This window comes from Pelodiscus sinensis, chromosome 15 (assembly GCF_049634645.1).
Source record: "Pelodiscus sinensis isolate JC-2024 chromosome 15, ASM4963464v1, whole genome shotgun sequence".
Lineage (NCBI taxonomy): Eukaryota > Metazoa > Chordata > Testudines > Trionychidae > Pelodiscus > Pelodiscus sinensis.
The window spans coordinates 31440797-31510935 of NC_134725.1; the positions used below are offsets into that span (position 1 = coordinate 31440797).

General features: G+C 40.7%; 1 protein-coding gene across 2 annotated transcripts; it reads left to right on the forward strand.

Annotated features, from left to right (window-relative positions):
* The first annotated feature begins 3826 nt into the window (after positions 1–3826).
* On the forward strand, positions 3827–51016 carry SBNO1 (strawberry notch homolog 1). Of its 2 annotated transcripts, XM_075898549.1 has the most exons (32): positions 3827–4122; positions 10472–10599; positions 11238–11342; positions 12232–12541; positions 20834–20934; positions 22852–22948; positions 25673–25833; positions 26040–26173; positions 26321–26411; positions 30741–30902; positions 32111–32246; positions 32326–32431; positions 33699–33852; positions 35817–35999; positions 36239–36336; positions 36501–36652; positions 37187–37384; positions 37763–37933; positions 38046–38215; positions 39644–39775; positions 42191–42326; positions 43016–43128; positions 43233–43304; positions 43859–43958; positions 44625–44699; positions 45033–45179; positions 45265–45359; positions 45591–45683; positions 46386–46523; positions 47380–47456; positions 48385–48578; positions 49606–51016. In XM_075898549.1, exons 2-32 carry the CDS (start codon positions 10474–10476, stop codon positions 49746–49748), a joined length of 4170 nt encoding a protein of 1389 aa, XP_075754664.1. In that variant the 5' UTR covers positions 3827–4122; positions 10472–10473; the 3' UTR covers positions 49749–51016. The 2 variants fall into 2 exon arrangements, with proteins under 2 accessions (XP_075754664.1, XP_075754665.1); XM_075898550.1 differs by lacking the exon at positions 11238–11342.
* The last annotated feature ends 19123 nt before the right edge of the window (positions 51017–70139 follow it).

The following is a 70139-nucleotide window of genomic DNA, read 5'->3' on the forward strand; positions in this document are numbered from 1 at the left end:
TATATAAGACCATATTTACTAAAAAGTTTTAATTTAATCAATATATGACCAATTAAATGTCCTATATTATGGGGGAAGAGGTTAAAAGCAGCTGCAGAAAATGAAAATAGTATCTCAAGCCCAAATCCTCAAAGGTGTTTGAAGGCCTAATTTCCATTGAAAATACTGGTACTCAATTTGTCCCAATTCAGCTAGGTACGTAAGGACAGGAATATCTTAAAGTTAGGTACAGGTGACCCCCACACTTACGACCTAATTGGTTCCTGGAGAACTGTTGTAAGTCAAACCCTTATTTCCCACAAATGCAATGATATAAATGGGGGTTCCATTCCTGGCCTGCTTTGCTTCCTGGGAGTTGTATTCCCCTGCGCGCTGGGCCTAGAGCGAGCCAGGAGCTGTGCTGGGTGGAGGCGGCGCAGCATGAGCTGCCCCCAGAGCTGGCTGGGGGCTGTGCCAGGTGGAGGTGGCTCTGCATGTCCTGGAGCCAGCAGCATGAGCTGCACCCAGAGTCAGCTGGGATTACGGGCTACTGGCTGACCCTGTAGCTCACTGTGCAGGTGGGCTTGAAAGGCTGGGCTAGAGCAGGATGGTTGTAAATGCCGGGGGGTCACAAGTCGGAGGTCACCTGTACATAATAAAGGACCCAGATCTGCCAAGACTTATACATTTGCTTAATTTTACATTCTGCAAATAGTTCCATTTGAGTCACTGGGACAACTCACAGTGCTAGTGCTTAAAGTTAAGCACAAGCATTACTCCTTGCAGACTAGACAGGATCCTATATATCCTTCTGAATCAGAGCCTGAATACAGGAATTATACAACAGCATTAAAACATTTTATATTTTATGGCAGAAAAAATTTACATTTACACAGGTGCACTTAATGATAGACATGCTTCATGTAGACTGTGCATAACCAGTTAAGTATGCTTTTATTCAAATTGGTTAAGAGGCAATAGTCAGGAATTTGGTAACTGCATTTTACACTATTTTTCTTGTCTCTGGCCTAAATTCCATCCCCTCAAGTGAAAAGCCTGAGCTGACTTACTTCAACCATGGTGACTAGACTGATCTAATTTACAACACCTAACTTACATCCCACTTACCCACTATATAGAGATGTTCTGGTTCAGCCTCTACAGAATTTAAGAATTCTGTGGCTATGTCACACTGCAAGCTTCTTGCTCAAGAATGGCCATTCTTGCTTAAAAACTTGTGGAGCGTCTACACTGCACACGCGTTCTTGCACAAGTAAATTTACAATATAGCGTCGGAAAACAGGGCTTCTTCCGGAAGAGTTTTTCCTCTCCCCACGAGGAATAAGCCCTCTTGAGCAAGAGCTCTTCCACAAGAAGGCAGTGTAGACAGGCAACATGAATTTCTTGTGCAAGAAACCCCTATGGCTAAAATGGCCATCAGAGCTTTCTTGCGCAAGAGAGTGTTCACACTGCCATGGACGCTCTTGTGCAAAAGCACAGGGCAGTGTGGACACGCTCTTGTGGAAGACCTTTTGCACAAGCACTCTTGCTCAAAACAGTTCTTGCGCAAGAAGCCTGCAGGGTAGACCTATCCTGTAGGAACTAAGCATCATCCTGCAAAAATGGGTAGCTCTGCAGAAATAGAGCCTGTGGAGCTCTGCTTCTTAGTTCTTGATCATCAAATATGTGCAGCATTAGAGATGCTTTTATAAAACTCTCTAATAAAGTTTCAAGCATTTATTTTCCTAACACAATATGGTATATGTTAGGGACAAACATGCAATCTTCATATAAACTAGTATTCAGACTTTCACTTTTGTATATTGAAAATTACATGTGATCATATATTGAAAGTTCCCACAGCAATGTAAACTGACTCATTGCCCATAATATTTTCTATTCCTTTTTTTCTATTTAAATGTGAAGCTTAATACATTTTATACAAAGTTGTAATTCATAAAACATAACACTAATATAAGGATAACTTTAGCTATATGTTAAGTGCTGTATACTCTGAAAATTTAAAAGTATGTCTTGTAGTATTTTTGGAATGGGTTAAATGAATTTTCAAGTTAGTAACATAGCTAATAAAATATGTAAAATGTAAGATGAATATTATGCTCATTTTTATTAGGCAAAGACTGAATGAATGAGCATCACTGCATATTTTACAGTCATTTTACACTAATGCCTATGCAAATATTTTAACAATACATTTTATGTCCTAGGCTTACATTAAAGATTAATAACGTGCAAACTTTTTAAATGTTCAGAGTTTAAATGGCAAGATTTTTGTTTCATAATTTGGATACACATAATTAGTCACTGTAGCAATTTTAACTGTATGTTAACAAAGCTGTATAATACCTAATCTCTCGATATAAATTTTTTCTGCTGGGTGACAAAATGACATCATCACACTCTCATGTTCTCTGGCTGCAAAAGTGTAGTGAGCAGTGGGTGCAGTCCTCTAGTTTATTTTTAAATAAAAAGAGCCCTTAAAATTAAAATAAGGATGCCATAAAAATACATGCCAGCACATAAACATTTTCAAACATACTGGACTCTTTGTAGTTTGTGTAGACAATTTTATGCATCAGGTTTGTAGGTGCTTGAAGAGCAAACTTGATGTGCCAAGCATAAAGTTTATTTTTTTTTACAAGGCCAGTCTTAAAGATGTGATAGAGTAACAGAGATTGCTCTCACCTGCAGATCTTGGCACAGATCATACCAGACTGCTGAAAGTGTTATGCCAGTTGAGCACTTAACAAAACCATCTATTATTTAAAAACACATAGGCAATGACACTCCTTAGCCATGGAGTGGGTAACAAGTAGAGGGGACTAACTTGCACCTATTTAGTATTCACTGGGCACACAGAATACTAGGCGTGTGCCAAGCTGGAGCAGAGGCTGCAGGAATAGCAACTGTTAAGAAACAATGACACCTCTAACTTTTTCCATGTGTGGAATAAATTTTATTATGTATTCATGCGAATGTGCAGTACCAATAGACACACATGCTGCTGCTTGTGACAGCTCTGGTAATCAGCTAGGCAGCCTCACAATCTCTCCCAAGTATTCGTCTTGAAGACAGCCAGAACCCCCTTCTCCCACGTTTAGCAGCACCAGCACTAAGTATAAGTGGACTACGCAATTGGTTGGAGCCCTGTGTATTTCGTGGGGGAGGGGGAGGATGGGGTATTTGCTTTCTGCGGTACGAGTGTGGGAGCGACTGTTCCTGTTTAGGCCTCACAAGAGCAGCTTAGCGCTCTGCACTACCACCCCGGCCCCACAGGCCGGCTCAGGAACCCTGCAGCAGCTGCATAGGCCCAACCTGCGCAGTACCAGGAAGAAAACCGCACGGCGCACGAGCACCCACCCTACAGCAGGCGAAGCCGCCCGACTCCACTGGCGCATGCGCTCAATCTCTTTCAGGCTTTTTTTTTTTTTTTTTTTTTAAGTCCACCTCGCGCACGCGCCTCACCCTACAACCGTGACCTCATCATCGCGTCTCACTCCGGACCCTTCTCCCATCGTGCCCCGCGCAGAAGACCGCGCCTCTCGCGTCTTGCATACGCACGCTTACGTCCGCCTGCGTATGGGATCACGTGATTGCTAGCAGCCGACTTCTCGCTCTCCCCTCCCCCACCCACTGAAAACTGGGCCTGCACCCGACGTTCTCGTCTACGGCATCCACCGTGGGCCTGACCGGACAGAAGAGATCGGGCCCCGCAGCTGCCGAGGAACCCCGCGAGCCGATATCTCCCCTTGTCTTCTACCCACGGGCGCGAAAGGCACCACGTCACGTGATGGGAGCGGCCCCCGAGAGAAGAAGAGTTGGCCGCGCCTCAGAGGGGAGGGGCCGTGAGAACGAGTCAGGTGGTGCACAGCGCGCGAGTCGCCCTGCGACGCGGCGGACTGGTATCACGTGGCTGTGGCGCGCGGCGCCCAGCGGGAGGAGGGGCGCCCAGCGGTGTGGTCACGTGTTGCGCCACCGCCACCGCCACCGCCGGCCCTAGGCCCCTCCTTCAGAAGAGGGGAGGCAGGGCGGGCGAACATGGCGGCGGAGAGTTAGAAAGCGTCGGACGGCGGGGCCAGCGGCGGAGACTTCCACGAGCAGCCGCGTAGGGATCAGCAGAGAGTGAGTGCCGCCGTGTTCTCTTGCCGGTACCGACGCTGCGGGGGCCTCGGGCGGACCTTGCTCGATGAGGCTGCGGCACCCTCGGGATCCCCCCTCCGCTTCCCGGTGTGGGCAGCCACGCACCGATCGGGGCCGGGCTTTGTCCGCGGCCTCGCTCCCCGCCCCGGCCCCGAACAGGAGGCCTTGTGAGAGGGAGCCAGGCGGGACTGCGAGCGGTCGGTGCCTGGGTATTGTCTGGACGGGGACGCGGTGGGAAGCGGGGCGTAGATCGCCCCACGGCCCCTTCTCTCTAAGCGCGCCCCCCAACCCGAGCCGCCGGCCCCTCGCTGACTGGCCACTCCTATGTGCTCCCTGGCTGGCAGAGAGACTGCGGCGCCCCTTCAACACCTCCCAAGTCTTGCCCGGGGAGAGCTAACCGCTGCCTCGGGGAAGGACGGGGGGGGGGGGGGATAGGTGGTCTGGTGGCGCCACGCACTGATACTGCTGCGGGGGTCAGTGCCCCAGGGCAGGGCGAGCGTTCCTGCCGTTGGCTGCTAACACACAGATCTGTGTGGCGAAGGGATCACACCAGAGGAAGTTTCAGCTTCTGGGTTCATTGAAGTAATCTATTAGGATCCGGTGGATACCAGCAGAGAGAACTTATGGCCCTTATAACGTGGCTGGGCGAGTTTCCCCTTCTCCCCCGTTCACTGTCTGGTTAAGCAAAATGGCCTCATTACCTAGCATTTCTAACCGTTGTCGTTTCTGCCTCTTTCATTGCTCGGTTAATTGTTTAGAAAACAAATAGAGCCTCTCTAGCGACGGGAGAACACTAGCTGTAAACGATGTTTGATTTTTGACGCTTCACTGACTTGTAGAACCTCCTACCCATCTCTCTGAGCTTAATGCTGCTGTTAGGGGAATCCTGAAGGTGCTGTAGAGCTGAAAACAAAAGTAGTTTATGGGATGCAATTACGCAGCCAGTTCTAACTCAACCCGGAAGTTTATGTCCTGAGCACGTGTTTGTGGGCAAGGTTAACAGGCTGAGGATGGCTGATCCATTAGTTAGAGGAACCTGTTTGTTAATAAGCTTCAGGGGGTAGAAGAGTTAGTCTGTACAAGATAAACTTAAAAAAACAAATAGTGTGGTAGCACTTCAAAAACTAACAAAACAAGTAGATGGTATCTTGAGCTTTCATGGGTACAGCCCACTTCTTCAGATGACCAGAGTATTGGATGTCCAGGACCAAAATAAATAGGGGAGAAGAAAGAGAGGGGTGGAAAAAATGGGAGGGGGAGGACCGAGACAGTGGGTAAAAAAGTATCAAGGAGAAAGCCCAGCTGGAATGGAATAGGGAAAAACAAATAGTCTCTAAGTACCTAAAGACTGGATAGTCAATAGGTAAATAAGAACCATTAATTAGCAAACAACAAATAGTCACGTAGCACTTAAATACTAACAGAACATGTTTGTTAATGTTTGTATGAATAATGACCAAAGTGTTCAAGAGTTCTTGCAACTAAACAGATCATTTTGGTGGGCTTGAATGCTAGACTTGCCCTTAATGAATGAGCCTCAAAGTCCAGTTAACTCTGATAGCAACCTTTTTTTGTGGTACTGTATGCTAGGGATAGTAAACCTGGAAAAATGCTTGTTTCTTGAGAACAGAGTCCTCACCTTTTTCAGTCACTCTGAATTAAAAAAAAAATTATATTCCAACTTTCTGTATGTGTTGGGGAAGTTACAGCTGTTAAAAACTTGAGTTTTCTTTTAGAAAGAGTCTTAGAGGGTCATGTATTCTGTTAAAGAATAGGCTAATTGGTTGAAATATAACTGGTACAGTTTAAAACTTATTTGACATTTACAAATCTGCCCTGTTTTGTTTTATCCAGGCTGCTTGCATTTTATGTTGATTAATATTTAATTTAGTCATTTTGATTAGCTAATGTAGTGGGACAGGGTTTGTATTTAAAGTTTATGGATGTTGAGACTTCTGCAATTTCGTGTAAAGTTTCACAACTTTTTTTATTTATTCTGGATTTTTGGGGCTTGAGCTGCCTGATGGAAACTGATGTATTCTGTTATGGTATAATATGTATTGGGGTTCAGAGGTGCAGTACATGCTTACAAAGGGCCATAACTTTACCTTAGTCTAAAAATGATACTTTTGAAACATGAAAATAGGCCCCTAACTTTTTTCCTTTGACAAGTCTATCCCCTTGTTACATTTAATAAGTTCTCTGCTCATCTGGTGCTAAAATAGTTTTGAAGATGCTTAAAGAGTGCTCTGGGTCAGACAGCTAATTCAAAAGAAATGTCTTGTGTGTCTCTTTATTAGTATTCTCTTAAAGATCTTTTCAGTTTTGTTAAAGTCTAACTCTTATGGTACACTTGTCATTGAGAGTTGTGAAATGACCCATTCATTTCAGCGGAGGCAGTGATTTAAATGATTTAAATGGTCATCTAAATTTAAACATAGTTATAACAACCCACTGTGAGGCAATACTTTCTTTTTGACTCCCCAATTAAATATTGCTTGGCACTGGACCACAATTCCCCCCTCCCCCTGCCCTTTCCTCTCTGGTTCTATTGGTTATGCTTTTTCCTTTTCTGGAGGCTGTGTGCAGGCTTGAAGATGCATTGTTTAATTAAATGTGATTGGTTTGCAGGCTTTTTGTTGCAGCTATGAGGATTAGTAATATATTTTTAATTGAAAATGTATATTCTGACATCACTGCATGATGCTGAGAGCCAGAGTGCTAGGCATGTGCCTTTTTTTTTTTTTTGCTTTAGTCCAGCTTTGCCCATGGGTATCAAAACTTCTTATAGAGAAGCCAAGCCTAAGGGATTCATTAGATCTCATATGGTAATATTATGAACATCTGAACAGCCTATTTGTAGCATCTCATTTTGGCTTCTGGAGGAGACAGAACTTGAGATCTGTGCATTTTCCAGTTCAAATTCTGTATATCCTGTAATAGCAGAATCCTTGCTAATAATTCCAAGCAAATTATACTGTTATCTTTGTAGCCCTACAAATCTACAGAAATCCGCCATTCTTCTGCCCACCCTCTCCCCCTCCTCCCCCCCCCCCCGATTTGGGTACAAATTTTTTTATCTAGAATCCTGTAAATTTGTGGATCTCCACATTTGCAGCTGTGGATGCAAATATCTGTAGCTCATTTTTGTGGATACAGATATGGATACAAAATTTTGTATTTGCGCAGAATTCTACTGATCTTGTTTAACAAATCATTTCACATCATTTGGGGGTAGTAATGATCTTTGGATCACTACTGTACAGTAGCAACTGGAGATGGAGTGGGAAGACTGTTTGGAAGCTACGGGAAGGACTTTAGTGTTAAAGGGTGAACAAAGGCTGTTAGTAAACTTGACAATACAAGGTTGCTTAGCTTTTAGCATTCTATGTAGAGTGTAAGACATTATGACATTTGCACTTTGAGCTAGACCTCAGTGCTTTAAATATTAGCTTGCAGGGTTTGGTGGAAGCCATAGCAGATTGGCAGTCAGAGACAATTTCTGAATAGAGAAGCTTTTAAAATGTAATGATTGCCAGTCCCATTGGTAAGACATTTAGAGTTATGTGGCATGTAGGGCTTTTTAAAAATGGAAAATCTGGGCTTAAAGTCACTATCACCTTCCTTTCATTCTAGGGGGAAAAAGTAGGCTGGACATCTGTTTCTGAGCATCTTTATTTTATGCTCCTGTGCTTTTCACACAGGCTAAAATAGGAAAAGTGTGAGAGAGATTGGCAAGTTGGCATGGATACGTGCCATAGTGTAAATGGCATTGAGAATACTGCCAGTTACTTTGTTCTTAAATCAGCTTATTTTTTTATGACTTGAAGAGAAATTGGTTTATGTAATACATAAAGTTTACCCAACTGTCTTTTAACTAAAAGTAGTTTTGTAGTGGCACAACGCATCATACAGAATATACTGAGCCTTTTTTATTGTGACAGTAATTATTTTTTTTTGTGATTTATAGGAAAAGTGAGTTATACCTTGCTGTCAAGGTATCTGTTAGTTGCATAACAATTCTTTGATTTGTACTTCAGATTTTTTTGTGACTAACAGGTTGGGTCTGGTTGCTTAGAAGTATGGGGACAGTTTGCAGACTTTTTTTTTTTTTTAAACAAGATTCTACAGGCCCAACAACTATTGTTAAAAACAGATGAAAAATAAACAGCTTGTAAGATCAACTTTAAAAAAAGTAGCTTTTGTGTTAATTTTTAGGCTTAAACAACATATCCTTTTTATAGTATTGTACATCTTGAACCACAGACCTTGAAGAACCTCAGACTTTGTAAAATTACAGAGCTGCATTTTAACTTGATTAGCTCAATTTTAGGTTCAAGTACTGCTTATTGAGTAATCGTTTAAATGGTTATGCTTTTATTTCCCTACTGTAAGATATAGTCCCAGACTTTTCACTTGCCTTCATGACATTTTCTCTGTCTTTACACTGTTTATTCTTTTGGCCATATTGAGCAGAAGTCTTGAGCTAGTGACAGAGATGTGAAGGTTTCTCTTCTGAATTGGTAGTTTACTTAGAACCCAGTGAAGTTCACTACATAGTTCCTGGAAATTCTCCATTACTGACTAAACTTCATGTCTTCTGCAAACTTTGTTGCCTTGCTGCTCCCACTCTATTCCCATTAATATGAATGTACGGAACACAACCAATCTGGAACCTTGTGGCATCCAACTTAACTTTTTCTTATGATGAAAATTAACCATTTTTTTTCCTACTTGGAAATTTCCCTTAATCCAGTTTCTAAACTGACTACTTAGATTTTTTTTTTGGTAGTAGCCTCTTTTGAGGGATGGTCAAATTTATCCAACTCCAAAACACTCCTAAAATTCCCTAACATGATGCCTACCAAAAACACCTACGCCCCCCAGCTTGTCATACTGACCAATATTGTCTCATTGTTTCCTTTTACTGCCCTGTCTGTTTCCATCTGTTGTCACTCAGTTCCTTGAATCTAGGGCCAGTTTTTTGCTTTGTTTGAATAGCACCCAGCAGTGAGGTCCTGATCCATAGGGCTCATAAATGCTATAGTAGTACACTAACTTCATTCTTAATGTGAATTCAATAATCAGTTTGTTTCAGCATATTTTTCTTGTGACACTTCACATTTTGCTAGTTCCACTTGTCAGAAGAGAGTAGGCAATCTCTTCAACAGTAAGGAGGCAGAGCTAGGGAGCACAAACACTTTGGATCTTTGAGCTTCCAGTTATCTTTTTTTTTTTCAATTGTCAGCAGTGTAGATATTGTTAAACAAAGTTTTGAGCTTAGCTTAGTTTAAGTACAGACTTTGATAAATGGCTGAGAATTGTTTTGAAAACTTTGGATAAAACCCTGTTTCTAAAACAGTGCTCAATATTTTGTCCTTTTCTGTGCTTACAGTTAAACAGCTCAGATATAGAGTACAGACACCTGTTATCAAGCATGAGTAAACTTAGCTGTGTAAGCAAGCCTGTACAGATAAGTGAGTAATTGTAATGTATGAGGTTAAGTATAATTCCTGTGTTTGAGCGAAAACAGAGTACCTAAAGTAGAATAAAACAGGATATTTGTGTTACGTTTTGTAGTACCCGGTCTTCTCTTCCCCAAAAACATGGAGTATTTGATTTTTAATTTACTCCAAGATAGTGTTAAAACTTAATTTTAATAGCCATCGTATACATAAAAAGCCCAACGCCTACATTTTGTTCTAAATAATGTGGTCCATATGAATATTTGCTGACTCAGTACATTAAAAACAGCAGTTGATCAACTCTTTCCCACTATGCAAAAAATTCTCATATTCAAATGTAAAGCTTATTTAATACAGAACAAATATTTTTAGAGCTACTTAAATTAACTGAATTTTCCTGAATTCTTGTCTCATGAAGCAGGTATAGAATTATTATAGGCTAAACAAATACAATATTTTTAACTACTAGCTAGATACTTCTCCATGCTTGGGCAGTGCACTTCTGTCTCTTCACTTCAGTATATCAGTATTACTTAAAACTCCTACTAGTACTAAGAAAAAGGTAGAGGAGAATTCTTTTCAACTTGTTTACTTTATGCATTTCATCGTATCTTGGGTATAGTCGGTTTTCATGGGTTCCCTGTTTGTGGGGATCTTATAGGTAAAGAAGAATTTTTTAAAAGCAAGTACAAAACCTCAAGAATTGTTGAGATTATGTGGGCAGACTTAGCACCTAAAACGCATTTTATGAAGGTGATTAATTTGACGGTACCCTTAGAAAAGATAGAGAAATATAAAATGCTAAAGATTCTGCAAAATTAAGAGTTGTAACATACGCCTGTGGTCTTATTTACTTTCTGTTTTAGAGATGGTGGAGCCAGGACAAGATCTGTTGCTAGCTGCTTTGAGTGAGAGTGGAATCAGTCCAAATGATCTGTTTGGTATTGACCCTGCAGACATGGGCCTTGCAACTCCAGCACCAGCTGTTCAGCAGGTTAAAAATGAGAGCTTTTTAAAATTAACTGGTATTGCATGTAATGGAATGATAGCTTTTTAAACTATTATGAAAGACCAGAATTGTATATTTCCATTGCTATAGAAGCCCAGCATATGAAAAAAAATTGATATGGTAATCACCTGTGTTTAAGCATATATTTTAGGAATAGGAATCAAAAATATGTTATTGACTGAACTTGTATTAATATCAACTTTCTAGGGTCACCATGCAATGTATCCCCACACAGAACCTCTGTTGGTATATCTTGTGTGGTTAATTCTTACTCCTTTCAGGAGAGGAAAATTTAATCACCATGACAACTTGCACACTGCAAAAATGGAACACTTTTTTTGGACATAGACTGAAAAACAATAGTCTGTCAACAGAAATGACATTGCAAAACTCATTCAGCTTTCACAGCAGTTAACTGGAAAGACTTTTTATGCATGAAACAATTTTGGGAGTAAAGTCTATGACTTGATGTGCTACCATCTTGATCGAATGAAACTAGGAATATTAACGGGCAGAGCAAAGGATTTGGTCATTAGTTTGAATATGGGGGGTTGGTAGTAAAGGTTTTCATTCTTTTTTCCTACTAAATGGTACCTGATCGTGCTTGCTTTCTTTCTCTCTAGTCAGTGCCACTTAGTGCATTAGAACTAGGCTTGGAGACTGAGGCAACAGTTGCTGTTAAACAAGAACCAGAGACTGTATCTACTCCAGCACTATTAAATGTCAGGGTAAGAACTGACATATTTAGAGTTTTGTAACTTTAAAATAGTAAAGTGAACAGTTGAGGGAGGCCTATAAATTGTTAGCTCTTTGCCATCCCATCAGTACAATTTGTAATAATCAAAAATTCCTTCCCGGCTTTGTCAGTAAAGCTAACTTCTGAAGGGTTGGTGTGATGTTCAAGAAAGGGAAAAGTTGTTTAAAGAAGAGTCCAATTTTATATCTTATGAGTACCCTTAAAATACAGATGCCATTAAACTTGATGCTTTTAAGTATCATATATTGTCCTAAATTGGGAGTCTGAGAATTCTAGATGTATTAAGCAAAATATCAGTTAACATAGATATTATGAACAAGATCTTTCTTTCTGGAGGATTATATACAGTAGAAATAGATCAATATCTAGAGGGTAGGGTTAACAAAGTTGTACAGAAAAGTATATCAGTTTATTTATAAACTAACAGTGAAACCATGTTGTGCAGTCTGTAAAATTTCTGTACAACCAAAGCTCTGCATAGCAGATGTACTTTGTATCTAGATGGTGAGATACTTTCTTATCTGTTCTTTCCTCTTCTCTTTGGGGAAAAAATCCTTTGGAACTGGATCCTCCCGAGAAGCAACACTCAATACATTTTGGAAGATGCTGTCTTGTGCAGACTTCCATGTCCTGAAATAAAATGTAATTCAATATCAGTTGTGCAACGATAAGGCAATATAGAGAGTCCATACATTTTAAGAACAATAAAATCCCCTACGCTGCTTAAATGTATATCTCCGATCCTCTACGTGAACGATATATAACACAAGTTTTGCTTTTTGAGTAGTGTCACTTTGAGAATCAGCCTGATTCAATTGCCAAAATAGGACAGTCTTACTTTTTTTGTTTTTCTTTTCTAGCAACCACCATCTACCACAACTTTTGTGCTAAATCAAATAAATCAGCTTCCAACTTTGGGGACTACGATAGTAATGACAAAAACCACACCTGTGACGACTAATAGGCAGACCATCACTGTAGCAAAAATCATTCAAACCAGCACGACTACTCGACCATCAGTTGCAGCACCAGCAGTACGCAATACCTTGACAACTACACCTTCAAAGGACCAGATCCAACTGAAAGATCTTCTCAAAAATAATAGTCTTAATGAACTAATGAAATTGAAGCCACCTCCTAACATTGCCCAGCCTGTTGCGACGGCAGCTAGTAAGTAGTTCTTCCTTCCATGTGCATTTTGTTTCAGAAATATGATACTGAAATAATCTAAAAGAGATCTTGGTGGTGATCAGGAGTAACAGTAGAATAGCACAATAGCATTAAAATAGAGCTTAGAAACCTGACATATGGTGAACTCCCAACTTCTCAGTGTTATAAAAGATAAATATGAAGTGGTACAAAATGACTGAATTTTTAAAAACTCAAAAACCTTTGATATAGCCTTTTAAGGAATGAGACAAACTGAAAAGAAATTTTGAAATAGGAAGATACATAACTAACATCGATAACATTTTGTGTATAGAAGTTTCTCTTGTTGATGTCGCAGTGTTTGCGCCTATGCTTTTTTGTAATCTATTGTCTGCAACAAGGGAGTATTGTCCTTAAATTAGTCACACCTCTTTCTCTTCGTCCCAAAAACACTTCTAAGCACATATTTGACTTTTAGCCATGTTTCTCTGAAGCACCTGTTGGGGAGAAAATAAACAGAAAGCTGTGCATTTTGTTAAAAAAACCAAAACCCTGTTTGTGTCACGTTAAAGTCTATTATGATGCTGGCTAATGTTTTATAGAAAATTTAATGGTTCTCTAGGAGAAAATTGTTGCATGAATAGTTAAATGGTAAGTTACAAATATTAGGAGATTTAGTAGGTATAAATATTTGAGATCCTGTTGCAGGATAATTCCTAGAAATGTAACTACCAGTTTCACCTTAAATATAGCTGATATTCTATTGTGGACATTTTTCTAAGTTTACTCTCTAATGTATCTACCTACCTACCTACACACACAGAGGGCTGTGCCCCCGCTCGCCACTCTCGCCAAACCCCCATTTGTCCACCACAGCTGGATCTTAACCTCTTCTCCTACTCATGCCTCAGCAGGAGGGAGTCTCCCACCCTTCCTGTGGCCAGATGGGAGCTGGACTGTGAGGCCTGTGCCAGATTCAGGGCTGGGGACAGGATACTGTCCTCAGATGGGGCTGAGCAGGGTGTCTGGCTGGGGAGAGGGGGCAGGAGCAGGGCAGGGTTCAGGAGCAGTCTGAGGGCAGGGTGCATGTATGTAATAGTATAGTCAATTAACCAATTAGCATCAGCTTATAAGCTTTTGCTTTAGACTACACACCCTCTCCTCCAGCTCCCCACCCCACAGTAAATTTTTAGCAGCCTAGCTCAGTCCTGGCTTGTGCTGTGTCAGGATCTACCTCTGCTGCAGCTCTACATTTAAAGTATATTAGGAGCCAACTGAGGAGGGTTGGCAGTTTTTCAAAGGGACATTGTTAAGGGTCCAAAAGCAAGCTATTCCGATGTGTTGGAAAGATAGAAAATATGGCAAAAGACCATCTTGGCTTAACCATGAGATCTTGAATGATCTAAAAATAAAAAAGGAGTCATATAAAAAATGGAAAGTAGGACAAATTACAAGGGATGAATATAGACAAACAGCACAGGAATGCAGGGGCAAGATTAGAAAGGCAAAGGCACAGAATGAGCTCAAATTAGCTACGGGAATAAAGGGAAACGAGAAGATGTTTTATAAATACATTAAAAGCAAGAGGAAGACCAAGGAGAGGGTAGGCCCGCTGGTCAGTGAAGAGGGAGAAACAGTCACAGGAAACTTGGAAATGGCAGAGATGCTTAATGACTTCTTTGTTTCAGTCTTTACCGAGAAGTCTGTAGGAATGCCTAACATAGTGAATGCTAGTGGAAAGGGGGTAATTTTAGAAGGTAAAATAAAAAACAAGTTAAAAATCACCTAGAAAATGTAGATGCCTGCAGGTCACCGGGGCCTGACGAAATGCATCCTAGAATTCTCAAGGAGCTGATAGAGGAGGTATCTAGGTATCATCTTTGGAAAATCATGGGAGACAGGAGAGATTCCAGAAGACTGGAAAAGGGCAAATATAGTGCCCTTTTATAAAAAGGGAAATAACCTAGGAAACTACAGAACAGTTAGTTTAACTTCTGTGCCAGGAAAGATAAATGGAGTAAGTAATTAAGGAGATTATCTGTAAACACTTGGAAAGTGGCAAGGTGATAGGGAACAGCCAGCATGGATTTGTAAAGAACAAATCATTTCAAACCAATCTGATAACTTTCTTTAATAGGATAACAAGTCTTGTGGATGAGGGAGAAGGGGTGGATGTGGTATACCTAGACTTTAGTAAGGCGTTTGATACGGTCTCGCATGATATTCTTATCAATAAACTAGGTAAATACAACTTAGATGGGGCTACTATAAGGTGGGTGCATAACTGGCTGGATAACCATACTCAGAGAGTAGTTATTAATGGTTCACAATCCTGCTGGAAAGGCATAACAAGTGCGGTTCCGCAGGGGTCTGTTTTGGGACCGGCTCTGTTCAATAACTTCATCAACGATTTAGATATTGGTATAGAAAGTACGCTTATTAAGTTTGCAGATAATACCAAGTTGGGAAGGATTGCGACTAATCTGGAGGATAGGGTCATAATTCAAAATGACCTGGACAAATTGGAGAAATGGTCTGAGATAAACAGGATGAAGTTTAATAAAGACAAATGCAAAGTGCTCCACTTAGGAAGGAATAATCAGTTTCACACATACAGAATGGGAAGCGACTGTCTGGGAAGGCGTACGGCAGAAAGGGATCTAGGGGTTATAGTGGACCACAAGTTAAATATGAGTCAGCAGTGTGGTACTGTTGTAAAGAAAGCAAACATGATTCTGGGATGTACTACCAGGTGTGTTGTGAGCAAGACACGAGAAGTCATTCTTCCACTCTACTCTGCGCTGGTTAGGCCTTGGAGTATTGTGTCCAGTTCTGGGCACCGCATTTCAAGAAAGATGTGGAAAAATTGGAGAGGGTCCATAGAAGAGCAACGAGAATGATTAAAGGTCTAGAAAATATGACCTATGAAGAAAGGCTGAAGGAATTGGGTTTGTTTAATTTAGAAAAGAGAAGATTGAGGGGGGACATGATAGCAGTTTTCAGGTATCTAAAAGGGTGTCATATAAGGAGGAGGGAGAAAACTTGTTCATCTTGGCACCTGAGGATAGAACAAGAAGCCCTGGCCTTAAACTGCAGCAAGGGAGGCTTAGGTTGGATATTAGGAAAAAGTTCCTATCAGGGTGGTCAAATACTGGAATAAATTGCCCAGGGAGACTGTGGAATCCCCATCTCTGGAGATATTTAAGAGTAGGTTAGATAAATGTCTATCAGGGATGGTCTAGACAGTATTTGGTCCTGCCATGAGGGCAGGGGATTAGACTCGATGACCTCTCGAGGTCCCTTCCAGTCCTAGTATTCTATGATTCTATGAGCCAGGTGGGCAGGCAGACTGGCTCAGTTCTGTCTCACGCCACGTTCTGGAGCTCAGCCCCCCTTCATCTCTCTGGACAGGGGCTGCTGCCACTTTGTGTTGCTGCCTCTGTATGAGAGGTAGCAGCACAGGGTGGCAATGAGCTGGTTTTTAAACTGACTCCTCTCACAGACTAGCTCTTGGCTGGAGCCTGTGCTGCTGCCTCTGATAAAGAGGTAGCAGCACCGAGTGGCAGAGGGCTCCTCTGGAGTGGTGCTGGCCCCACCTCCGAGGACTATAAAATAGTTGAGTAACCAATAACTTGATAAATTCTTAATTGACCATTCAATTAACCAATATTTAACATCCTTATCAGGGTGTCTGGACAGGAGGGAGAGTGCAGGAGTGGGCTGGGAGCAGGCTGTCTGGACAGAGGGGAGGGGGCATGAACGGGGTGAAGGTGCAGCTGGGGAGAGTGTGCATGAGGCACTGGGCTTGCAGGGGATGGGGGGACACTTACTTTCTTTTATGCTCTGCACTGGAGGCTTTCCCTGCTGCTCCAGTGGGGAAGCCGCATCTGCGTCTACTTCCGCGTTGAGGGTCCCAACACTCCCCGACCCAGTGGGGAACTGCCATCTGCCTTGGGCCAGGTACTTGAGCCATCGCTTGCCTAGCGCTCCAGCCTTGTGCTCCTCTTCCCTCCACAAGATTAGAACGCCAGCACCAGCTTATTGTAGGGGCAAGAAGAAAACCTCTAGGTTCCGTGCTGGATTGCCTGCACCCGCTGCTTGCTACGCTCACCATCCTCTCACCCCTCCGCTCTCCCGGTGGCTGGACTTGGTTACCCTGTATTTCCTGGCCAGTGAGCCACACGTGTTGGTGACCACCATGGTCACCTTGAAAGTGGTATTGATGAACTTGGGCATGCAGCGCTGCGGATGCCAACACACCTTGTCTGCGCAGTCATCCATGGTGACAGTTTAGTGCCCCGCCAGCTCCAGCAGCAGCAAGGACAGCATCCCGTGATCCATCCTTGGCTGGCACCAGCGACACCCACGTGTGGCGCAAGACATGGCAGCTGCCCCCTGACTGGCTTACGCCAGGAGCAGGCGGGAGGCATGAGACCTGGAGGCAATTGGTGCAGTCAGGTGTACGGCTAGAGGCAGCCAAGGGCAGAGAACACTTGAGCAGCTCCCGCTGCTCTGTGGCTTTTATGACTGGGCCCACTCCCCCTCTCCCTGAGGAGAATGAGGCAGAAGGGGGTGGAGGGTTGATGCATGGTACATGTTGGAAGGCAGTTAGGGCAAGGGGACTTGAGTCTTGAGCATGCAGGTATTTCTGAGGTGACCCTACCCCCCATGCTTGGCACTTGCTGGAGATGTGCTGAGGTGGGAGCAGTGTGAGGACTGCAGCCTGTGGACCCTGCACAACAGCCCAGAGTGAGGCTGCATTCTGCACTCAGGACACGGCAGCAGCCCTCCCCCTCCCTCCACAGCCTATGGCAAGGCTGCCACCCAGGAAAATTAAACTACATTACAACTCCATCTTGGGGTACTTATAGACTGCAAGATTCTTTCGAAAGACACTTTTTTGAAAGAGAGCATCCACACCTCAAAACCGGATTGAGAAAGGGATCTGCTTTTTCAAAAGAGCCTGCATGGATGCTCTCTCTAGACAGTGCTTGGTCCTACCGTGGGGGCAGAGGACTGAACTTGATGAGCTCTCGAGGTCCCTTCCAGTTCTAGTATTCTATGATTTATATATATTCATATGTATGAATGAACTGGAAGGGACCTTGAGAGCTTATGGAGTCCAGTCCCCTGCCCTCACAGTAGTACTTGATTGGCCTGGGAGCTGGTCGGAGCGGCAGAGACTCTGCAGGCCAGATCATCTTGCTTGGTGGGCCGGATCTGGCCTGTGGAGGCCTTTTTGTCCCTCCCTGGTTTAGACAGTCCCTGGTAGATGTCCGCCTAACCTGCTTTTAAATATCTCCAGAGATGGATATTCCACAATCTCCCTGGGCAATTTATTCCAGTGTTTAACCACCATGGCAGTTGGGAAGTTTTTCCTAATGTCCAGCTTAAACCTCTTTTGCTGCAGTTTAAGGCCATTGCTACTTGTCCTATTGTCAGAGGCCAAGAAGAACAATTTTTCTCTCTTCTCCTTAAAACACCCTTTTAGATACTTAAAAACCACTATCAAGTCTCCTCTCAGTCTTCTCTTTACTAAACTAAACAAGCCCAGTTGTTTCAATCTTCCTTCATGTTTTCTAGACCTTTAATCACCTTTGTTGCTCTTTTATGGACACTCTCCAATTTCTCCATCTTTCTTGAAATGTGATGCCCAGAGGTGGGATAGAGTACTCCAATTGAGGCCTAACCAGGGCAGAAGAGAGAGATGTGGATTTCAGGGCTTGGGTTTTTTAATTCTCCCTCTGATTCCATGTTGTCATTTAAGAAGGTGTATTCTTAACTTAAATGTTAAAAGTAATTTCAGGTACCGTACGTCATGAGTGTTTCAGTTTTTGATTAATGATTACTTTTTCCATTTTTAATACTTTTTACATATGGGGGAGAGAGCAACACAAGAGAGAATACTATTAAATGGTCTATTTAGAGATTTGGTCCAAGTGTTTTTACTTTTTTAAGTTATATTTATTAGATCCACATGTTTCTCTCATTGTGCAGTACATAGTTTCAGTTTTCTTTCACTGTCTATACTCACAGCTCTGCTTAAAGTAAACCAGTTAGTAATTATCAATCTTTCATTTACAACTATCTTCATGTTGCAACAGTAGGAAGAATATCCTCAAACTGAAGTTGAGGTTAAGTAGATAATATCCCATTTTAAGTTGCTTTACTGTAATGGTATGTGCCTAGACTTTTTACAGGACATGTTATTGTCTCTAATACAGGCAGTCCCCGGGTTACGTACAAGATAGGGACTGTAGGTTTGTTCTTAAGTTGAATCTGTATGTAAGTTGGAACTGGCGTCCAGATTTAGCCACTGCTGAAACTGACCGCCAGTTCTGACTTACATACAGAATCAACTTAAGAACCCCAAGCATCCCCAAGTCAGCTGCTGCTGAAACTGATCAGCAGCTGATTCCAGGAAGCCCGAGGCAGAGCAACTCTGCCTTGGGCTTCCTGTAGTCAGCGCTGGTCAGTTTCAGCAGCGGCTGAATCAGGACGCCTGGGGCAGAGCAGCTGGGGTGCTGCTGGGTTGCTCCAGTAGCGCCGCTCCTCGGCGCTACTGAACCAACCCAGCAGCACCCCAGCTGCTCTGCCCCAGGCGTCCTGATTCAGCTGCTGCTGAAACTGACCAGCAGCGGCTGAATCAGGACCAGAGCAGCTGGGGTGCTGCTGGGTTGGTCCAGTAGCGCCCAGAGCGGCGCTGCGGGACAAACCGGCAGCGCCCCAGCTGCTCTGCCACAGGCGTCCAGAGAAAAACCTAGTCTGCTGGGGGGGGGGGGGGAGGGGGGCTAGCTGCCCCCCCCCCCCCCCCCCAGCAGACCAGGAAGACGCGGGCGGCGGACTGAGATGCACTGCGGTCCCGCCGCCTGGGTCCTCCACGGCTTTGCTCCCCGTCTCCCTGGTCTGCTGGAGACCAGCAGACCAGGGAGACGGGGAGCAAAGCCGCGGAGGACCCAGGCGGCGGGACAGCCGCGGGGCGTCTGGGCTGTCCCGCTGCCGGCTTTCCCTGCGGCTTTGCAAAGCCTCGGGGAAGCCGGCAGCGGAGTAGCCCAGGCGCGCCTGGGCTGCCTCGCTGCCCGAGCCCCCCCGCGGCTTTGCAAAGCTGTGGGGGGGCTCGGGCAGCGAGGCAGCCCAGGCGTGCCTGGGCTGCTTCGCTGCCGGCTTCCCCGAGGCTTTGCAAAGCCGCGGGGGGGGGGGCTCGGGCAGTGGCTTTGCTCCGCGTCTTCCTGGTCTGCAGACCAGGGAGATGCGGAGCAGCTTTTCTCGCCCGGAGTACACGGGCGGCGGGACCGCGAGGTCCTGCAGTCCGTGTACTCCGGGGCAGCCCCGTTTATAACTGCGGATCCAACGTAAGTCGGGGACTGCCTGTATAGTAATAACTTCTTGGTGTATGTTGCTAGTTTCTGAAATAGAGTTCAGTCCAATATATTTTTCAGTAATTTGACAATTGCTTTTTTAAAATAAATAGACTGTTTTCTCTTCCCTGATAACCTCTTTGTAGAAACACTCAAGAGAACTCAAAAGAATGAAGATTTACAATGGAGAATTTAAATCCTTTCTTACTATTTAATATCCAGTTTTTATCAATTAGTATTTTTATTTGACTTTTCTTACTTAAGTAACCTGTCCAAGTTTTATATTTAATGAATGTTTTTGCTTTTATATAGTAAAAACTTGAAATGTAACTCTAACTAAAGCTTCAACTTTATCTGCCCATATATAGATATTTCTTAAATCTGCACTGTGGCCCTCATCATTAAAGGGATGAAGTGAACAAATGTCTTGTCGTTGGCCATCTGTAGCATTTAAAACAATTAAGTTCTACATGTTGACTTTGTTACAGAAATATTTGTAGTATTTCCAAAGGTGATAAACACCACCAAACCAAGTAATATCACTTCTCTTTAAAAAAAAAAAAAAACAAACACTTAATTTGTGGTTTCCTACTAAACTGCCTTGTCTCTCACATGAGACCGAATACTGTTAAATGGTCTATTTAGAGATTTGGTCCAGGTGTCGTCACTTTTTTAAGTTAATTTATTAGATCCACATGTTTCTCTCATTTTGCCATACTGGTTAATCTAAAGATTTAAGTACATGTTGCTTGTTTAGAAGAAGGCAGCAGAACTAATTTCAGGCAGTGATAGATTTTTATATAAATATATGTGGCTATTCTTGAGGATGTTGGTGTACTATCCAAGATTTCAGATACTAATTTCTAGCTACCTCAACTAAGTGATGTATAAATCAGTACAACAGAGAAATGTAAAGAAAACTACTAATTTCTTTAAAATGTAACTTTTCTTGTAGCTGATCTAAGCAATGGTGCTGTGAAGAAGGAGACTTCTACAAAAGAAGTAGCAAGAATATGGATAAATGATGTAAAAATGAGAAGTTATTCACCTACTATGGTGAGTTTTAAGAATGAACGGATATAGTTTCTTAAATGAGTCTTGCATATCAATGATCCCTACTATCTTTTAATTCATTTCAACAGTTGCCCATGGAAGCTTTGTAGGTTTACATAATCTCATAGCGCATCTGATTCTGAAGGAAAATTTTTCCCTGGCTGCAAGAGTTACGGGGCGGTTGATCCAACAGATCACGCTGCTTTATCTTCAAAGCAGTTTTCCTATGAGTCCGGGGGGAGAGTCATTGAAAGTCCGGTATCTTTCACAAGAACCCATCGTGTGTGCTGAAAGGTGTCTTACCTGACCAAAGCTGATGTGTAGCTCCCTCACTTTGCTGTAGAAAATGTCCTCTGGATAAATTTCCCTCTTATGCAACCAGATATACCACTCTCCATAGTTTGAGGCTTCTAATATTTCTGCAGAAAATTGCACCAGCCATCTGTTGTATGACAGTGTAAACTGTTTCTTGGTCCTTTGATATGCTGGCTTTTTTAAGTGAATAACTAGCATGAATACTATTGAATTAGGCACTTAAATCTTATTTCAGTGAAAACTAGATTCAGATGAGTCTGTTGTGTGGTATGGCACCTAAAAACTGTCTAGATCTTGAATATTAAAAAGAGCTATCTGATGATAAAGGGTCTTATCTTTAAGACCTGGAAAATGTTTTTCTAATTAAAAAAAAAATACTGCACTCATCTGTTGCATAGTAGCATGGGCCATTGAAAGACGATGAGTTATTATCATCTCTTTTGAGCTACAGGCAGTCCCCGGGTTACATACAAGATAGGGACTGTAGGTTTGTTAAGTTGAATTTGTATGCAAGTCGGAACTGGTACATATTGTAGGGGAAACTCTAGCCAAACATTTCTCCAGAGCTCAGTTTTATTCTCCCACACCTCACTTCCCTCAGTCCTCTTTTCTCAAGGTGAGATGTCTGCTGAGAAAAGCCGCTCCGCGTCTCCCTGGTCTGCTGGCGGGAGAGGGGACGCTAGCTTCGCGTCTCCCTGGTCTGCTGGGGGGAAGCAGCTAGTGCGGGGTTGCCTCACCCCATTTGTAAGTAAGGATCCGATGTAAGTCGGATCCATGTAACCCAGGGACTGCCTGTATATTGGATACCACAGTCATGGGTGAATTACATATGCATACTTTCCAATACTTTGAAGTCACTTGAAGATTTCCATTGGTTAAAGAGTCAACATGGGAATCTGCTGCAGATTTCACAGAAATGTTTACATAAAGGTCTTCTCCTTTCCAAATTATTTTACAGGTATAGGTGCTAGAGTACACTCCCAAATGTGAGCCTACATTTTATTTCTGGCATGCTAACTGCAGTAAAATAGAATCATACTCCTTTCTAGCATCCCTTTATTTGAATAAAGAGTTGTCCCTGGTTGTGTTGTAAACTTAAACTCCGATGTTTTGAATTCATGACAAGGCATACAGCTTCCCATTGGTTCACTACATTTGGATAATTGAAGTTTGAAATTATGCCAACTGGTACATAAAGTAAACTTGAAAAGTGCATATTTTGGACTAACAGCTTTATAAAGTTTTGGTCTATAGGCTTGGTTGCAGTGCTCCATGCTGCTTTGCAGGGTGAGGTGTTTCTTTAGGGTTTTTTGTTTGCTCACATGTCCTATGCTAGGATGGTATCATTGCAAAGAGTTAAACGTGTATCTGAGAGAATGCCACCTTCTTCAAAGGGCATCCATTTAAAAAGAGTGTGGTTGCTGAACTCTTACAAAACCTCGTAATTGAGGCTTTTATTGTTCTTTGGTCCAGGTGCTGCGTTATGGAAATAGAACTGAAATTGTCATCTATACTTTAGCTTCCACTCCTCATGCTTGTACGCTTCTGGGAAGTTGAGCATCAGCTATGTATCATTTGACTAAAGCCGGTATATTTTTGTTTTAGAAAGTTCCAGTAATAAAAGAGGAAGAGGAACCTGAGGAGGAAGATGAAGAAGAAATGGGTCATGCAGAAACATATGCAGAGTATATGCCAATAAAATGTACGACTGCCTGGTTGCATCCCAAACAAATTTATAGGTGGCTTAATGCCCAGATCCCTAACAGGATATGTACAGATAACATAGGAATGCTTTATCAAAATCAAATAGCTTGTTAAAAGGGGACCAGATTTTGCTCTTCATGGAGAAAATTGCTTTCTTGGGCAACAGTTAACTCTTGAAACTTAATTCTTTGAACTTGACCTTGAGGGGCCTGATATTTGTTGGTGTAGCTTTCTATCATTAGTTCATTAACAATGGTAAGTATTCAAAATAAAATGATTGGTAAGCCAAAAGTTTGAGTTTGCAATGGTCTTCTGAATTTGTATCCATCTATGCACATACTAAAATAAACAGTTCCTGACTGCTCAGGACTGAACTGTTGTCTTCATATTTAGAAGCTTTGTTTTATTTGCCAAAGAAACCATTTCAGTCACTATCCTAGAATCTAAGCACTGGCCAGGGAAGTGTTTTTATTTATAGATAATTTTAAAAGGATGGTCAAATATTTAACAGCTTTTATAGATCAAAAGATTAGTAGAAATAGTTCTACTGATTTTCTTATTTGTGGAATAATTCTTTTTAAAGACCCATTTATCTTGTGGATTAATAACTTAAACTTTGCAATGCTAAGAATGTGAAAGTGACTTAATGGATGTTTCAGTGTCCAATCTGATATGTGGATGGAACATAGTGAAAAGTAAATTAAATTAAGGATGTTAAGAGGCAGGTAATCCATTAATCATGTAGTCAATAAAATTTTTATCGACTGCATGATTAGTCCATAAAGGAAAGCTTCTTCAGTCCTGGCTTTCACCAGGTCCGGGAGCTATCCTGTGCCCCCCCCACCCCTCTTTCTCTCGTGGCTCTGCAGTTTAAATGTAGTAAGAGCTGGGCACACGGGCAGCCTGGCTCTTTCTACATTTAAACTGCAGAGCCTTAGTGGGGGCAGATTTAGGACCCGGTGTGAGCTGGGACTGAGCCAGGATTGTTAAGTTCCGGCTTGCACTGGGTCCTACTACCGCAGGGGACAGGAGGCAGTGTGAGGGGGTGGGGGTGCTGTGGAGACAGTGCTGGGGGAAATCAACCTTTAAGTAGGCTCCCCCAGCACCGACTACTTCTCCCCTCCCTTCCCCCCGCTGCCTCTGATAACAGAGGTAGTCTAGGCTTATTAGGTGGCCAACTACTCACTTACATTCTACATTAAATTGCTAACAATTAAATGTTTGATAGCCTTTGGTGTTCCTAACTTAGGGTAAAAATTGTTTAGAGCATGATTTTAAGTAGTGTTTGAATCACACGGTTCTTACTGTGTGCAGGTCAAAGGCAAACCCCCACTAAATGTCCATACTTTTAAGGGCAGAAGTTACCAATAAGATCATCTCTGCTGCACTTCAGCATAAGGCAGGGAAAAGATTTTCACTAAGTATTGTATCTTTAAAATTGATAGTTCTTTTGCATATCCAGCCAAAAATGTTTTGCTTTTCACTCTCTTCATCTTAGTTGCCTTTATTTTTCCACAGTAGAATGTGGTGTGGCACCAGTTCCCTAACCTAGGAAGTATACTTTATCCTTTTCAGCAGCACAGTAGCAGCCCTAGTGAGGTCTCTCTCTTTATTTTTGTTTTCCCTATTGCTTTCAGTTGAAGAGTTCACTTCTTGGAATAAAATGATTTAAGAGCTACATTCACTATCCTCAGTGTGCTGGGAAAAAATGACATTTTTTTTTGAATAGTTAAAGTAAAATTTTACTCCTAAATGTATTCTCTTATTAAAATGTATGTAATGGATTCTCTGCAAACCCCTGAAATCTAAGATTGTAAAGGTTTACCATTCTACTATTGCAGCTCAAAATGAGTGTAAGACAGAATCCTAATTTGCACAGTTCAATGTGTAAAAAAAGTAGTCACAATACAGAAAAAGATCTTCAAGTGCCATTAAGCTCCAATATTGATCACATTGCTGAGGTCTTATCTACTCTTTGTAACCAAATGATACAATACTTTGAGCAGATAGTCTATTTATGTGACGTGCAAAACTTCTTGGATTTTTTTTTTCTGGTAGCCCTCGTGGCAGCATGCTTTCAAGTTTCATGACATTTAAAAAAAATCTTTTTCTGTCTTGTATTCTTTGGAGTGTGTCTTGGGAAGTGCTTTTTTCTCAGTTTATGTAACTTCATTTTTGTGGAATAGTGACATGACATAAACGTAGAGGTAGTATGTGCTAATCTCTGACTAAATTGAGCTGCTTTTGATCTGCCTCTTCTATTCCCACACTGTACTATGAGGGAACAGTTTGACCATATAGGCACTGTAGCAACGTGTAAACAAAGAATAGTTGATGAGAGCTGTTTGTGTGTTCTCAGTATGAAAATGGCAGTGATGTTATCAGAGAGCAGAGCTTAAGTCTTTTGGGGACTTTTCTGTGAGTAGGCAGAACTCAAAGCCAATATTTCTAACTTAAAGGGGAATTTAACAAAGCAGAAGTGGTTCTTCAAGGACTTCTTTTTCTTAGAAGGACACCTTGTTGTATATTAAGAGCAGTAGCTGGATTCAAAAGAGTAAAATAATTTAGAGATGTCGAGCAGTTTAACCTTAATTGTGAACCAAAATCACCTAGTCTTGGAAATTTATTCTCAGGATTTATCCACTTCTGAAATAACTAAAGTAACAATAATGAAAGTGTTCTGAATTATGTTTAAAACTGCTGTATTTTCCTTCCAAATTAGTAAAAATTGGCCTACGTCATCCTGATCCAGTTGTAGAAACCAGTTCGTTATCCAGTGTAACCCCTCCTGAAGTATGGTATCAGACATCAATATCTGAAGAAAGTATTGATAATGGCTGGCTGTCAGCATTGCAACTTGAAGCAATTACTTATGCAGCCCAGGTAGGTTGCACTATAATTTAAATTGCTTTATTTTTTGAATGCAAAGGTCCTCTTCAGGACTAAACTTTGCCTTTGAGGATGAGCTTGTGAAAGTGTGTGTTTGCAGAGGTGTAGGTGTGTGGGCTGTTCTGTCCTTGGCAAAATCTGTAGATTATATATCTTCGAAAACTCAAAACTTTTTTTTTGCTTTTTTTTTTTCTTCATAGCAACATGAAACATTCCTGCCAAATGGAGACAGAGCTGGATTCTTAATAGGTGATGGTGCTGGCGTAGGAAAAGGAAGGACCATTGCTGGAATAATATATGAAAATTACTTGTTGGGAAGAAAAAGAGCTGTATGGTAAGTTAACTACTTGTGATGATACATTCTGTAGTTGTACTATCTAAAATTAATGAAAGCTTTTTTGGACAAATGTCTTGAATTATGGTGCTTTTGGTCTTTTGCTGTAATTTACAAATTATATGCCTTTTTTTATTTTGTATCCAGGTTTAGTGTGTCAAATGATCTGAAATATGATGCAGAAAGAGACTTGAGGGACATTGGAGCAAAAAATATTTTGGTTCATTCATTAAACAAGGTGTGGAAACTTTTTAATATGTACAATTGAGGCAAAACTTTAGTTATGCTTGTTTGAGACATGCATGCTACTGTCTAAAAAGTCATTCTGAAGTTTTATGTTGAAAAACAAGGTTAATGGTTTTCATTCAACATATTTTAATATCAACAATGAAAGGGAAAGAATGCAAGCCAAATACCTATCTTTAAAGGGGGAACAGAGGACCTAGGGAATTACAGACCAGTCAACCTAACTTAAATACCTGGAAAGATACTGCCCTGCCTGCCCCTGTTTAATTGGTTAGCCAGTTTAACACAAAGCTTAGCTGGTAAACTAAATGGGATTTTACATCCATAGTATTTACATTGGTGTTGTATGTAATGCACATGAGGTAACTGTCCCTCTCAGTTTGGCAGTGATGAGGCCACAGCTGAAGAGCTGTGTGTAACTCTGTAAGCCACGTTTTAAGAAAGATTTGGACAAACTGGAGAGAATCCAGAGGAGAGCAACAAAAAATTGTTTTATAAAACATGACCGATAGGAAAGGTTAAAGAACTGGGCATGTTTTACTCTTCAGAAAAGAAGACTAAGGAGGGATTTGCTAATGATTTCCAAATATGTTAAGGCCTGTTGTAAAGAATCTGGGAAACAATTTTTCTCTACGTCCACAGGACCTAAGATGAGAAGTAATGGGTTTAATCTGCAGCAAGGGAGATTTTGGTTAGATATTAGCAGGGCTTGCCAAGCTGTGGCGAGCCCTGTTCACCTGCCGCGCGGTTTTGCACATTGCGCATGCGCTGACTGCGCTGCACGGCTGTGTCAATTTGTAATCTACTTGCCATGGGTGAGTAGATCACGTTAATTGTCGAGCCCTGGATATTAGGAAAAGCTTTCTAAAAGTAGTCAAGCTCTGGAATAACCTTCCAAGAGGTTGTGGAATTTACCATATTAGAGGCTTTTTTAAAATAGGGATTTTTGTGTACGTTTACTTGGCCCTGCATCCATACTGGAGGCTGGAATTGGTGACTTCTTGATGTCCCTTCCAACCCTACATTTTTATTATTCTAAGTGCTGTGTAAATGATTTTGTTCAGTTAGGCCCTAAACCTGCAAGTAACTGGCTATATATACCTAACTTCAAGCATAAATAGTGTCTGTGACTTCTGAATAAAAGTCCTCTGAGAGTTATACAGTGAATATTGCTTCAATTTTTTTTAAGTTTGGCATTTTTATTGCTTATTTTTCTTTCACAATAGATGGCTAGCTGTAAAGTAGATGACTTCTTATGTAAGACTTAAGTTCTGTTACTAGTTGTATTAACTGTCTGATTTGAAACGATTTTGTGTTCTATGCTTAAAATCTGTCAAACCAGTGGTTTTAGGAGTCATATGAGTAAATCATTCTATAGAATATTAATACAATTCACTAAAGTAACCACTGTAAATTGACTTATTGGCTAAATTCTTCAACTTAAAAAAACATTTTGACTCATTATGACACGTTGGCTTTATGCTGTAGGAAACCCCTCAATTAGGGACATAAAGTGTAAAATCTGCATCCAAGGAAGATTTATCACCACTATACTGTTCTCTTAACTGTATTCCTACATGTAAAATGGGACCTAATCCTATAAATAGAAATCACTAGTGACTTTATTGATATGAAAGAAATGCAGAATCAGTGCTTCAATATTACTGCTTGAATATTCACTTTGAGTGTGTAGGATGTCTCTTGGATGATAAGATCTGTGCCAGAGTGCGGTCACAGAAGTCCCTTTGGGATTGTTCCCCAGTGTGCTGATCATGCCTTCTTGCTTTCTGGGGCTCCCCACCACTCTGTTGCTGGGTCAGATACTCAGCCACTTCTACTCTGGGAGAATTCAGTTCCATGGCATAGCACCCAAGAAACTAATCACCAAAAGGAACTTAAACCCCCAAATTTTCTCGGTGTAAAAATGTTACAGCGGGAAAGCTCATGAGGATGTTTACCCTGTTTATCAATGAAAGAGAGAGATGCGCACTGGTCATTTCCCGCAGATAACTATTATTTATCCTGGGCTTGATAGAAAGGAAGTGTTTTTAAGAAGTACAAACAGTAGGATTAAAGTGGTTGAAAGTGAAAACAGACAAAATAAGTTACTAAATTCAAAATAAAAAGAAAATACATAGCTAGTTCTAAGTCACTAATGGCGCAACTACACAGCAGCATTATTTTGGAATGACAGTCATTATTCTAAAATAATTATGTGAGCCTCTACACAGCAATTCTGTTATTTCAAAATAAAACTTGGAAAAACAGATTATTCCAACTTCTGTAAACCTCATTTCACGAGGAATAATGCCCATTTTGAAATAGCTCTTTCGGAATAGTGAGTGTGTAGACACAGCAACTGGAGTTATTTTGAAATGAGGAGCTTCCAGGAAATCCCACAGGTGCCCTGCTGGTCACTCTGTCCACACTCATCAGGATTCTAGAGTTCCCCTTTTTCTGCAGCCTTTAAAGCTGCAGCCACAGGGGAAAGCTCTTGTCAGGAAATTGGCCCAGACAGCCTGCTGCCACAGCAAGTCATCAGGCCAGCATGAGTAACCCATAAGCTCCCTAAGAGCCCTCCACTGCTCCCAGGGAGCACACTGATAGCTCCCAGGAGCCTGCCAGGGGCCACAAGAGATGTATGCTATCCTGGTCTGGGGCAGAGATCCTGGCCCTCATTGAAGTTTGGGGCAAGTAAGAAGAACTCCAGGATCTCTGCACAAGATGGCACAATGCCAACATATATGGCCTCATGACTGACAACCTGGCCACGAAAGGCCACATCTAGACCCAGCAGCAGGTCCAGAAGAAAGTTAAGGAGCTCTGCCAGGCGTATGCGAGGCCAAGGGAGCACAGCTCCCGCTCCGGGGCAGAACCACATTTCCAGCAGTTCACCCCCCTCCTGGGACTTTAGCCTGAGAGCACCATAGTTGCATGATGAGAGCCCTGACAGTCAACTTCCCCACACGGAACTGGTTGCCAATGGATCAGTAGTTGTCTGGCATGGCAAGCTTCCCCACAGCAGTAGCAACCCTCTTATCCGGGGGGTAGAGGGTCTCGTGTGTATCCCATCATGTGAGGACAGGGGTGAGCCATGCACCCAGCTCCAGAAAGGTCTCCTTCTGCGTGCAGAAATTCTGGAGCCTCTGCTGGTCATCCCACCACTGCATGATGAGCCAGTGCTTTCAGTTGTAAGTGGTGTCCAGCCACCAGAAGTGATGGTGCATGGTGGGGTGCAGCTGAAAGAACCATGCTCCCAGAGAGATGGTGAGGGTCATCTCATTCAGCTGGAGATTGCATTCCTGCAGGGTCAGGAGGGCAGCTGGCAGAAACTGAAGCACAACGGATGAGGGCTGTCAGCTGCTCAGAGGCAGCTCCTGCTCCATAGCTAGAGAACTGAGGTGTCCGCAAGGGCAACCACAATAGTCAGAACAATGGCTTTGCTGTCCCTCAATGAGGCAGGCAAAGGTGAAGAACCTGAGAAATGACTTTAATCATGGGCCTCAGGCAGCAGCTCCAGGAAGTAACTGCTGTCTTGATGCACTGCATGAAGTGGTTCCAGGTGGCCTTAAATGCAAGTTAGTATCCAATCAGTGTGGGTGCTCTATTTCAAAATAGCTAAGCACTATTTTGATGAGCTCTTGGTGTGTAGATGCGCTATTTTGAAATAAGCTATTTCAGAATATTTCTTCTGAAATTTCTTATTCCGAAATAAGTCTACAGTGTAGACATACCCTTAGGAACTTATAATAAACAGATTCTTACCCTAAAGAGCTCTTCTTATTTCATGTTAATTTCTTTTACTCTGACTTGAGTCTCCAATTCTCTGTGTATCCTCATTTAGTGTGCTCAGCCAGCAAAAGACAAAGGACTGATTGATAGATTTCCATTGCTTAGTCTTTCCACTTGGAGCAGGAACCTTTTGTTTTACATACACACCCTGATATTATTCCATGGAAGCATGATCAAAATGGCATTTCAGTGCCAGGTGGTATTGTTCTCCTAGGACCAACCACTGCTTCGACTTAAAAAACAAACACGACTGTTTGCAAGTCATTACGATATGGGGGGAACACCAGTAATGGCTCTCATTAGCATTCTTAAAACAAGCAGTCTTACAGTTCATATTTCTAACTTTACGTACAAGAATGATACAGGCACCAAAATAGGATATACAAATCCAGCAGATTATAGTAATAAAGTTGATAGATTACATGCAGTATTTTTCCCAAGGCATCTGAGTTATGCATATTTATATTCATGGAGGGGACTGTAACAAGACCAATTTTTGTAACTTTAACTTTTTCTTTTCTTTTTGCAGTTCAAATATGGAAAAATTTCTTCAAAGCATAATGGGAGTGTAAAGAAAGGTGTCATTTTTGCCACATACTCTTCTCTTATTGGTGAAAGTCAGTCTGGTGGCAAATACAAAACCAGGTTAAAGCAGCTTCTTCACTGGTGTAGTGATGACTTTGATGGCGTTGTATCCTTTCATTTCTAGTATGCAACAGAAATGATTGACCCATAATATGAAATATGCTTTTTTGGTGCAAGACAGTCCTGTACACTTTAATGAAAAACATATTTTCAAAAATGCAGTCCTATTGTTTGAAACTATACAATCTGTCAGATACAACAATGTTTTCAAAATGCTTTATTCAAAACCTGTAGTACAGTGTACATTTGACCAACTAGTAACCTGATTCTGGTGGAGTAAATCAGGGAGTGACTTCGAATTAATAAAGTTGCATTGATGTGAACCCAAATGAGATCAGAATCAAGACTTTGGCCTTTATATAGGGAAGTTGAACCTGGTTATGAGAAACCTTGGTGCTTGCTTAAATTGTACATAATTTTTCTCCAGTTCTTATAGCTTTTTTCTGTAAAATCTTTGGAGAAAAATCTTAATATTTAAGAGAATTCATTCCCAAAATACCTGAAAACATTGTTAATTGTATATTTGAATAGCTTAAACTTAGTTTTTTTTAAAATTCATGTCTCAACATTCAATCAAATTGTTTGAACTTTGTGTAGATTTACTGATTATACCTGATGAGCTGTCAGTTTTTAGAGTTCAATTCAATAAATCAAATTCTACAATAGGAATGTAAAAGAGTAGTCTTGTTGACTACTCATTTCCTCCCCCTGCTACCTCTATATCGGAGGCAGCAAGGGATGGGGGGGAGCAAGAGCCAATACTAGGGGAGCCAGCTTAAAAGCCAGTTCCACCCAGCACTGCCTCTGCGGTGCGGGGAGAGGAGGGAGAGCAAGGAAGACAGAGGCGCTGTGGTCAGGGACCCAGCATGAGCTGGAGCTATTGAGTCCCAGCTCATGCCCAATCCTGGAGCATACCCCACTGTGGTTTGCCTTTTAAATGTAGTAAGAGCTGGGTGGCTCTTAGTACATTTAAAGGGCAGAGCTGCAGTGTAGCAGGGTCTAGGACCTAACCCCACTGCGGCTCTGCAGTTTAAATGTAGTAGGAGCCAGGTTGCCTATATGCCCGGCTTCTACTACATTTAAACTGCAGAGTTGCAGCATGGCCCCTTACCAATTAATCATGTACTCAATACAAATTGTATCAAGTACATGATTAGTCAGTTACCTACTTCTTAACATTCTTACTCTACATTCTGAAGTCCCCGTGCTATATTGACTGTGGAATGGCATACTTATTCCTTAATTGATGTTCAGATAGTATTTGATGAATGTCACAAAGCTAAGAATCTGTGTCCTGTTGGTTCTTCAAAACCAACAAAAACAGGCTTAGCTGTGTTGGAGCTTCAGAATAAACTTCCAAAGGCTAGAGTTGTTTACGCTAGCGCCACAGGTAAGTACTACTTAATACAGATGTCTAGAGGAAACTAACTTTTTATTGGCATTAGTACAGCGTGTGCTCTTCTTTTCAGGTGCATCTGAACCACGAAATATGGCCTACATGAACAGGCTGGGAATATGGGGGGAAGGAACCCCATTTAGGGAATTCAGTGACTTTATTCAGGCAGTTGAAAGAAGGTAACATTTTAAAGAATTGTAGTTGTGATTGCATTATGGTTTCCATTTTTCTATTTCAACTCTGTTTTCAGTCACATAAGTTCTGAAACTCTTCCAGCCATATTCTCTCTTGAACTTTTCTTTTTATTAAAAAAAATGAAGTAAATGGAGCTTAGGTAGAGAGATGCTTCATTTAAAAAAACAAACTTTCTAAAGCACCTTTACATCTGAAAGTGGTTGGTGTAGAATGATTTTAAACTAAAGAAGCACAATTGGATATTGTGGTAAAATCTGTTTTTGGTTTAAATGATATGCCTGAAAAATGTGCACACCCAGTACAAGGATAGATGTAGCTACAAAGTAAAAAAATGGACTGAAGGGGAAAATGGTATGATGTAGAGTTTGTAAGTCAGCGGAAGTCCCAGTGCTTGAGGTTTTTCTGGTGGTCCTTAGCCAGATTATGGCATTTATAATCATTTAATGAAAACCAGAATGATTTTTAAAGGAAATGCGCCCTTCACTCTATAGAACTGCCTCCACCCCCAAAAAAATCCTTGGGACATTGCTTACAGAACAATGCAACCATAACATTCTCTAACAATTTAATCCCCCATCACGTGATTATAGTATTTTAAAAGTATATATCAGACATTTTTCTCAATCTTAGATCCTCTTGTGTATAATCTTGTATTGTATGTGATAAGTACAAAATAGACACTAATGGTACAACATACTATTTATTAAGTTTGCAACAAAATAGACACTGAATATATCAGCCTACATTTTCAGCTAAATTAACATCATAATTGACTCTTAGCCCTTGTCTGTACTTAAGGCTTTGCTAATGGTTGATAAGGATTTATGAAAGCTAGCTACTTGAGTCAAATTTTGTTCTTATGAGAGTAAAACTCAAAGTAACTGAAGGAATGGAAAATATACTTATTTAATACACGGTGAAGAAATGCATATTAAAAAAAATCTTGGTGACTTATAGCTTTGGCATGAAATTAATTCAACTATAAAAATGGAAAATTACAAGATGACTACCCCATGTGTTAGATAATTCCCAGTCTCTCTTTTGAATGATCTGTGATCACATTGCTGGGCAGAGTTATAGTTGTGCATGCAATCTGATTTCTAATATTTCCTGATTTGTGTTTAATCATGCAATTCTAGTGTTTTTGCATATTTGTTGTATGGCATAAATATTTATTTTATTTTTTAGAGTGAACTTAAATATGCCATTTATTTGTAACCCACTTAATACTTTGTATTTTGTTTTATTCAGAGGTGTGGGTGCCATGGAAATAGTTGCTATGGATATGAAACTGAGAGGAATGTACATAGCAAGACAGTTAAGCTTTTCAGGTGTGACCTTCAAAATTGAAGAAGTTCTACTTTCACAGAACTACATTAAAATGTATAATAAATCTGTAAAACTGGTAAGAATATATTCAATTTTTAAAAATTCATGATAGTTTCAACTGGTCAATGCTGAAAACTTAATGGATGGAAATCATTTGCTTTCCGACTGGGTATAGAGTCTTGATTATACAGTGTAGGTTGCAGTTATAGGAAAAGAATGAAGTCCATTAGCTTTGCTGTAGTTCTATTATATTTGTTTTTTTCTTTGAAAAAGGGAATTGCTCCTACTCTGAAATATGAAAGACTAAAAATTTACTTCAGAAATTTTTTTAAATTAGTATTCATAATATCACAACAGAGTTCAAGATTTATACTACATTACTTACTTCCAGTCTTGTGCATAACGAGTGTAAATGACTTCTTATAAAAAATCAGACCTCTTAATCATCAGAAGGAATTCCCATAAAATTGTATAAACTTACAAAAATTTAGTTCAAATGGAGTTGAATTTTAATATACAATCACTCTAATTTTAAAGATCCATCTTTACAAAAAGTAACTAACAGGGACTTTTTATAACTCACTTAACTCTTGGCTTCTGTGATGTTTTCTTCTGCTTACTTGCCTTATATATACTAATACAATATTTCTACATGGAAGAAATAAACATGAGTACTTATATTGGTTGGATTAAATAGTGTATACAATTGCATGTATAAAGATAATCAAGGTCTGTGTTGAGATTCTGTGGTTATATTTAAATTTGCAACGAAGTGTTTGCTTTTTGAGGTTTAGCTTCAAGTTTTGTTTCTGAAGTATTTATGTTGAGCCTGCCTACCTTGGTTAAACTTCAGAACTTCACAGCATTAATTCTGCTGCACAGAACTATCTTGATTATAACAGCCATTTTTCATAGTTAGTCCCTAGTTTCTGGCAGGCAATTATTTATGTTTTCAGAAGAAAGTGTCCAATTACTTCACTCATGAAGTATTATGGTTAGGGTTGCCAGGTGTCTGGTTTTGAACCGGACAGTCCAGTATTTGAGCTTTCTATTTGGTAAACAAATTGAGAAAATATAAATGTCCGGTGTTTTCTAAATGTAATGTGATGTCAAGTGTGTCCAATATTTTTCTTGAAACCATCTGGCAACCCTATGGTACAGGTTGCCCCTCCCAAAACCAGAGTTCTCTAGTCCAGCAAGGACCATGGATGTTCTTGGATCAGAGAACCTTCTTAGCCTAATGGCAGGAGGACAATCCAGGAGGGCCTGGGCTGAAGCAGTGGGACTGGGCACAGGTTGGGGCTGGCAGCAGACCCAGACAGCCTGTGGGACTGGGTCAAGGCAGCCCCTGGCAGTGTCGGATCAGGCCAGCAACAGCCCATGACAGTGTGGGCTGGGGCCAGAGCCTGTGGGCTGCCATGGGGCAGGAGCCCAAGCCCTTGGCAGCCCATGGCAGTGGGATTGCAGCTAGCAGCAACCCCAGCAGTCCACTGTAGCGTGGGACCAGAGCCCTAGACAGCCTGCAGAAGTAGGGCCAGAGCCTCTGGGTTACTGCGGGGCTGGGACCAAAACCCGAGTCCTCGGCAGCCCAACAAGGGCTAGAGTCAGCCCCCAGCAGCAGGGGGGTGGAGCCTGTGATAGCCTGCAGCAGTACAGCAGGCAGTCTGGCCTGGGCAAGGGTAGCAAGCCCAACAACCCAGCAGAACTGGTGATAGTCCCCCTGCTCTTCCCGTCAGCTGGCAGCTGAGGGCTGTGGCAGGGAACCTTCTCTAGTCTGGCAAGTTATCTGGTTTGAGACGATTCAGGTCGCAAGGGTGCCAGATAAGAGATGTCCAACCTGTATATACTTAATTTGGTGTTGGACCTTCTGTCAAAAGGCCATTGGTTATTGTATACTCTTGTTCACAATTGCTTTTCAGTTCTCGTAATGTAAAATATTGCATATGTTTCTTTCTTTAGCTGTTACATTCTATTATTATATATCTGTCTACTTTGAAAGGTATGCTATGTAAAACTTTTGATTTTTTTTTTTTTTATCAGTGGGTGAATGCAAGAGAGAAATTTCAACAAGCAGCTGATCTTATTGATGCAGAACAACGCATGAAAAAGTCCATGTGGGGTCAGTTTTGGTCAGCCCACCAGAGATTTTTCAAGTACCTCTGCATAGCATCCAAAGTCAAAAGGGTGGTACAGCTAGCTCGAGAAGAGATCAAGAATGGGAAAGTAAGTGATTTAAAACTGGTTATAGTTTAGCACATTTCGGAAGCCTCTTTGCGTGTAGTATCACGTAGATTAATGCTAGGAATAAAGCCATTTGTAGAACTAATGTGTTTTGAAGGCATGTCTTTCAGTTTTCTGAGGTTGTTCTTTATAGCAAATCTCTGTTTCTCTCAAGTAAAAAATCATGTTTTTATTATTAGAATTCCATGGCTTTGTGTTTTTGTTTTTGTTTTTCTTTACAGTGTGTTGTTATTGGACTACAGTCCACGGGAGAAGCAAGAACGTTAGAAGCTTTGGAGGAGGGTGGTGGAGAATTGAATGACTTTGTTTCCACAGCAAAGTAAGTCTTACTTTTTTGTTATTGCAGCAGTGCATCTGAATGAATTTTTGTGCCAAAGAATGGGGGGGAGAGACGACCGAAAACACGCTATGTGACCATTCTGCCTACCCCAACTAACAGAGGTCAACGAACATTCATTCTTAATTTTGTTTTTCCTTACGCAGAGGAGTTTTGCAGTCTCTCATTGAGAAGCACTTCCCAGCTCCTGACAGGAAGAAGCTTTTTAGTTTGCTGGGAATAGATCTGACTGCTCAAAGTAATAATAATTCACCCAGGGACAGTCCTTGTAAGGAGAACAAAATGAAGAAACGGAAAGGTAAAGTGCAAGCTATTCTTCTTATGTATTTGTAATTTATTGAGATAGTAGGAGAACTTGAAATTGCACAGATTAAGTCTTGTAGAATGACCTTGTCTGGGTAAAAATGAGGAGTCATGTGGCATCTTACAGACTACTCGATTTATTTGGGCATAAGCTTTTGTGGGTAAATACCACTGTCAGATGCATCCAATGAAGTGATTACGAAAGCTTATGCCTAAAATATTCTTTAGAGTGTCACAGGACTTCTAATGAGTGGCAGCTAGAAACAATTAGGATAGCTAATGGAATCTGGTTATTGAAGAATCAAATCTTGTACCTTCTATCTTTTTAATAGTATACATATGAAAGGAAGTTGCAACCTTTGTGATTCACCAGAATTTAAAGATCTAAATTGCATTCTGTTACATTAATGCACCAAAAAGTTGCATTTTAGTACTTAAGCTCCCTTTTTTTTCCCTAGTCACTGCAAAGACACTGTGAAAAATAGACTACAGATTTCTAATATCACTTTATTATTTTGGGAAAGAATAGGTGAGGAAATAACTAGAGAAACCAAGAAAGCTCGTAAAACAAGTGGCCTTGCTGGGAGCAGTTCTGATGAGAGTGAAAGTGAGTCTGATGCCTCAGACATCGAAGAAAGTGACAATGAGAGCTCCAAGTTTTTGAGTTCTGGAGATGATGATGACTTTAACCCATTCAGAGATGAATCCAGTGAGGATGACGAAGATGGTAAGATAACATGGATAATCTTAAGAATTTAGCTGTATTTCTGAATAGTGTATGTCAAAATATTTAAAACAATTCAGTATGAGAGAAATGGGAGGGAATTTGTAATAAATGTATAGTCTGAAAACATTAGTTCTTCTTTTGATCCTGAAATTACAGTTCTGCAACTGTCATGTGCTTCATGGCTTACATATGACAGTAGTACCTGACACAGCTTTTAAAAGTGTTTTAAACTGCTTTTATGACCCAGAATTTAATCAACTGGAAGATTCATAGAATTTGTCATTGTACTAAGGAAATATTTTTAATTTTTTTTAAATAGGGAAGTGACTTATTTTGAAGATGTCTTGAGTGTTTACTTAATATTTTACTTAACTTTAGATCCCTGGTTAATTAGAAAAGACCACAAGAAAAATAAAGACAAAAAAAAGAAGAAAAGCATAGACCCAGATTCCATACAGAGTGCCTTATTAGCTTCTGGTCTTGGATCAAAACGACCTAGCAGTTTTTCTTCCTCTGCTGTTACCACTGCTTCTAGCACCAATACATCAGGTATGAATAAATTTTGGAGCTATCTTTTGAGTTTCTTTACTGTATTCCAGCAATTACAAAGCATTTTAAAAAGCTTAATTTCTTAAAGAATTGTTTTATCTTTAACTTTTAGCTAACAGCCATACTAACAGCAGCTTTGTAACAAGTCAAGATGCTGTTGAAAGAGCCCAGCAGATGAAAAAAGAATTGCTTGATAAACTGGAAAAATTAGCAGAAGACCTTCCTCCTAATACATTGGATGAACTTATAGATGCACTTGGTGGTCCTGAGAATGTGGCTGAGGTAGGTCCAGAATGACTATTGTGGTGTAGCTGTTTTTCAAGATCTGTTATGATGTGAGCTGTGTTTTAGACTATTAAGATGGTAGGTAAGTCTATTAATTTTGCAGGTCTTTATAACTCCAAATATTATAGAATGAAATGTAAAGATTGGTGGTGAACAGTTTCAGAGAAGAGATCTGAGTAGATAAGGACTGGAAAATATTGCTAGGTTTGGATTTTTCAGTTTAAAATAGATAATAGGTATTTCTTCATTGGGTGAAGAATGCTAGCTTCTTTATTTCTTCTCTGTTATTAATTTCCTAACTAGTTAGCTAAAGCTGAGACACTGTATAAAGTCGTATAACTGTGCTACTCTTCCTTTATTCTGGGTTTATCTCCCCCAAAATCCGGGCAGAAAAGGATCTAGAGTGGAGTTGAGGATCTGGAGGTGGGGGGGGGGTATAATTGTTTTATACACTAGTGCTAAGGACCTCTCTCCTTTAGGCTGCCTGTCTATCCAACCGACATTTTCCTTGTTCTTTTAGTTCATAAGAGATCCTGTTACTTTTAGGGAAGTTCTTTAGAGTTCTAGTTCCTTTGTTTTGGTGCTCCTTAAATTCCTCCTCTTATTCCTTCACCACCCATTTTTGTGGTATTCCTAGTTGCCTAGCAGGAGATCACAGCATCAAGCTCTGATTCCTTCACAGCTTTCCATACTTGAATTTACTAAATATTATGGCTTATGTACACGAACAATTAGATCATGGTAAGTTAGTGTCTGAATCTGTCTTGCACAATTAGCCAGTCACAGTCTCTGTCCATCGGCACTCTGCTGATTTGTGTTGTTTTGTTAACATCTTTTGAGCTAGTTCTGTTTCAAAAGGAAGTCAATCTATTCACGTGTTTAGTCCTGCTAGGAGTGCAGTTGGATTGGACTAGATGACCTCTTGAGCTCCCTTCTAGTCCTGCAATTCTGTGTATCGGGAGGGTGGACAGACAGACTGACCATGGCAGGTTATTGTAGGGTAAATTCACATCATAGCTTGCTTCTGTCTAATTGTTTGAATAGACAAAGGCTTACACTTGTGAATTTCATGACTTTACTACAGTAATAGTGAAATTCTCTAGCTACTGATGATGCCTCCATTATTGGGCAATAAAAGAAAACTAAGATTGTTTCTCCATTCCTTCTGAATAATCTGTTTTCTTGGGTTGCCTTTTTGATTCTCAAGGTCATTCCCAGATAGGAGTATTGTCCTCCGCTCAATGTTTCATAAGTCAGGCAGCTTCAGTTATAAAATGTATCTTGGTCTTTGGATACTTGCAGTGAATTGTTTGCTGTCTTCTAATGATAGTGTGTGGATAAATAGCACTGATGTTTGAAGTAATTTCATGTGCTGTAATTTCAGCACCTCTGCGATAAGGTTAAAAATATTTATTTGTTTTAAAGATGACAGGCCGCAAAGGAAGAGTTGTAAGCAATGATGATGGCAGCATATCTTATGAGTCAAGGTCTGAACTTGATGTTCCTGTTGAAATTCTAAATATCACCGAAAAGCAGAGATTCATGGATGGAGACAAGGTAAGCTACTTTTATGTAACTTCACAGAATTGTTTTATGTTTGAGAAATGTGTAGCAGGTCTGTCCACAAGCTATAGACACTAAACTGTAAAATTGCAGTTCCAGACAAACAATTTAGGAGCATAGTATAATGATCCACAGCATAGTATATTCCACTTTGCTCCTAAAAAGATTTATCAAATACATAACTTTTATGGAATGCCTTGAAGGTCAACAGGCTTTTTCAGCTGGCAATGGGAATTTAACCATCAGTTTTAATAAGCCCTTTCAAATTCAAGTCGATGCTTCTAAAAATCAATCTTCTGATACAGCACTAATTTAAAAAAAATCCAAGGCTCTTCTGCTCCCCTGCTGTGTTCATAAATATATCATCTGGAATACTAGGCAGTACTTGACACCTTCATCGCAAAAAAAGATTGCAGGGAGCTATACAGAAAGATCAATGAGTGACTTGTCATGGAAAAACTTGTGCGGAAAGGCTGCATATGTTTTGAAAAAAATTGTAATTATGTACCTTAGAAAGGAGACTAAAAGATATAATAAAAGTGTAAAATAATAGTACAGAGAAGAGAGATGGGTTTTGTCTTCATTTCATAATAAAAGAACAAGGGAACAACTTTCAGTGAAATGTGACTAGCTAATAGAGAAATACTTTTTTACACAAAATGTAATTTGCTTGAAATTCATTCCCATAGGATATTGTTGAAACAAATGTTCAAATAAGGATTGGATATTTTTATGGATAAAAAAAATAATCTAAAATTGTTAGATATTTTGAAAAGGATATACGAACTGTTTTATCTACCTATTGTGATGTTTCTTGCATCTTCCGCTGAAGTATATGGTGGTGTCCGCTGTCAAAGAACCATGCTTCTGGAAGAGTCTGAGAGCAATATTAGATGTGTTTGGATCTGTCCCCCTCCCCCCTTTATCTCTCCAACCATTTTCCTGTTCTTTTGTCAGTTGTTTTTCTAGTAATAGTGATAGTAACCCTCTCACAGAGCCTGAGTGATGTAGTAGACCCACAACTTAACAAAGAAACAGTTATAGGACTAGGTGCATCTCTGACTTCTTGCTGAGCTCACTTGGCTACACCTGCTCATGTTTCAGTTCCCATGATCTCACCACTCTGGGGATGCAATCAAAACTCTTCTGGTCTGAGACTGGGTTTTCCACAGCAGTACACTATGGCTCAAACTCTGCTTATTTCAAACAGATCCATGTCAGTGTACCTGCAGTTCTTGCCTCTGAGAGCAAAATGGCTTTCTTAAATCAAATGAGAAAAGAGGCTTTAAAACTAGTTGTACATGTATGTCTCTTACCTAACCGCTTACCAGCTTCCTTGAAACATAGGAAGGCCTAGTTTCTTCAGCCCCTTCAATCGATCTACCCCATCAGTAGCTTCCAACAATTGTTTCTACTCTAGATTAAGCAACTTGAAACTGTTGTTAGGCTTTTACAATATGGTAGCCATTTTGGTCCCAGGATATGAGACACAAGGTAGTTAGGGCAATATATTTTATTGGACCAGTTTCTGATGTTGTAAAGTACCAGCTTTCAAACTACTCAAGAGTTCTTGAGGTCTGAGGAAAGAAACAGACCTGAAGAACTCTTGAGTAGTTTGAAAGTTGTATCTTCCATCAACAGAATCTGGTCCAATAAAATATGAATTTTTAGCTACCTCATGTCTGATGCACCTTTTGGTCCCCAGCTTTTGCAGAATAAGCAATAACCAGCTTTTAAACTAAATCCATACATTCATATAGTAAACATTCTAATTATTGGTTCACAGAGGTCCACAGACCGTGTTTTCCACCTGAAAGTTTTACTCTGACCTACCCCTCACTATTTTGCTCAAGTGAGTTGTAACTTAACTTTGCTTTTGCAATTTTGTTACAAGTTGCATGTAAACATTTAAATCTTTTTATCCCATTTTATATAAATAAGTATTTTCACCTGAGAGGACCAAATGGTCCTATACTTTGCTATCAAGCTGCCTTTATCCATTGCAATAGTCTTATAATTTATATAGCTTGTGGTCAGCTGCCACTTTGTAAGAAAAGGGCTTCAGTTGCTATTGGAGTTTTTCTCCCTTTCTTTCATGAGTGGTTGGCCTACACGCTTGGACACAGCAGAATTGGATGTACATCTTTGCTGTTCTCAGCTTCCAAGGAGGAGTTACTGGGGTAGTATAGTGATAGCATTTGATGTGGAAAAGGATCGTGTGCCTCTGTTGTATTTGTTTAGCCTAAACTCAAGAATATTAAAACTGATTTCCCCCCAAGTGATAAGTACCAAAGCTAGTGCTGTAGCTCCAGTCAGATAGCTATAGGGAATTCCAAAATCAGCTGTCTTTTTCCACAGGTTTGGTCTCAAAATCACTGTTAACTGGCAACTTTTTCTTCTATATAAAAGAACATTGCAATCATCTCAGAAGCTGCCAGCTCAGGTATTTCATTACAAGCAGACCGTAGAGCTAAAAATCAGAGACGGAGAGTGCACATGACTTTGGAGTTACCATGGAGTGCAGATAGAGCAATTCAGCAATTTGGTGAGTAATTGCAGTATTTTAATTTATCAAGTTCAGATGATCTAATGCACTGGGCATATCCATAGTTAGTTTTGGTATAATATGGAGTGTTCTTTGGGTGCTGTGATTCCATTTCTCGTGATTAAAAATGGTGTTGTAGAGAGAGCTTTGTAAATGCTAGAATTAATTGTGTTATATGTACTATGCATCTTAATGAGAAGTGCTGAGTGTTGCATTTCATAATGTTCGCATGCACATGATTTTACAGTAGCATGTTCATCAGAATCAGCCACTTTCTAAATGTGGAGCGGCAGAATTGATAGGTTTAGTTTTATTTAAATTCTACCCCTCTGCCAATCCCATAGTAGGCCAACTTTCTCTGTGCCCACCAGGACAATTTTTACATGTAGGTAAGTGTAAAAAGTTTAGGTAAAATTGCTAGTATACCTTGTTGCATATTATGTGTATCCCCAAACATTCCCCCTTTGTGGTATATAAATAGGATGGTTTTTCTGATTTATATTTTTAGAAGATTTGGATCCCTATCACAGTGACTCTTTGCGTGCGTGTGTGTGTGTGTGTGTGTGCGCGCGCGCACTTACTATTGTTTGGTTACAATTCTAGAGGAGACTTAGTTTTATTTTCTCATCAAGTGTTCTGGATAGCTCCTGGGTGGGATTTAACACTTTTTTCCACTTTTAAATTCACAGGAAGAACTCACAGATCAAATCAAGTTACTGCACCAGAGTATGTGTTTTTAATTTCCGAATTGGCAGGAGAGCAAAGATTTGCATCAATAGTTGCCAAAAGATTAGAGAGCTTGGTAAGACTGTTACATATAGCTCATAGTTAAAGAAATGTACCTAGTTTATTTTTGAGGCCAGAGATTGCTTGTATGTTTTAATTACAAAGGTATTATCTTGACAGGGAGCTCTCACTCATGGTGACAGAAGAGCAACAGAAACTCGAGACCTTAGCAGGTTCAACTTCGACAACAAGGTGACATCTCCTTAGATGTTGGGGATGGGGGGGTTCATTAAAAACTGATTGCCACAATATTTGTACTGGGCAAAATGGAAAGCTACAAGTGCTGGTGGAGGAATTCTCTCCTGTTCTTCCTTTCTGAACTGTTGCCTTTTGCTTCTTTCTCTGCCTGCTGCTTGGGGAGGGAATGCTGTACTTTTTTACAGCACATCTAGATGACTGTTGGGTAAAGCTCTATGTTTTAACCCTAAGCAGTTTCACTGTCTTTCAGTCAATATGCAGAGCGTCTTGAACCTTGGGAAATGAGCATTTTAAAGGAGAAGTTAACAGACTGAGCTGTTACCATAGAGTACATTTTGTTAACGAAAAATTCATTAGTATTTTTCCCCTTTTTCTTCATGCTCTAACATAATTGTAATTTTGAACTGTCAATGGAAAATCTATATGCAGGCAAAGTTTAAAAATAGTTCTTTAACCGCAGTGAATACCGATATGAGTACTATGATTCTGAGGCTTAAACCCATGCACAAAATTTGTACAGTTCTGTAACTTACTTTTTTTCTTAACAGTATGGCAGAAATGCTTTGGAGATAGTTATGAAATCTATTGTGAATTTAGATTCACCAATGGTGTCCCCACCTGCTGACTATCCTGGAGAATTTTTTAAAGGTAAACGAAGTTCACTGTTTCCTAATCCCTAGCTTTTGGTCTTTCTTTCTCAAACACATCTGTTTTTTGTAAATGGTAGCAAGTTAGATTTAAATTTAAAGAATTATTCTTGGTATCAAGTTGTTTAATTATGTTCATATTAACAATACAATTCTAATTTGTTTACATTTGAAAGTTTTATGAACTAATTTTTAGCCCAAATGTGAGATCAGTTCCCACATGATAAATATAGCTGAATATAATTCCCATAAAATGATATATGGATATCGCTTGCTTAGGGAAAATTGGAGTTAAATTATCTTTAAATTGTGTTTTCCTGAAATGGGTACCAGTTTCAGGAAATGCTACAAGTCTTGTCTAGTTGTGGCTATTTAACCGTAGGATTACCAGTAACTGTTAAAATTTGCCTGGTTGTTGCCATTTTTCAAAACCGTATTTTACTCTTAGCATAAAGATCAGTCATATTTTAGATGTAATTATATAGAACTTATGGGGAGGTCAAAGCTTTAGAATTGGATGTTTGGGACAGAAGTGGGGGTTATCTGGTCCTCCAGAGATAGGACAACTGTATTTGTGTTAGCTTTTTTCATTTTCTTGGCAATGATATTTTTTAGAGTGCAGGACAAAAGTCATTTCAGTTCTTGTAATTTTTTTTTCTCCCCTTAGATGTTCGGCAAGGATTAATAGGCGTGGGCCTAATAAATGTGGAAGACCGATCAGGAATTCTGACACTTGATAAAGGTATTGGTTTTGATATCTCTGTAGAATGTTGGTAACTAATTATTTATTGTCAAATCAGAAATAACCTTTTGTGATGATAAAACCACAAATGTGGCAGTGAGATTTGTGGTCAAAAATGGCACCTGGAATTTTTCTCTCATTAAGTCTCTAGACTTGAAGTTAATCTCCCAAATATGTGTTTTATTGCAAAAATACGTGTTTAGCTTTGATCCTTTTGAGAAATTTCACTGTCGTTAATTTTTTAAAACATTTTAATTCTAGTTCGGGTTTTTATGTCTATCAGTATTCTTTCCTAAACTGTGTGCTTTACACATCATATGTGATTCTTTTTAGATTACAACAATATAGGAAAATTCTTGAATAGAATTCTGGGTATGGAGGTGCATCAGCAGAATGCTTTATTCCAGTATTTCTCTGATACGTTAAATGCAGTTATACAAAATGCTAAGAAGAATGGAAGATATGACATGGGTATTTTAGGTAAGTAAATAAAATTTTTTTTTTCCTTTTCTTAATGCTCCTTAATCTGCTTCTCTTACATAAACTCTTATATTTGTTCTTTAAGATCTGGGTTCTGGCGATGAGAAGGTCAGAAAGGCAGATGCTAAGAAGTTTTTAACTCCAGGATACTCTACGTCTGGGCATGTAGAATTATACACAGTAAGTTAATTCCATGTTTTTTCAAAGTGCCTTACCTTTAGTTTTTCCTTTATCTGAGAAGTTTCAAATTAAAGGATTTTCAATTGAGACTTGACATCCCACTATGGAGGCTTATAAAACCTGTTACTAAAAGAATTAAGTTCCTTGACTTGTAAAAAGCACTGTTAAACTGTTTGACTTAATTGTTCCAAAATGTGATGTTGATGCACCCATGTTTTAATATCCCTCTAGATCAGCGTAGAAAGAGGAATGTCTTGGGAAGAAGCAACTAAGCTTTGGGCTGAGCAAACTGGACCAGATGATGGATTTTATTTATCTTCACAAGTGAGACTCTCTTATTAAAATGTTCTTTTCATATTTCTCAGATGCATTTTTAATCTCACTGAACAATTTTAGGGCTACCCCAGTAAACTCCAATAATTAAAATTTCTTTTACTTTAAATGTATAAAGTGAATATGTTGAGAAGTTTAAAAAAATAATTTATTTTCAGTCCAATATAATCGCTTGTTTATCAGTTTAGAAAAATGCTTTCAAATTTTTATAAACCACAAAATCATTCTTAAAGTGAATTTGTCTAACTTTAATCATCAAGCACTGACAGAACTTAACACATTGTTTTATGTGGTTTTCATCTTTAGAGTGTGTGCTCATGCTGAATGCATGGAAAGCGGAGTATAAACTCAAACACTACTAGGGTGTGGATTTCTGGTGATCATAACACATCTCTTGGAAGCCAGTGCATTATCTTTCACCATGTGTCAAACTACCATTAAGACATGTTATTTACTACACCATAATACACACCTTGTCATGTCATATTGGTACTCTCTCTACTCATTATAGTTGTGGACCAATATGTGTATAAAAGAATTGTAATATATGTGGACAGTTTAAGTATACTTTGTGAAGTGATTTATTAGAATCTGGATAGCCATGCAACACCTCTACTTCTGTTCACATCTATTGAATGCATAATTATTTAGAGAAAAGACTGTCCATGTTTAAATTTGTAATATTTTTTCCAGATAAGAAATAATAAGAAAACTGCCATCTTGGTAAAGGAAGTAAATCCCAAAAAGAAGCTTTTCTTAGTATACAGACCAAACACTGGGAAACAACTCAAATTGGAAACATATTCAGACTTAAAAAAGAAATATAAGAAGGTAATCTTTTAAATCAGCTTTCTTAAAAAGTAGTTGCTTTGTGGTAACAAAAAAGGTGCAGGATTTTTCAACACCAATGTCTGTCCACACACAATATGGTGGCAAGTTAAAGAAATATTTAGCTAATGTTTATGTGATAAATGTCATTGAGTACAAGCCTGTAGTTTATTCTAAGAGATCTGAGATTTTGCAGATTGGCCTAGCCAAATAGTGTTTTTTATATGCAAAAACTTAACAAAAGTTCAGACATTTCATTAAGACTTTCCATAACCTAGCAGCAGCTTTGAAACTTCAGTTAAACTTACAGAGGATGCTTTAAGCCCCTGCATGCCTGAATGCTATATACAGTATATGCTAACCATTCTGAATGTTTGGGTGTTGCCCTGCTACTCTTTCTAAATTACTGATATTAACCCTTTTATTTGTTTTTTTTTCAAGATCATATTACACTAACACAATTGCTTTAGTAGCCAATGTTTTCATAGGCAAGTCGAATGTGAAATGTTAAAAACTTACACGTTTAGTGTAAGAACAAGTTCACTGAAGTGTGATATCTGAGCTTATGACTTTATATATGAGCTTCTGCAATCTACAGATATTTCAGTCAGTGAGATTTTGCTCTAACTAAACATTTATTTATATCCTTAGCAGGATTTCTGGTTTTATCATTGATGTACCAAAATGTTTGCAGAGCATTATAATTTGGATTGTTCATATTTAGTACTCAAAGGCGCATGAGTGTTATTCGTTGCCCCATTGCCACAAACAACATACTGTGTGCTGGTCTGTAGTTTTCAGAAGCCAGTTTTCAGAAGCCACATTTATATTTTAATACAACTTTTAAATGGCTTTTCAGGTACCATCTGAAGATGCTCTACCACATTGGCTAGAGCAGTATAGTTCGTCAGCAGATACCTGTACCCATGCTTATTGGTTAGTATTTCTATATATAAAACATGTTTTCTAGGTGTTTGACTAAAGCTGCTACTTTATCACTTGGACCAGGAGTCTGCTATTAAATTTATCAACTTTTTGTCCATATCTCCATAAAAATTCCAAGGCTAATATTGGTCAGTCCTAACTTCTGAACAAGTATCAAAGTCAGCAGTTCAAGTGGTAATCTGCAACTTCTTACCTTATGAGAGAGATGAAACTATTACTTTGTTTTTCAGACTTCTCTTTTTAGTTCAAAAGGGTCATAATGAAGAAATTTGTAATAACTCAGAAGGACTAAAAGGATCTTTCTGATGCTTTGGTAAACATAGTAATCTGTTGGGATATAGCGGATATAAATAACTTGAAAAAATATAAAATTAGTAACTAGCTAGATTCAGAGTTCAGGTTATTAAAATACACAACATTAGTTTTAATGCTGATTCTCCTAGCAGTATGCTGTTAAACCTTCAACATCTGGTGCTTGACTCCTCAGTGCGAACCACTAATGAAGAATGTCAGTGCATTAGTACATGAACATCTGAATTTGTTTACAGAGCACTTACCCATTAGAAAGAGCAAAAGGGTATTATTGGTCAGAGACTAAGTTGGTATAAGTTAGTGTAGCTCTATTGTCTTTAATGAACCTATGTCAGTTGATGCCTTCTGAGGATTTAGCTTTAGATGTACTAATAGTCTTTCAAGTCTTTAAAAGCTATTTTGTGAGGTAGCTTTACCCATGTCCTTATCTCTCTGTCCAGCTTGACCATCTTAACATTTTCATCTTTTAGTGTTTACTTCTTTAATTAAAACCTTTATTTGTGCAAGAAGAAAAAATATTTTAAAATTCCGGGGGAGGTGGGGGTGGGTGGGTGTGTGTGTGTGTGTGTGTGTGTGTGTGTGTGTATAAACTTTTTCCCTCTTTCAGGAGAGGCAATTGTAAGAAAGCAAGCCTTGGATTAGTTTGTGAAGTGGGCCTCCGCTGTCGAACTTACTTCGTCTTGTGTGGTTCTGTACTAAGTGTCTGGACAAAAGTGGAAGGAGTTTTAGCCTCTGTGAGTGGTACAAATGTGAAAATGCAGATAGTTCGGCTAAGAGCAGAGGATGGACAGAGGATTGTAGGTAAGATTGTCCAATATTTTATCTTTTTCTTGCTGGACCACTTAGAAATTAGAGTATGGGAGACTAGTCCTTCATGACTTAATACAGAATTCAAAATACTTATTTATGAGTTGTTGGCGTGAGATTAAGGGGGATGACCTATTCCAAACTAGCTTTCTCCTGAAAACTTCCATCAGCCAGAGCTGAAGAGAGTGGGTGGGGAGGATTTTTTAGAGCAGGTAAGTCACTTCAAGCTAAACAGCAGACTTGGTGCTGTTAGAGCAAGGGTCATTGTACCCCTGTACTACAGAATCAAAATGTTGCACCTTCCTTCTCCTATTTAGCACTTCATGCATATTTTCCAACAAAGGCAAGAGCCATCTTTACCCACATATACTTGCTGTTCTCTGCCACCCAGTAAGTTTAGACTCCATCTTTTTCCACATAGTTAATCTTTAAAACCAGAATTGCTCAACTTTTCAGCCTTATAGATGGGTGGGAAACCCCAAATTCAATCACTAAAATACTCACTTCTGCAATGCTTGTGGGATATTGAAGTCACAAATGGTCTTGGCTGAAAAATGAGTGGAGTGGCTCATGAGTGGAGAATGTAGAACTAAATATTAACTCTACTGACTTTAGTGACTTTTAAAACTGGTTTAAACTGGATTTTTTCTCTTTATCCCTGAACTGATGTGCTTTTTTAACCAGTTCTACCCAACCAGAAGAGGATAAACAGCTAGTTGTTGCCTTGTTCATCATTTAGCTCTAGGTACAGTAAGAGTAGATGAAGTTATACTTCCCTAAAGACAATTCACATTTTTATCTGCTAGTCTGTAACTGAAGGATCAGATGACTTTTGAATATACTTCTTTTAGTTGGAAACAGAACCTATTGTAGTGCTTGTAAGTTCTTAAAGCTGTGACATTGAAAATAAAATATTTTTATGCAAAAGCTCTCACTGACATACAAGGAACCTAGAAGTTTTTTTAGCATACACACGTTTTATACATTTTAGGAAGTACAACTGACTTGTTGCTAATTACAGGTTTGCTCATTCCTGCAAATTGTGTATCACCCCTTGTAAACCTCCTGTCAACATCAGACCAGTCTCAACAGCTTGCAGTACAACAGCAGCAGATATGGCAACAGCATCACCCACAGAGCATCACCAACTTCAACAATGCATAAGAGGACAGACTATAATATTGACTTTGGTGTTTGAGAAAAGGCTGTAAAAGCATATCACTTGCATAAAAATCAGGGACAGATTCCAAAGAATTATAACTTTTTCAGTTCAGTGGTGTACCCTCAGAAGTACTTTGGGAATAAAAAGGTACATAAAGAATGGTAGAACTGAAAGCCAGCAGTTGCTTATGGTGGTGCATCTGTCTATGCTCTCGGTGGAGCTTCCTGTTTGCTTTTACTTTTGGCCTTTTAAGCCACAAACCACAATTAGTTTGAAAATGCTTGAAAATTCCCAAACAGGCTTTATTTTTATCTTGTCATACAGTGCTCAGGGTTTAACGCAGTACATCAATGCCATTGCTGTGGGAGATAACCTCGAATGCATGTATTGAGTATATATAGAAAATATATATTGGGTTTTTCTCTTCAACTTGTAAGTTTATATAAGCATGAAAACTAGAGATTGCACATCATGCATTCATTCAGGTTCCTTCCCAGTTTGACAGTTGCATGTCTTTGGAAACAGGCATGAACAGGATAAACACCCAAGTCAAGAATTCAGAGAGAAACAATCTTAGTTGTACAGCATTGGTTATTGCATTTTTATAGTGTTTATACCCAAGTATTGTATTTTTCTGGTTCTCTCATGGAGGTTATATATTTGAGTCTGCAACATGTTTTTTGTGATAAGCATCTTAAATTAAAAAGTTATTTCACTTTAATGTGTTAATGGTATTCCTAATATGTAATACAAAGGTGGCTTAAAAGCCTTTCCTTTAAAATTAAAATACTACTTTAATCTGAGTTGACCATGGAAACAAAGTGAAAATTCACTTCCATCTCACATACAGTTTTATATTTTTTACTTCATTAATGTAATGTAATTTAATTTGTCATTTGTAAGATGAAACCTTATTTGAGCTGTAAAAATTAGACTATGGGAAACTTTTGAGGGTTCCGCTATATGTGCTGTTTCTGTTACCCAGTAACTTGAATACTGTTTAATATGTTGTAAGACATTGTAGAGTTTATCTGGAGCTGTTTAAAAGAAATTGTAATGTACAAATGTGAATAGTCACTTATCTATAATATGGGTAAGTTTTGTTTTGCCTATAATAGTAGATGTTTATAAGAAAGTGAAGGACAATGTTTGTCATTTCTTGCTTGCACAGGTTGCACTATTGAAAAATTGAGATTGTATAAACCTGTCCAAAAAGCTGCAAGATACCAAAATCTTGTAGATGTCAAATAAAATGTTATTGTACTAACAACTGGAGTGTTTAGGCAATCACTGTACTCCAAAAGTAACAAGTCTCGTATGGAATTCTGCAAGACTTGAATGGCCCAGTTATGTAAGCTAGTCTTCTATCTTATGGTCCATGTCAATCTGTAAGTTTAAACTAGTGGCTGAGACGAGAGAAACTCTATACTGAACTTTAGTGTATATTTTACAAGTAGATCTGTAAATAAAGGGTAAAGCTCAGGATAAATGGTTGATTTGATGATCCATGGTGGTAGTGCCTGCCTCACTTGCTTAAACACTTACTCAGTGGATCATATTCTGATATCTGTGATATAAATCTGGAGTGACTCTATGGAACTGAGATCAGAAATTGATCTAATAACCTAGGGTTTAACTCAGTTACATTAAATGACCAGTGTGAAGTACCATTATTTCCCTACTTTTAGCACATGCAGCACTAACACAGGAAGAACTCATGAATTTGGAGGGAAATGTGTATATGCAGGATATTCCATGTTTTACTCAGCCAGCAATCTAAAAATCAGCACATGAACAAAAATGCATTTTGAAATAGATTTGTTACTACAGTTGATGGGTCTGAGACTAATGCGGGCAGCAGCTATACTGCTAGCAAGTAGTTCTAACATAGGTACTAGTAAGGGCTGTTCTATTTGTAACTGTGAAATTGCAAGACAGCCCTGCCCTGACTTCACCCTGTACTTTGTTCTATGGGGGAATTACTTTTGTTGCAGTGTCATCAGCAAATACACAAATAAACATAATTTTTTAATCTTCCTTATATCAAGCTAGAAAAATCAGTACAGTCTGAGATGAGGATCTTATTTTTCAGTAAGATGGTTCTAACCAGTCTGAAACTCAAGAAATGATTTCAAATATACTTTTTCATTTGTTCTGAGAGGCCACTTACTCTCAACTATGAATTTTTGTGCAATAAAATAATACTAACATGTTCCCAGATTGGAAACCTGAATGATGTGGCTGCAGTGCAAGTGCAAAACCTTGTCAAGAAACTTCTGTCCTCCCCCTTCCATGCAATTCTGATGGAAAATTATGCCATTTTCCAAGCAGTTCTTTGTTTCAGGAGAGAGATATTTTTAATAGTCTGAAACAATCAAACCAATAACTCACTGCACACTTTCCTCTGTCACAAAGTGATTTCCTTCCATCTTCGTCCTTAGGTTACAGATGTATAAGAACTGTTTCCGCACTGCTATTATCATTGTTTTTGCTATCTCGATCTTTCCCTAGGCTTATGCCATTGGTTTCCTGATGCAGTCTGCTACTGAATCCAGACCCTCCGCTTTGGAGGGAATATCCCAGTAGGCTGTTATGAACTTCTGTTTTAACTAAGGTCTTGTCTTCAACCTATTGCTTCCTATGTAAACAACTAAGTCTTCATTTTTTTATTTATTTATATATATATATATTCACACACGCACAACCTTTAGATAGCTAGAAGTGCTAAAGGTGAACACAGCCACATAGTACAGTGGATATGCCATCCTAGCATATCTAATAAAGTCAGATGTCAGAAAATGGAAGGGGCCATAAGAGAGACACATCACGTGATATAAACTAAAGGGGAGGCAAGACCCTACTTATCACTTGATCCCTATTTTGTCACAGATCATTGTTCCGCTTAGACAAGTAGTAACAAAATACATTTGTAAAATTAAAGCTGGGTATAGATGTCATAAGATTAATTGTTCTTGTCTGTGGCACCTATCATTCCAATAATGAATGAGGCCCAGAGCCATGCTATTCAAAGTGTGTAGGAGTACAGAATGTAAAAATGTTTGAACTGTCTTGGGCTGGAGTTAGAGAGGGGATCAGATAGTTTTACATTTTGGGTCAAAATCCACTGACCTTATTCACTTATCCTCAACTACGCTACAAAATCATCCATAGTTTTTGCTGAAACCGTCCAGCAAGTTTTCAAACTTATAGTCAGCCTATGATTCTCTAGCCGCAACATACACAAACCTACATGGGATGAACTTGAAGTCCTCCAAAGATGCTGGTTGTCTAGTCAGTGTCTTGAACTGTTTTGTATAAATGAAGACAATTCTACAAACTAAATGTTTTGAGAAATGAGTTGTTTTGGAATTTTGCTTTTATTGTTGGGATACATTTTGCTTAAATCTGATAGTATGTTATGTATCTCTGTAGATAGAACAGGTGTATATAGAGATCTTAAAGAAAACTAAGTTCATTAATGTAAGTATCTCCTGTAAATCTGGACTGTAATGATTTTGTTCTCAGTCTTTTTCCCTTTTAAGATGTCTCAAAAGCCTTATTCCCATTTATTTTTACCTGCCAAACATAGCATTTGTGTATATATTAAAATACATACAAAAATGTCCATGGATATCTGCATGCACTGGGTTTTTCTGTTTTTTAGTCATTGTATATTCTCAACTATTAACTGTCTTCCATAATTTCTTCCAAGTGTATTATGGATTTTTGTTTCCATATTTTTAGCTTGCAATGCATTGTTTTGAAAGAAACTGATTCCTGATGTTGTTGTTAGATTAGTACCACTCACTTTTTAAGACTTATAACCGAGGGAAGCAATAGTTTGAATTTTGATTCCATTTATGCTCATACATGTTCATATCCAGTCTCTTTAGCCTTTTAGTACATAATGGATGCTTTAGCATACATTTAAGTAAATGCTTCTAAGTGTAGAATGGGAAGAGAATATCTTCAATCAGTGCATCATGAACTCCTACAGCTCGGGCACGATTGAAAGCAGAGGATCTTCAACTAGAATTGATCATCTAAAAACAGCACTGTAGTTATTCCTAACTCATAGATGTATGGTGAACAGTACTTAACATGGGTATAACTTTTCAAAGTCCTCTACAGTGGTTGTGGGTATGTTAAAGAGAGAAGATGCTGCTGCCCTCATGCTTTCCCAGGGAGAGTCTTATGCTTAATTTTAATACATCAATTCATAAAAAGGAAGTGTAGATGGTGATGTAATTAGAAATTGAGTCTGCGGAACAAGTGGCAAATTATCCATATTTAAATCTAGGTCTGAACTCCTGGGGAAACACTGTTATCAGAAGGAGACCATCCCTATACCTGTAGAAGCCACCTAAATTATGGTGGGATTTTTCACAACCCTATTGTGGGTGATAGTGGAAGTTTAGTTTCATAAGCAATTCCAAGACACTGTGGGGTTGGAAAATAAATAGATAAAAGTTAAGGCAAATTTAATTTATCCCTTACTCTGCTATTAAAACTAGAGGCCATCAAAACCTAAAGGCAATATTCCCCATCAGCTCTTATCTGTGAGAAGGATTTATTTAACATCCTTGTTATTACACTGTACATTCCAGACTAAAATATCATCAAAGGAAAAATCTCATTACACACAGACAAAATTAATCTCTCTGCTAATTCTATTACTGATGCAGGCTTCACTAAGAAATTATGAGCCTTAGGAAATATTTAAACCGTTTCTTCAGTGAAGTGCAAGCTATGATATAATTTTTTGGAATAATCTCCTGCCAGAGACTGCTCAGAAACTTTGTGTGCTTTTGCTTCTCTTAACCCAAAGGGTTCCCATCGGAGACAGACATCAGTCTGCTTCCATTTGGATAAGATACTTTAAATTGCTGTTTGATTTTTTTCTTTGTTTTACTATTTCCCAAAATTGTGCACTTAGATTCTAGTGCTTCTGTGATATCATTAATTATCTACAACTAATGAAGACTCTCAAGCATTAGAGCCACATTTCATTTTTATTGATTTTTTTTCTCTTTTTCCTGGGTGCATGGGTGGAATTCTGAAAAGAACAGCTAGTAAATTGAAGTCCTCTACCATCAGCATCCCTTTGAAATCCAAATCTAGATTTTTTTATTTCTTTTTTGAGCCCTTGCTGTAGGCACACATGCAGAATTTATTGTTGATCAGCTAAGTTTACAATGGGTTCTAAAGGGCATGAAACTGAGAAATGTAGGTCCGATCAGGCTGAGTTGTCTCCTTTTAAATCTGATGAGAGGGATTTAATTACTCCAAGGTTTGACGTTCAGTGCTGCTGTTTGGAGAGGTGAATAAAATACATGGATAAGGAATGAAATGATGTCCAAGGTCTGAGCCTGCAATTGCAGGTGGATGAGTGCAGGGAAGAGCAGAGGAGAAAGAGTATTACTCACCCTCTGCAGTAATGGATGTTCTTCAACATAGGTGTCTCTGTGGGTGCTCCTGTTAGGTGATTATGAAGCAGAGTGCCCGCTGAAGGTGGGAACTTTGGTCGACATAGTGTCCTTATGGACAGCTGTGAGGATGGAGGGACCAAACAGGATTCCCCATGAGGAGTATGTGTTGAGGGTGAAATGAGTTGTGAAAGTATGGATGGATGACCAGGTAGCTGATTTACAGATATCTGACAGGGGAATGCCCTGGATATATGCAGTTGATGCAGCCATGGCTCTGGTTGAGTATGCATGAAGTTGTGCAGGCGGTTTTTTGCCAAAGGCTGCGTATGCCACTTGCATGCACTCCAATATTCATTTGGAGAGTGTGAAAGGAAATGAGAAGTCCAGAGATGGTTTAGCAGTTCACAATCTGTTGGTTCTGTGAATGTGTGGTTCTATATATGTAGAACGTGATGGCCCTGCGGAGGTTGAGGGTATGGAGCATTGCTTGTACCTCATGTCATGAGATTTAGGAAACGACACAGGTAAGTTGATGGGTTCATTGCAATGGAACGCAGAGGGGCCTTTGGCATGAACTTGGGGTGAGGCCAAAGTACCACCTTGTCTTTATGGAAGATGATGAATGATGGGTCCGTCATCAGGGCCCCAATTTCTCCAACCCTTCTGGTGGATGTTATAGCCACAAGGAAGACCACCTTCATGGAGAGGTGGAGCAATGAGTAGGTTGCTATTGGTTCAAAGGGCTTTCTCGTTAGGGCTCTAAGAAAGAGATTGAGGTCCCCAGTGGGGAATGGTGGTTTGATGGGTGGGAAGGTGTTTTGCAGGCCTTTAAGAAATCTTTTAGTTATCGGGTGTGTGAACACTGATGTATCATTTATTTGTTGTTGGTGTTATCCTGGAAAAGGAGAGCTATATTATAGTTTTGTTCAGTGGGTTCCATTTTAAGAGACAGTTTGCCTCAAGGTTTTTTCCCATCATGGAGGTTTTCCCGCTCAAACTGTTAATTTGCACACGGTACAACCTTGTGCACCCCTCCCAAATAGGCTGTGCACTTATTACTATCTGGTGCACTCAGCACTAAAACGCTGCACACCGCCCCTGGGAAGCTGCATTCAACACCTAGGTTCATTAACATATTTTTCCCGCCTCTGGGCCAATAAAAGCCCTGAGGTATCAAGGGCTCGGGTCCTTGGTTTTTCCCAACCTTGGATTTCATCATTTTGTTGCTCCCTTGTTTGTATATTGTTCTGCCTGAAGCTCGGATACCATCTTGGTAATCTGAGGCCTGGACTTTTGAAGTGTGCTACCCTTGTGTGGTGAATACCCACAAGGTTTCCTTTTGCATTGGCCATTGGAACCAGGACTCTCTTCCTCGATCATCCTCATTGGATTACCTGCCTACTGGATCAAATGGTGTTGCTGAAGGACAGACCAGACTATTTCCAGAGGGGACTCCTTTCTGGATTGAGGATCCATATCGGGGCTCGTCTCTCCAAAGAGGACTCGCCACTGTGGGATCTCCCTGCTTGTCCTCCCCAGAGGCTTCCAAATAGCCCGAGGGTCGAAGGTCGCAGGCATTGATCGCCTCAGGCTTTGTATATATACCTTGTGTACCTAGGGAACTGTTCTATCTCCGTTCTTCTGGTTAGGGTGGGTTGGTTTGTTGTGATTTGCTGATAGTTGTGTATTCACTTTATTTCCATCAAATACATGGTTTGGCCCTAAAACTGTGTGTGCCTGATTTGTGGCTAGTAATCCACTGGTGATTAGATTCGGATCTTTCTTCTGTGTAGGGACTCCCTTTCCCCATTTTACATCTTCACCATTGGCCATTTTTAATTTAATTGCTTGTCCACATCCCTAGGGCAACAATGTAGAGCTGTGATAACAGTGATATGGACTTTAAGGGAGCTCAGGGAAAGGCGCAATTTCTTAAGCTCCATGATGTATTGCAGAACAGCAGGTAGTGGATCTGAGGCCGCATCAAGGTTGTTTCTATTGGAATACCATGAAGGACAGGAGAGGGCTGATTTGGCGACTCCTGACCTGAGCTTCAAAAGGTTTGCCTGTTGTGAGAGGACTGAGATGGGGTAGGCTGGTCGGCGGATTGCCACCTTCTTCCCTGGTTACTGGTGCTTTCTCTGGTTGTACTGCCTCTGTGGGTGAGCCAAGGGCAGGTTTGTATCTTTGTGTATAATCATTGTTCTGTTTTTGGTTCGACACAGGAACCTGAGTGCCCAGCGTACAAAGAATAGTCCTAGAGTCTTTCAAGGAATGCATGTTGATAGACTCCGCAAAGAGCTTTTGGGCTCTCAAACTAGAGTTCTTCTGGACTTCCTTTGGAAAGCCAGATATGTGGAGCCAGGATGCTCTCTTCATCATGACCTCAGCTGCAAGGGAACGAGCGGCAGTGTCAGCGGAGTCAAGGGCAGCCTGTAGAGCTGTCCTGGCTATTAGGGAGCCCCCATTTGTGTTGGTTTTAAACTGCTCCCTTCTCTGTTCTGGAAGATACTGAATAAAAGTGGTTATCTGCTCAAAAATGGGATGTGTATGTCTTGCCTGTCATCTAGCCATATAGTTCGAGATGCGTAGCTGGAGGGAGACACAGGAGTAGGATTTTCTGCCCATAAGGTCAAGTCGTTTCCACTCCTTATCAGGGGGAGTGGATTTTGCTAAGGTATGTTTAGTCCTCTGGTTGGCAGGGTCAACTACGGGGAAATTAACGGGGGTATGTGAAGAGGAACTCCTCACCTTGCGAGGATGTGTGTTTTTTATCTGCCTTCTTGCCCACTGGAGATATGGTAGTGGGTGTTTGCCACAGTTGTTTAGCAGGATCCATGAGGGCAGGGTCCATGGGTAGCACTAATTTAACCACTGGTGTGGCATGTAGAATGCTGGTGAGTTTGTTAGGTGTCAGGCTGTGTCATTAATAAAATTTCTAATACATCAGCCACCCTTTTAAAGAGGTCCTGAAAAGTCCTGGAATTGTTCCTTGCTGAAGGAGGTGGTGGCATGAGGGTATCTTCCAGCAGGGAGAGGACAACTGAGCTGGTGGGTAAGCTGAATCATTAGTCATTGTTGCTAAAAGGATGATCAAAATCAGTCTGATCCCCAGTCACATCTAGGGAGGTCACCGATATGAGTTTTGAGTGGACCTGCTCAGCATGGTGGTATTGTTGCTGCTGGTGGTGTGTTTTGAAAGATGACATGGGGTCCCAGTAGGGCCAAATGGGAGGCACGGGCATAGGAGGTGGTAGCCATTGGTTGGGGTGCCACTGAGGTATCATGGGTTGTGGCTGAAGTGTCTTCCTCTTAGGAATGCCTGGGTGACATGACATTTAGGAAAGATGCAGCTTCCTCCTCACTAGAAAAGGGAGGTGCAGAAGCTGCTATAGTTGCTGGAGTGAACCTGGCTGGTGCTGGGGAGGCGTCCATACCGAACAGCGGAGTTGTAGGTACTGAGAACTTTTAGTTGGTCTGCAGATGTAAAAGAATAAGTTTGAGGTACTGTGCCTGTGTGTCTTTTCACTTGCCCGGTACCAGGGAAGATGCACACACGTGGGACTTTGGTAAAATCGCTATTTTTATCAATAGCAGAGCTAGTACCGGTATTTCCCTGGGTTTTTGTGCCACAGGGGGCTTTGGCTTGCTAGCCTGTATTAGCATTGTGGCCAGATCTTGGGACACTTAGGGTGCAGTGGATGATCGTAGCCCCATCAAGCTCTTGTCTGGAGCCTCCACAGGGGATGGAACTGGTTTGGATTTGTGGGATTGCCCTTTCTTAGGTGAAGGGGATTCCCTGTTACCATCTGCATGTGACTTTCTTAGATTGTTTAGAGGTTGCAGAACTCGCAGCTGAAGCCACCTTCTCTGACATCGCCCCTGTGAGGGTTTAAGCGGGAATGCAGGGGAACCAGGGTCTAGGACTGGTCAGAGTGCCATTCAAGCAAGAGGCTTCAGTTTTAGCGCTCTCACTTTGTGTGCTCCGGCTGTCAGGTGTCTCTGAGCATAATGAACCACACTGTGGGGCTCCTCCAGCCAGCAGAGAGAAATGAATACCTTTCTTGGTGCAGATTATACAAGAGGCAAATAGATGGCGCTTGAACTCAGCCCGCTTTGGTATCTGAGCCTGAGGGTGGTGTTCTGAGGAAAATGTTCCTCAAAATGGAGTAAATAAAATAAAATAAAATGAGGAGGAAATTGAGGGGCAAGCCCCACAGGGGGAAAGCGGGAGGCAGGGGAAGTCTCTGCTTATCTGCGGCTCCATGGCTGATGGCAACAAATAATTTTTTTGTAAAGTGAAAGGGTGGTGATTTTGAGGGTAAAGCTGACTAAAATATGTAGTAAAAAGGATAACTATCTTTCTGAGGGGCTCAAAGCAGAACGAACTGCAGATTCTGCCTGACACCATTGGTGGCAGAAAAGGAACCAAAGGGATCGTAGCCCACGCATAAGCATTAGCTGCCCGGCATGTCAAGTGTGCTGCGCATGCACGAACTATCTGTCACTAGCACTGCTATTGAAATCTTCCATCCGGGCGCACTGTGGTGCCCAAAAACATAAGGTGGAGCACCCACAGGGACACTTCTCAAAGAGAAACAAATACTGACACTTCCTACAAGTTGTGATCCTTCTTCCCTCTCTGCCCAGAAGTTCTTTACCATACAAGAGAGGAACCTGGTTTTGAGAGAATATGAAGCTGCCTTGGCCTGCTAGGTCTCAGGAATAGAAGCTTTAATCCAGCAAGCCCAAGTTGCTGCAGGAGCAGTGGTCTCCCCCCTGGAATGCTCTGAGAGGCTGAATAGCCAGGTGGGAGACTCAGATCCCAATGAGGGAAAGAGTCTGTTTTTGTTTGGTCAAACTCAGTGAACTGCAAGAAAACAAAAGTCTTAAACAGGGAGGGAAATGTCAGTACTGGTCATATATGTCAGTAGTAAGAGCAGATCAAGGACGTTAAAAGACTGATTTTAACCAGACCATGCCAAGACTACAAGTGTCACTTGAAATAAGAATGTAAGTGGGAATCTTTCATCTCCTCCAAGGATAGGCAACCTTGCTGCATTGGCTAAGAAAATTATTTTTATTCCAACCAGATTTGACAACTTCATACAGCATTTTCCTAAGTGTCTTCATGCAGGCATGCTGCTCCCTCTTCAACCATACGGCCAAGATGCACGTGCACTCTCTCTCTCTCTCTCTCTCTCTCTTTCCTATGGGAATCCTCCCTTTTTATCCTAAAATGTTAGTGAAATCTGATCAGCATTTCCTACTAAAACTGTCCCTGCCTAACATTTCTGCGTAATTCTACACCCTCCCTGCAAGGAACCTCTGAGCATTTTCCACCGGTCTTCCCAAATTCCCCTTCCCCAGCATCCCAAATCGAGGTCATTGTTCCCAATTTGAGCTTTGTAGTCAATGTGCCATTCTCGGCTCTTTGCCAGGATCCCCTGGATTCAGTGTTAATGAGGCTCCTGACACTTAGAATGCTGTTCCCTGTTGCCGTAGTTACAGTGAGAAGGGTCAGGGAGATGGCAGGCTCCTGCCCTCCTCCATCCCTCCTTGCATTTCACACAGGTTAAATGGCTTTAGGGCTGCTCTTTCCTTTTCTGGCCTCTAGGGGCATATTGATGCTCCAACAATACAGCTCTGCAGATCAGCTGTAGTGTAGATGCTTCCTACTTGGCTAGAAGGGGATTTTCCCATCAGTGTAGTTAATTTTCCCCTCAGAGAAGAGGGAGTAATGTTGGTGGAAGAAGCCTTCTGTTGATTTAACTGGATCAATGCTGGATTAGTTTGACCTAAGGCATGTAGGGTGCCTTATTATCTACAGTCTGGAACAACATAGACAGATTACATTTTTAAGTGTAGAGCAGAGCTAGATCCATGCAGTCTTGTGGACAAGGCTGAGAACACCATATCCTGGCTCAGGACCCTCAGCCTGCAATATGGCTGCCTGCAATCGCATAGAGCTGTGTCTCTTACACTGGTCAGGAAGAGCTCTGCTAAATTGTGGGTCAGCAGTACATAGCAATCACATATCAAGCAGCCCTCGTGTGTCTGGCCAAGAACACAGCAAGCAGACCGGGCACTCAGGAGAAACCTAGCTCCTTGTCTGCTTCTCATAATTGGCTTAAATTTAACTTTAATGTTTCCACCTTTCATTGGCTAGAGGGGACTGTATTCTGTGTAACTGTTCCATTAACTCCAGCTCTTTCTGAGGAAGGGCTGAGGTAATCTGTCCTGCCCTTTGAGAGGCCTTTTAACCATCTACTTCTCCAGATTGCTGGAGAAGAAAAAGGGAAGGTCCAGTGACAGGACTTGGACCAATATCACTCCAAAGAGTTGGGTTCAACTGTTGTCTTGGCCACAGACATCTTGTGTGATCTTGGGGGCTCCTCTCTGTGCTTTAGCTCCCCATGGATAACACATCCTAGGTTTGTTTCGGAGACAGCGCTGGGCATAGATAAAGTAATTGCTTAGCAGCCTGAGCTGCTGAAGGAGCCCCCTATTAACTTATTTTCATAAGAACTTGCCTGTGTTAGTCTCAGGGGAGCCTCCACAAATATTCCTGCTTACAGCCCCCAATGGATTAAAACTGCAACAGATTTCTCTCGTATATTTCATTAGTAGGAAAAGAACACTGAGTGTGCAGCACCTAAAACAAAGGTCTCTGAGTCTGGTTAGGGCCCTTAGGTGCAGCTATTGTCACAGCAATCATAAGAGGTCAGATTTGCTGCATTTTTAGAATGGTGGAGGCTTTTTAGCTCAAGTCCTGGACCATCTCCCCAGAGAAATTGAGAGCTTCTGGGGCTTCCCCTGTTACTCTTTTGTATGGAAAAGGAATCATAAGCCATGTGCAGTATTTCCTGGCTATTCAAGTCACTGTATAAACTCTCCAAAGGGACATTGCCCAGCACTATAATGTGTCCCCAAGAGAACAGAGCCATATATGGTGGACTTGAAAGAGCCGCACTCGGTTTCAGACAGAGTGTACACAGGAAGCTATCTTAGCCTGGGCAGCCTTCTAGCTACATGGGTCTTTCCTGTGCTGATTTATATATGCAGATCTCAGTTCAACAGGAAACATCTCCTTGGGGGCTTTTATTTCCAGTCCAGTTTGTCTTGGTGGAAGGTCACCACCAACATTAAGGGTATGTCTACACTGCACAATTATTTCGGAATACATTTCCAGAATAGTTATTCAAAATAGCTTATTTCTAAATAGAGCATCTACACTGCAGGGAAGCCTCAAAATTAGTCTGAGGCAGGTTTCCCTAATGTGGATATGCTATCTCGATTTAGAGCCCCAGGAGGCACTGGGGAGGAATAATTTAGAATGGCCCTTGCGAGGGGCTATTTTGAAATAACAGCAGTGGAGCATCTACACACGCCTTACTTCGAAATAGCTATTTCAGAATAGATGTTATTCCTCACAGAATTAGGTTTACAGAAGTCAGAATAAGCCGTCCATTATTTTGAAATAACTGAATGGCTATGTAGATGCCTGCATTGTTATCGCGAAATAATGGTGCAGTGTAGATATACTCTGAGAAGGGAGGTGTCACACTCATTTGGAGAAAAGATTGAATTCTGTTTTTAACATCAGACTCTGACCTGCAGTATAAATTCAGGACTATCTGCACCCCTGCAATGCACAGAGAGTACTCACAGATGTCAGGAATTTGCATAGAGTTCAAAAGGAGTATGCTGTCTATATGTAGCGACTTAAGGGCTGGACATCATTTATTCAATGCCTTATCACATTCACTGGCCACTTTAGGCCATTGTTCTTCCTGCCCTTTATTTCTCCTCTGTTCTATCCTCTTTTCTCTCTGTTGTGTGACTCCATGAATGCACTGGGATGTAGCAAGTAGACACTGTGTTTGAGACTCATGCTTAAGAGAAATGGCAGTAGCAGAAGCCTGGTCCAGGAAAGTAGGCATCATGCTTGGCCTCACGCTTGCTCCCCTGCCATTAGCCATACAATTCCAGGTGCTGAAACTAGAAGTGTGGGAGTTCTGCATTACATAGTGGAATTCCAGTTTGATTCAACAGCACCCTCACTACACAAATTGTTCCAGCTCCACTATATACAACAGATCCTGAAGGACTGGATGTAAGCAAAGTCCCTTGTCTCCTAGCCAGAACCCACCAGCTCTCAGAATGGTATCTGCAGCAGCTAACAGGCAGAGCATTTCTGCCTCCAGGGAACAGAGGTGGAGTAACAGGATCTTTAGGTTCTTTTACATCAGTCAGACAGGGCTTGTGTACAGTAGTAAGAGACAGAGCAATACACACTGATGCAGACTGACAAGCTGAATGATCCCACATTTGGGCTGGTTTGGATTTTCTCATTTGGAAGGAAGATCAAGGATTCAGGAGTGGGAAGAAAACAAAAGTCCAGCATGGAGGGCTAAAAGAGCAATTCCATCCAGGGGAGCTGAAGGGGATGGGCTGAGAGGAATGAGAGTTTGTATAGGATAAATCTTAGTCTGGGAAGAAGTCTGCCCAAGAATGCACAGAAACACAGAGATTTTTATCGACCTGTGCAAACTGTGGTACCCAAGAAAGAGACCCAGAAACACTGCACTGTCATAGAGGGATTAAACTTGCTCACTGACAGATAGGGTTCCCAATAGTCCCTTATTAAAGGGTCATTCCTTCTTTTTTATCTCTTTATAACAGGATTGCTGAATGCTGCAAAAAAACAGTGTGAAATACTCCTGGCAAATGTAGGTGAGTGCTGCTTATGAACAATAATATTGGGAGGAGTAGCGAGTTGGGGGTGCTAAGAGAGGCTACATCTACACTACAAAGAAAAGGCGGAAAAAGATCCAAATTACAAACTGCAATTTGCATATCTTTTTCTGCTTTTCTTTTAAAAGAAGCTTTTCCAAAAATTGGTGCATCTACAGAGCACCAGATTTCTGAAAAACCTTATCTTTTGAGCCATCCCTTCTTCCTCGTGAAATGAGGTTTACAGGGATGGCGAAAAAATGCTACCGCTTTTTCAGAAATTTTTCCAAAAAAGCGGATGCATTCCTTACACACGGCACAGTTTTTCTGGGATACCTCCAGTATCCCAGAAAAGAGCTGCAGTCCAGACGTAGCCAAAGTCTCTTATTTTTGGAATACAATGTTGGCCATCCTACTGCCAAGCCAGAGCTCCCCAGCACTTCATTACAGCTCCACCAGTGCTGGTCCCATCCTTTCCCATCCTTGTCTTCAGATGATAGAGGCAGTTCCCCTGTTACTGCAAAGTAAAACAAGCTGCAAATTAATTTCTGCTCTTTTTTCTTGTTTTCTATTGCATTTTGCACTATTCATCCAGGGCTTGTCTGCTGTCTCTCCTGAAATGCCGTTAGCATGATGGCATCATGCAGGGCCAGCAGCCTCAGAGCTGAGCAAACAAGAGATGAAAGGATTTTTTAGCCCGGTTCTTTAGCTGGTTTTGTTCACACCTGTCACTCAAATTCTAGACAGAGCGCTGTGTACGCCTGTCTGTCTGTGTGTGTGTGGTGGGGGGGGGGATGCTCAGTGTGCAAGATTCTAATCTAAAGACACAATTTATGTGAGTGAGGTTTAAGAAATCTCTCACTTCAATTCTCTGATGTTCCAAGGAGACCTCCAGCAAACCAGGGAAGACCAGACTTGGCATTCCTAATATTGCTCAGCAGCAGCAGCAGTAGGAAGCTCCTTTATCCTAACCTCCTCAGCCTTATGTTACAGGCTCATGAAGAGGTCCCTGGACAGCGCATTCTTTTCCTGATCACTTTTAAGACAGACTCCAGGGGACGTGGGCCTGATAAACAGAGAGCCCTGAGAGAGCGATGCAGACTGGGAGGCAGCATCCAATTGTCTGCCTAGCAGGATGGTTCCACTTGGCAGCACTGTTCCACTCCGGCATGGGACAGAAACAGGACTATATCCTAGAGTCTGAAAGGAGAGTCTACCTCTCCAGTTAGTGAGAGAATCTGAAGAGAGAGGCTTTCTGGGGGCCTGTAATACTGCCTTATCTAGGCTTTGGTGACCTTTCATCCACCCATGATGCTGTCTAGGGGTTAGAACAGAGAAACAGGACTCTTGGATGTCTTTCCCACATCAGCTACAGCTAATTTTGTGGTGTAACCTCTCTGTTTCTGAATTCACCACTTTGTGAGGCAGTGGCTTAAACAGTGGGAGGCTTAAGCATTATTGTTTGTAAAATGCTTTGAGATCTTTGGGTGCTTTGTAAAAAGGGCCAAGTGGTATTATCTATTTACCAGATAGATGCAGGGTACAGAGCAACAAATTACTTGATGTGGCATCTAATCAAACAAATGGAGCAAAAATGCTCAGGAAAAAGCCACGAGACCGAAGTCCAGAGAACTTAGAGAAAGATTGCCTCATGGATACTCTTCTTCTTGTAGCCCTCTTGTTTCCCACTGTCTTGCTTCTCAAATGGTTCCATTTTGTGTATAACTAGGAAGGAGTCCCCAAACTTCTGGTGTTCCACATTTCAAGCAGCAAGAAATATGACAGAGAAACTACATCTAATATACAGCCACATGAATTACAGTGATCATGATGGTGTAATATTGACAGATAGAGCTGACCCTGGGACTGCTTGTGCTATGAAGCCAGCTGTCTTTCAGCTAAGGCTGTAGAGCGCACCAGTTTTTTCTTTCTGTAAGTGGTCTACATGCCACTACATGGACAGTGAACCACACCTAGTAAGTGTGTGTATGTGTTACATACTTCCCTTAGCTAAGGGAGCACATCCCAAGCTTCAGAAACCCCATTGAAATCCCAGATGTTCCTCCACTTGTAACACTGATGCAACCAAACCAGGGATCTCTGGAGCATAGTGCATGAGTCTCTACTGCTTAAGCTATAAAGCCAGCTGGCTCTCCGCTAATGCTGTAGATAGAGCACACTCATTCTTTGTCTAAGAAAGTGCCTCTATACGGGGCAGTGAAACACACCCAGCAGGTGTGTGGGGTACAATAGGAAACAAGAGGTAGCTGTATGTGGAAAAGAAGCCTTGGGAGGCTTGGGAAAGATGGTGGTTGGGGTGGAACAGAAGGCCCCACACTGGAGGCACAGAAAGGAAATAAGATTATGTATCTTCACCAGAGATGCCCTCACTAGTTGCCACCAAAGAGCTAATAGAGATTATTGAGCAAATAATCAACATATGTGGAAGTTCCTAAATATGTATTCATCTAGCAGACTTTGAAGCAATTGTTCCATGTTTATAGACTATGAAAGATCTGGAGGCGCTGTAATCAACTTGTGGCTCAGGAATTTGTGCTTTGAAAGACTCTAAAGGCATATTTACATGAGACTTGGACAGATCACTTTCCAGCTCTTGTACACTAGAGACTGTTTATGTAGTTTTTTAAAATTATTTTATTATTGTTGTATACCTCTGTTATTGGTTATAAGTGTTTCTAGGTCCTTAAAATCTTGAGGATATTTACATCAATATTTCAATGTAAATTCATTCCAGAAAAGAGATTAAACTCTTATTTCTTCTCCTCTCTTCTAGCTGGTAGATATGTTCCTCCAGCAGGTAGAGATGTTAAAACACACATAACTTAATTAGTGAAAATTAACCACATTAGTTCAATTAATATTAACATCCATCAGCAGATTTTATACAAATCACAGTGGTAAGAATATGCTGAAATTTTGACACTCCACTTTTAATACCTCTCATTTAATTCCACTGCATAATAAACATGGTTATTTTGCACTATGCTATCACATTCTGTATGTAGCTTTTTAAGTGCTTTATGTATAGCTGGACCTACATAATTATTTTAAGAAATGATAGAGAGGTTACTGGTCTCATTTCACAGATGGTGAACAATGAAGTCAATGAGAACTAAGGATGTTCACTGCCTGTGAAAATCAGGCCACTAGTGACTTTAGTCTAAGCAGGATTGGTCTTTTTTCTGTATTTGTGTACAGCACCTTGCACAATACAATTCCACCACCTCCCTGGGTAACCCAGTCCAGTGCTTCACCATCCTTCTAGGGAAATAGTTTTTTCTTAATATCCAACTAGGCCTCCCACACTGTAATTTGAGACCATTGTTCCTTGTTCTGCCATCTGTCATCACTGAGAATAGCCTTTCTCCATCCTCTTTGGAACCCCCCTTCAGGTAATTAAAGGCTGCTACCAAATCCCCCGTCAATCTTCTGCTCTGCAGACTAAACAAGCCCAAATCCCTCAGCCTCTCCTCGTCGGTCATGTGTTCCAGCCCCTAATCATTTTCGTTGCCCTTCGTTGGACTCTCTCCAATGTGTCCACATCCTTTTTGTAGGGGTTGGGGGCAGAACTGGATGCAATACTCCAGATGTGGCCTCACCAGTGCCAAATAAAGTTCAATAATCACTTCTCTAGATCTTCTAGCAATGCTTCTCCTAATGCACCCTAATGTGCCATTAGCCTTCTTGGCTACTAGGGCACATTGCTGACTCATCCATCTTCTCATCCACTGTAATCCCCAGGTCATTTTCTGCTGAACTGCTGCTTAGCCAGTTGGTCCCCAGCCTGTAACAGTGCTTAGGATTCTTTCATCCCAAGTGCAAGACTCTGCACTTGTCCTTATTAAACCTTAGGGCTGTGTCTAGACTGCATCCCTTTTCCGTAAAAGGGATGCAAATTAGACACATCACAATTGCAAATAAGGGATCTTTCGGAAAAGGCTTTATTTTCCGAAAGATCCCCGTTTAGACTGGCGCTTTTTGCCAGCAAAGCTCCGAGCTGGGAAAAAATGGCAGCCATGTTTATGCAAATGAAGCGGGGGGGTTTAAATCCCAGCTTCATTTGCAATTGCGATGTGTATAATTTGCATCCCTTTTTACAGAAAAGGGATGCAGTCTAGACACAGCCTATGAGATTTATTTTGGCTCAATCCTCCAATTTGTCTAGGTTACTCTGGACCTTATCCCTGCCCTCCAGCGTATCTACCTCTCCCCCTAGCTTACTATCATCTGCAGACATGCCCTCACTCAGGTCATTAATAAAGATATTGAACAAAACTGGCCCTAGAACTAATCCTTGGGGCACTTCACTTGAAACTGACCACCAACCAGACATCGAGCTGTTGATCACTACCCATTGGGCCCAACAATCTAGCCAGCTTTCTCTCCACCTGACAGTCCATTTATCCAATCCATATTTCCTTAACTTGCTGGCAAGACTATTGTGGGAGACGTATCAAAAGCTTTGCTAAAGTCAAGGTGTATCACCTCCACTGCCTTCCAAATGTCCACAGAGCCAGTTATCTTGTCATAGAAGGGCAATCAGATTGGTCTGGCATGACTTGCCCTTTGTGATTCCATGTTGACTATTCCTGGTCACTTTCCTCTCTTCCAAGTGCTTCAAAATGGATTCTTTGAGGTTCCCCGCCATGATTTTTCCAGAGACTGAGGTGGGGCTGACCAGTCTGTAGTTCCCTAGATTGTCTTTTTTCCCTTTTTTTTTTAAAGATGGGCCCTACATTTGCCTTTTTCTAGTAATCTGGGACCTCCTCTAATGTCCACCAGTTTTCAAAGATAATGGCCAATGTCTCTGCAATAGCATCTGCCAACTCCCTCAGCACCCTTGGATGCATTAAATCAGGTCCCATGGATTTCTGTATGTCTGACTTTTCTAAATAGTCCTTAACCAGTTCTTTCTCCACTGAGGGCTGCCCACCTCCTTCCCATACTGTGTTGCCTAATGCAGCACTCTGGGAGCTGACCTTGTCTGTGAAGACAGAGGCAAAAAAAGCATTGAGTACTTTAGCTTTTCCCACATCATCTGTCAAATAGTGGAGACTAGCCCAACTTATTGCCTTTCTCCTTGATTAAAAAAAAATTAAGAACATACACATTTTGTAAGTTATCTCTGCCTCCAGAGTGTGTGGGGGGGGGGAGAGGACATCAAACCATGTAACACATCGGTTCTGTAGGATATGTCCCCTTCTAGTGGCTGACCTATGTAAAGATCAAGAGTCCACTGTTGCTACCAGTGAGCAGACAGCTCAGAGGGCAGAGATGTGATATTGGTACAGAAGATGCCCAACTTCTATCTCTACTGGGTGTCCTGTGAAAAGAGGTTACTGCATTTGATAGCTGCTGAATGTAGGACAATGGAAATGATGTTTTCTGTCTGTAGGATGTGGGTCCATGCCATGACCCTGCCTGGCCGAAAGGCAATATCTCTGAGAGAATTCATCTCTGGCCTCATTGCTAAAATTGCCAACAAAGCAGATTATAGTGCCAGCTGGGATGGTTATTTTTTGTTACAGCCACAAATGTGTGAAAAGAGACCACTAATTGTACATTGACTGCACACCATTAGGGAGATGGGAAACACTTTTGGTCATGTTGTACCCATGCCAATTTCTCTGGGGCCTACCCAGAGTGAAAACTGGGAACAAAAGATAACCAGCCAAGCCAATTAAACTGGACAGGTCTTACAGGTGCCAAAAGATAAGGGTGTGATTTTCTGTGGTCTAGCACATTGTGTCGTCACAGCTAAGCAGGAGAATTGAAGAGTGGATGTAAAATCCTACTTTTCTGGCAGAGTGGCAACAGACACCCACTCTGCAGAGATGTCCATGATGGAGAATCTGGCCCTAAATTATTGAAAACTTTCTATTGGTGGAGAAAGGAAAAAAAAAGGGGGGGGGGGGAGAGTGCTCAAAAATATAGATGGGTCCCTCTACACCTTGTATTATTGTAATTTAAAGAGAGATGATTTTATAGGGTCTTCACTATTTTAAAGACATTTCTTATAGGAACATTGTATGTTTTTAAGCTGTCAATGTGAGTCCCAAGTAAATTCTCTGAGGCCCTGCATCACATGCATTTGTTTACACTAGAATACTAGTAACTCAGAAAGATTCCATTCTATATTTACTTGATAGATGTATAAATGACTGCAGAAGGTCAGGGTAATGGAGAATCGGGACCATAAAAATTAGG

What these genes read in the sequence shown, in the direction of transcription:
- SBNO1 (XM_075898549.1), top strand. Translation starts at nt 10,474, where the DNA reads ATGGTGGAGCCAGGACAAGATCTGTTGCTAGCTGCTTTGAGTGAGAGT. An exon ending in GCCTGTTGCGACGGCAGCTA is followed by an intron (nt 12,542 to 20,833) that starts GTAAGTAGTTCT and finishes CTTTTCTTGTAG; the next exon opens with CTGATCTAAGCAATGGTGCT. An exon ending in ATTCAGGCAGTTGAAAGAAG is followed by an intron (nt 32,432 to 33,698) that starts GTAACATTTTAA and finishes TGTTTTATTCAG; the next exon opens with AGGTGTGGGTGCCATGGAAA.